At 43.1% G+C, this 71,719-nt stretch overlaps 4 protein-coding genes, 1 long non-coding RNA gene and 1 pseudogene across 8 annotated transcripts in view; 2 read left to right on the top strand and 4 right to left on the bottom strand.

Moving 5' to 3' along the window:
* Positions 1-3,106, bottom strand: part of LOC115162952 (BTB/POZ domain-containing protein 9) — an 11,092-nt gene extending 7,986 nt beyond the window's left edge. Inside the window, exons 1-4 of one of the 4 annotated variants that reach the window (XM_029714532.1) lie at positions 2,719-3,106; positions 1,521-1,739; positions 985-1,348; positions 490-757 (exon numbers count right to left, since the gene is read on the bottom strand). In XM_029714532.1, coding sequence (XP_029570392.1) covers positions 490-757; positions 985-1,348; positions 1,521-1,708 — 820 coding nt within the window. In that variant the 5' untranslated portion in view covers positions 1,709-1,739; positions 2,719-3,106. Of the gene's footprint in view, positions 1-489; positions 758-984; positions 1,349-1,520; positions 1,740-2,220; positions 2,380-2,546; positions 2,680-2,718 lie in introns of those variants that run through there. The other 3 variants (XM_029714757.1, XM_029714671.1, XM_029714605.1) reach the window with 3 other exon arrangements.
* A 3,069-nt stretch (positions 3,107-6,175) lies between these two features.
* On the bottom strand, positions 6,176-17,111 carry LOC115162634 (lactoylglutathione lyase). Its single transcript, XM_029714153.1, has 6 exons — positions 16,946-17,111; positions 15,150-15,232; positions 14,771-14,911; positions 7,089-7,156; positions 6,877-6,966; positions 6,176-6,704 (listed from the first exon to the last, which is right to left on the bottom strand). The coding sequence occupies exons 1-6, from the start codon at positions 17,012-17,014 to the stop codon at positions 6,613-6,615; spliced, it is 543 nt and encodes a 180-aa protein (XP_029570013.1). The 5' UTR covers positions 17,015-17,111; the 3' UTR covers positions 6,176-6,612.
* On the top strand, positions 11,296-12,644 carry LOC115162726 (uncharacterized). Its single transcript, XR_003869650.1, has 4 exons — positions 11,296-11,521; positions 12,001-12,020; positions 12,174-12,269; positions 12,355-12,644. It is a non-coding gene; the product is annotated as an uncharacterized LOC115162726 (long non-coding RNA).
* Positions 17,112-19,387: 2,276 nt separating the features above from the next.
* pcare2 (photoreceptor cilium actin regulator 2) lies at positions 19,388-26,847 on the bottom strand. The gene is made up of 2 exons (XM_029714044.1): positions 23,953-26,847; positions 19,388-20,102 (listed from the first exon to the last, which is right to left on the bottom strand). Exons 1-2 carry the CDS (start codon positions 26,538-26,540, stop codon positions 20,021-20,023), a joined length of 2,670 nt encoding a protein of 889 aa, XP_029569904.1. The 5' UTR covers positions 26,541-26,847; the 3' UTR covers positions 19,388-20,020.
* Positions 26,848-51,067: 24,220 nt separating this feature from the next.
* Positions 51,068-52,703, top strand: LOC115162514 (alpha-(1,3)-fucosyltransferase 9-like; annotated as a pseudogene).
* A 15,406-nt stretch (positions 52,704-68,109) lies between these two features.
* On the bottom strand, positions 68,110-70,126 carry LOC115162448 (alpha-(1,3)-fucosyltransferase 9). Its single transcript, XM_029713797.1, has 2 exons — positions 70,036-70,126; positions 68,110-69,466 (listed from the first exon to the last, which is right to left on the bottom strand). Exon 2 carries the CDS (start codon positions 69,457-69,459, stop codon positions 68,347-68,349), a length of 1,113 nt encoding a protein of 370 aa, XP_029569657.1. The 5' UTR covers positions 69,460-69,466; positions 70,036-70,126; the 3' UTR covers positions 68,110-68,346.
* Between the last annotated feature and the right edge of the window lie 1,593 nt (positions 70,127-71,719).

Below are 71,719 nucleotides of genomic sequence, written 5' to 3'. Positions count from 1 at the left end.
AAGCAAATAGGCACTGGGTTTGAAGGTAGGCCTTGAAATACATCCACAGGTACACCTCCAATTGACTCAAATGATGTCAATTAGCCTATCAGAAGCTTCTAAAGCCATGACATAATTTTCTGGAATTTTCCAAGCTGTTTAAAGGCATAGTCAACTTAGTGTATGTAAACTTCTGACCCACTGGAATTGTGATACAGTGAATTATAAGTGAAATAATCTGTATGTAAACAATTGTAGGAAAAATGACTTATGTCATGCACAAAGTAGATGTCCTAACCGACTTGCCAAAACTATAGTTTGTTAACAAGAAATTTGTGGAGTGGTTGAAAAACAAGTTTTAATGACTCCAACCTAAGTCTATGTAAACTTCCGACTTCAACTGTATGTATCTCTCTCTCTCTCTCACACACACACACACACACACACACACACAAATAAAACTATTAGTTGCTGACTACTAGAACAGGACCAGCAGAGACTGAGACCCACTGAGGATGCCGCGATAGTTGAGGTCCATGTCGCGGCTCTCTGAGCGAGTCTTGATGGCGTCCAGCAGGTCATCTGGGCTGAGAAGTCCCGAGGGACGCACCACGTTTAGCATCTCCATCAGACTCATGAGTGGCAGCCGCACGGCCGACATGACTTCCTGCGTGGCGCCACCTTCGCCGTTCTGCCGGCACCAGCGACACAGCGCCTGGAAGATCTCCTTCTCGCTCGCTGCAAATGAGTCCCTCCGTACCACAGTCAGCAGAGCAGTCTGCACAGAGAGGATAGAAGCAGATTCAGTTAAGACTACTTCTTTTGATTCAGTCATCTGGGTTTTGTTCTTTGGGGCACACAATGAAAATCGTTTTTAAACATTTTGCAACTGATTTTTTTTTATAGCATTTCTTATTGGACAAGTCCAGGTAGTCCCGTTCCTGTTTCGATCCATGATCTTCTATTAGTTTTTAAATGAACGTGAACCTGCCTACTCCTACTCACCTTGGACAATGTGAGGAAGCCGTCCGAGGCCAGGACCTCCGGGGCGTGCCGGTCCATGTAGGCGCAGCATGCTTCACTGAGCGCACCCAGAGAGTACAGGCTGGCCACATCAAACACCAAACACACGTTGTGGGTGTGCAGGATGGTGCGCAGGAACTCTGAGGTGGAGTCCTCTAGTGGCTGGAGGCCGTAGCGGTGGGCCAGACCCAGGAAGTCCAGCAGCACCTCCTCGCGGGCTGAGCTGAGGCTAGCCCGGCCCGTGTAAAGGTAGTGGAGGAGCATGGAGAACGCCTCAGCTCGGGTCTCCTCCAGTGTCACCTCCGCCTGCGGCTGAGACTCCTTCATCCCTCCATACAGCAGAGCTCTGGGGAAAAGACTTACCTAGTCTTCATTGAACACTATTACCTAAAATAACTTTAAGGTTCATATTTAATTGCCAACTGCCGACAGAGCCAGTCATCTGACATTTCATGGGAAGCCAAGGACCTCATGCATTGCAAAGAAGAACAAGACAAAAAGCATTCAAATATGTGTACCTGAAGTAGTGACATCGTGCTGCCAAAATGACCCTATGGGCCGGGAAGCGTTTCTCCTCCACAATGAAGGTGACATCACTGTACTCTTCACCTGGAACCAAGGCGCCCAGCTGCTCTGACAGCAGGTGGATGTGGTCAATCTCTGACACCGAGGCCAGTGGACGCAAAGGATGGCTGTTGTTACTCATTGTGATTTGACTGGAGGCGTCTCACTAACATCTGACACATGAGAAGAAAACATAGTTTGACAACCTTGCAAAACATTTTGCATCAGAAACAGTTTACTCCAAAATTTGGAAAACGCAAATAGTTTCTATTGGACAAATTCAAACCCTCCCATAGATAATGGTAGAGGCCTCGAGTGACCAAAAGACAGTTTTAGCATGGGTAGCACCAGTAGTCAACTGGTGGCCTGGGATTTTCTATGGGTTAAGGAAGGATCACATGATTCCATCTGGGTCATCAGCCAATTGAATCATACTTGTGAGCAAACGTTCCATAACTGCAGGTGGCTAACCTTGGTTTTATACCTGTGGACATAACGAGCTGTGTAACGTTATCTGCTGTGTAATGCAACAATGATATTGTCCATTTAATAGGTAGCTAGATAATTAAGCAATAAGGTATATGGCCTATATGCTACGGCTAAGGGCTGTTCTTACCCACGACGCATCTCGGAGTGCCTGTATACAGCCCTTACCGTTGGACATTGGCCATATTTCCACCACAAACCCCCGAGGGGCCTTATAGCTATTATAAACTGGTTACCAACGTAATTATACCAGTAAATAGTATGTTTGTCTGTTCATTGGTACCAATTGGGGCGGCAGGTAGCCTAGAGGTCAGAGCGTTGGACTAGTAACCGAAAGATTGCAAGATTGAATCCCCGAGCTGTCAAGGTACAAATCTGTCGTTCTGCCCCTGAACAAGGCAGTTAACCCACTGTTCCTAGGCCGTCAATGAAAATAAGAATTTGTTCTCAACTGACTCAGTTAAATAAAAATAAATGTATAAGGTCTGATATACCACGGCTATCAGCCAATACGCATTCAGGGCTCGAACCACACGGTTTATAACAATACATAAACCAATAATCTAGCGAATCAATCAAAAATGTGAGACGAGCCAGCGTGTCAGATAGTTGTATGACGCAGTCAGACACAAACGCTTGGGTTTCACTTTCACCCGTGTGACATACCAGCACAAGAAGCGTAGCTAGCTATCCCCTTTCGTTCTCCCTTCCACGAGAACTACTTCTTGAAGTTCTTGTCCCCTTTATTCAATCAAAATCGTGGGAATTAATGGCAAGTTTGCGTGAAAAATTTAATAATTTGCAATCGGACTGAAAAATTCCACCATCACAAACACAAATGGATTGGCTCACAACCCGGATGTTGTTTGGGTTGGAAAAACGGTAATGTTCAAAGAAACAGCGCCCCTTGTGTATAGGAGGAGGACAAGCTGTGTACATGCAGGTGGTGAATCTGACACTTGCAAAAATTATCAACAATATTCAAATGTATTATAATCCAACAATACAATAGTATAAAAACTGTACCACGAGTCCAAATTCTTGTAAATCTATACAAGAACAGCAGTGCGGCTTGGCAGGGTCATGTTTCGGAGTACGCATAGCTCTCGACCAGCGATGGGACAATACTGTAACTACCAATTGGGTATCACAAAATTAGGGAGAAAAACTGGTAAAAGTACAACAATAAAAATATATACACTACCGTTACAAAGTTTGAGGTCACTTGTTTTTGAAAGTAAAGCAAATTTTTTGTCCATTAAAATCACATCAAATTGATCCGAAATACAGTGTAGACATTGTTAATGTTGTAAATGACTATTGTCGCTGGAAATGGCAGATTTTTTATGGAATATCTACATAGACATACAGAGGCCCATTATCAGCAACCATCACTCCTGTGTTCCAATGGCACGTTGTTTTAGCTAATCCAAGTTTATCATTTTAAAAGGCTAATTGATCATTAGAAAACCCTTTTTGCAATTATGTTAGCGCAGCTGAAAACTGTTGTTCTGATTAAAGACGAAATAAAACTGGCCTTCTTTAGACTAGTTGAGTATCTGGAGCATCAGCATTTGTGGGTTCGATTACAGGCTCAAAATGGCCAGAAATAAATAACTTTCTTCTGAAACTTGTCAGTCTATTCTTGTTCTGAGAAATGAAGGCTATTCCATGTGAGAAATTGCCAAGAAACTGAAGATCTTGAACAACGCTGTATACTCCTCCCTTCATAGAACAGTGCAAACTGGCTCTAACCAGAATAGAAAGAGGAGCAGGAGGCCCCGGTGCACAACTGAGCAAGAGGTCAAGTACATTAGTGTCTAGTTTGAGAAACAGACGCCTCACAAGTCCTCAACTGGCAGCTTCATTAAATAGTACCCGCAAAACACCAATCTCAACGTCAACAGTGAAGAGGCGACTCCGGGATGTTGGCCTTCTAGGCAGAGTTCCTCTGTCCAGTGTCTGTGTTCTTTTGCCCATCTTAATCTTTTCTTTTTATTGGCCAGTCTGAGATATGGCTTTTTCTTTGCAACTCTGCCTAGAAGGCCAGCATCACGGAGTCACCAATTCACTGGTACACAGGAGTGATGGTTGCTGATAATGGAGACCTGTATGCCTATGTAGATATTCCATAAAAAATCTGCAGTTTCCAGCTACAATAGTCATTTACAACATTAACAATGTCTACACTGTATTTCTGATCAATTTGATGTTATTTTAATGGACACATTTTTTATTTTCTTTCAAAAACAAGGACATTTCTAAGTGACCCCAAACTTTGGAACGGAAGTGTGTGTGTGTGTGTGTATACAGTGGGGGGAAAAGTATTTGATCCCCTGCTGATTTTGTACGTTTGCCCACTTACAAAGAAATGATCAGTCTATAATTTTAATAGTAGGTTTATTTGAACAGTGAGAGACAGAATAACAACAAAAGAATCCAGAAAAACGCATGTCAAAAATGTTAGAAAACGATTTGCATTTTAATGAGGGAAATAAGTATTTGGCCCCTCTGCAAAACATGACTTAGTACTTGGTGGCAAAACCCTTGTTGGCAATCACAGAGGTCAGACGTTTCTTGTAGTTGGCCACCAGGTTTGCACACATCTCAGGAGGGATTTTGTCCCACTCCTCTTTGCAGATCTTCTCCAAGTCATTAAGGTTGAGGCTGACGTTTGGCAACTCGAACCTTCAGCACCCTCCACAGATTTAAGGATTAAGGTCTGGAGACTGGCTAGGCCACTCCAGAACCTTAATGTGCTTCTTCTTGAGCCACTCCTTTGTTGCCTTGGCCGCGTGTTTTGGGTCATTGTCATGCTGGAATACCCATCCACGACCCATTTTCAATGCCCTGGCTGAGGGAAGGAGGTTCTCACCCAAGATTTGACGGTACATGGCCCCGTCCATCGTCCCTTTGATGCGGTGAAGTTGTCCTGTCCCCTTAGCAGAAAAACACCCCCAAAGCATAATGTTTCCACCTCCATGTTTGACGGTGGAGATGGTGTTCTTGGGGTCATAGGCAGCATTCCTCCTCCTCCAAACACGGCGAGTTGAGTTGATGTCAAAGAGCTCCATTTTGGTCTCATCTGACCACAACACTTTCACCAGTTGTCCTCTGAGTCATTCAGATGTTCATTGGCAAACTTCAGACGGGCATGTTTATGTATTCTGGAGCCGGGGGGCCTTGCGGACGCTGCAGGATTTCAGTCCTTCACGGCATAGTGTGTTACCAATTGTTTTTTTGGTGACTATGGTCCCAGCTGCCTTGAGATCATTGGCAAGATCCTCCCGGGTAGTTCTGGGCTGATTCCTCACCGTTCTCATGATCATTGCAACTCCACGAGGTGAGATCTTGCATGGAGCCCCAGGCCGAGGGATATTGACAGTTCTTTTGTGTTTCTTCCATTTGCGAATAATCGCACCAAATGTTGTCACCTTCTCACCAAGCTGCTTGGTGATGGTCTTGTAGCCCATTCCAGCCTTGTGTAGGTCTACAATCTTGTCCCTGACATCCTTGGAGAGCTCTTTGGTCTTGGCCATGGTGGAGAGTTTGGAATCTGATTGATTGATTGCTTCTGTGGACAGGTGTCTTTTTTACAGGTAACCAGCTGCGGTTAGGAGCACTCACTTTAACAGTGTGCTCCTAATCTCAGCCCGTTCGTTACCTGTATAAAAGACACCTGGGAGCCAGAAATCTTTCTGATTGAGGGGGTCAAATACTTATTTCCCTCATTAAAATGCAAATCAATTTATAACATTTCTGACATGCATTTTTCTGGATATTTTTGTTGTTATTCTGTCTCTCACTGTTCAAATAAACCTACCATTAAAATTATAGACTGATCCTTTCTTTGTCAGTGGGAAAACGTACAAAATCAGCAGGGGATCAAATACTTTTTTCCCCCACTGTATTTGTATATATGGTTTTCTGCAAGCCTTATTTTCTACAGTCACTCATATTTTACTGTGGAAATGGTGCTGACGAGACAACCTTGGTTATCTGTTTGTTGTGTAAGTTCAAGGGGATTACTGCTCCAAATTCTAATGTTCAGCCAAATAAATAGGCTGAGTGGTCAGTTGGCTAAACCTTTACAATTTGAATAGAAAGACAGAGGAATTGAAAATACGAGGATGATCCACATTTGTTTATTGCAAATATGTTGACCAGGCTGGGATAATATCAATCTCAGTCAGACCACATTAGGAGCAGTTATTTACCCTGGTCATTTTCATTGTCAGTTTGTCCCATCCAAACATCTCAAATCAAATTCTATTGGTCACATACACATTTTTACCAGATGTTATTGCGGGTGTTGCGAAATGCTTGTGTTCCTAGCTCCAACAGTGTTGTCTCTTTATATTACGGCTATCCCATCCTTTGTCTTGAGTGTCCATAGTACCGCGGGAACATGCATGTGATCCCAATCGTAAGCAAACACTCCATCTTCACTTCTTAATTTCCTCACATAACCCCCTTTGTTACCTTATTCAGTTTCACTTATTTTTTATATCACATTCTTTTTCCGAACCCAGTCAGTTTGTGCTGGCCCAGTTTGCCTCCCTATGATGTTAAGGAGAACATGTTGTTTGGGCTCAAAATCTCAATCCAGTATCCATCAGGATCCTGTATGAAGGCCACTCCCTTCATTTTACCTGTGTGGAAAAAAAGAATGTTCCATTTACAAATTGAGAAAATACAATTGAAACAGCCTGATACAGATGACTAGTCAACTGTAATGTACTCTATACACACATTTTTTTTCTCACAGAGACCCTAAACAAACAAAATAATGTGAGAGAGGGAAAAGAAGAGGGAAAAATATACCATCATCCGGTTTCTTAACAAATGTTACTCCTTGTTCTTCAAATACTTTGCAGGCTGCATAAACATCAGGTACAGCAATGCCGATGTGCCCTGCATGATAGAGAAAGTGGAGTGGGACAATTTAAATAATGTGGAATTGTCTCATGGTTGAAAAACACAATTGCTGTACCACATTCAAATGTTGAATTAAAAAGATCATATAATTTTCTCACCAAAACCCCTCGGTTCAGAGTTTCCGTTGTGAAGAGATAATTTTTCATCTGACTCAGAGCCCCAGTTGCTTATAGAGAACAGAGAAAAGAGAAGTGAGAAGAGAGAAAAGTCAAGTGAGAAATACAGTATATCATCTTCACCATCATGGTATTGTGACAGGGAAGGAACCATAGTTTCGGTCACTGTTTCCGAGGAGAAAGTAATTAGTGAAGAACATTAAACAGGTATAGAGAGAAATATTGATGGCGTCTTTTCTAGACACCAACTCCGCCGTGGTTCGTTGGATAAAGTCTATGAGGAAAATTAATGGAATTTTTGTAAGGTTTTTGGATAAATGCCGAAAATAAGGTCTGTGGAGATCTTATACGTTTTGTTCTATGAGATAATCTTCATCAGCTAATGTCATTTTTTTGTGAATTTTGAAGAATTTATGCAATACAAAAAAACATGAATCACATGAAGCACCCCTTCTTAAACCTGCTCAGATGAGAGCTTTGTCAAAAATGTTCTATTATAAGATAGTTGAGTGACCGCTCTAACAATGGAAATACATGTCCAAAAAGATAGGTAGCAGGCTGGAGGAGGCGAGATGGGGTGGGACCATTCTAGCCAGGGCCATCATTCACCCCAGAAGGTAGCCTAGTGGTTAGAGCGTTGGGTCAGTAACCAAAAGTTTGCTCGATCGAATCCCTGAGCTGACAAGGTAAAAAAAATCTGTTGTTCTGCCCCTGAAGAAGCCAGTTAACCCACTGTTCCCCAGGAGGCCAGCATTGTAAATATAAATTTGTTCTTATCTGACTTGCCTGGTTAAATAAAAACATTACAAATATTTGTATGAACAACAGGTACAACTCCGATATAAAGTAGTATTGTTGCCGAAATGCTACGTGTCCACTTATATCAGTACATTCGAAACAACCAATCCATCACAAAACTTGTGTTTGATCAAATAGGCCTCAGGTAGCAAATTAGCAATTACAATTTTTGTTTACCAATTTGGTCGTCATACAAAAATTCCTCACTTTGAGGTCTTACTTTCATTGTCAAGCCGGCTCTTGAAGGTGAACATTGGGAGCCGGCTCGCATATCAGAAGAGTCTAATCTATTTATAAAAATATAAAAAAATTAAGATATGAAAAATCTAAATATTTAAATGAATAGAATTAACTAATTAAAAGAACAAAAAATATATATAAAATAGGCCTAAATGCTCAGGTGCACACACATTTGTTTTGACTGTCTGCTCAGACTAACAGCCTCACCTGTTGTTCCTGTCAATCAGACACGCAGTGTCAACCAATGAACCAACCTACACCTATCATGACACAAGGCGAGACCCAGATGCAGACACAGCAGGCAGATGGTTGGAGTCTTACAATATTTATTAATCCAATAGGGGAAGGCAAGAGAATGGTCGTGGACAGGCAAAAGGGTCAAAACCAGTTCAGAGTCCAAAAGGTACCGAAGGGCAAGCAGAATCAAGGTTAGGCCAGGCAGGATGATCAGGCATGCGGGAAAGAAGTCCAGAGTCAGGCAGGTGTCAAAACCGAGAGGACTATCAAAAAGAGAATAGCAAAAGGATTACGGGAAAACCACGCTGATTGACTTGGAAACATACAAGACGAACTGGCACAGAGAGACAGGAAACACAGGAATAAATACACTGGGGAAAACAAGCAACACCTGGAGGGGGTGGAGACAATAACGAAGACAGGTGAAACTGATCAGGGTGTGACAACACCGGCATATGTGAACTGTGCACCCAACTGTGAGCTTCGAGAAACTAGCGGGCCTGCTAGTGATAGTGGTGGAGCAAGTCTCCACTCAGTTAAGTAGGCCAACTCCACGACCCACAGCAACGCAGTCTTCTATGGACCAGTTTATGCCAAAGTCTATGTCTGTAGCAAAACAAGGCCAAATTGATATTGCATTGGCTAAAATGATTGCCACCGATTTCCAGACATTTTCGATCGTGGAGGACAGAGGTTTTAGAAATTATAGCAATAGTCTAAATCCAATGTACACAATTCCAAGCAGGAAAACCCTTTCAAAAGTACTTATTCCACATCTGTACGAGAGCCCACAGGCTTCAGTGCGGGAAAGAGTCCAAAAAGCTACTGCAGTTTGCCTTACCACTGACTGCTGGACATCAAGGGTAACCACTTCTTACATGTCGGTTACATGTCACTTCATTCAATATTTTTCGATGTCTAGCTGTCTTCTGGACTGCTTTGAGTTCAGCGACAGACACCTCAGAGAACTTGGCAGAGGAACTGTTGAGAGTGGCCAGAGAATGGCAAGTAGACGGAAAAGTGGTCTGTTGTGTTAGCGACAATGCAGCTAACATAACCAAAGCCATGAACATTTTAAAACGGACCCATCATCCATGTCTTGCCCACACAATCAACCTCATTGTAACAGATGCTCTGAAGGTGATGAAGCCCACTGAGGACAAAGTGAAAGCAGCTGTGGAATACTTCCACCTGAGCACAGTAGGTGCTAAAAAACTAAAGTCTACACAACGCCAGATGGGGATGCCTGAGCTGAGGCCTAAACAAGACTGCACTACAAGGTGGAATTCAACATTTTATATGTTGAAGCGGTTTCCTGAGTCAAAGGATGCCATCATCTCTACCCTGGCCATTGTCAATGCACCTGTTGATGCTCTGACCCAAGAGGAATGGGAGGTGGAGGAAGAGGTGTGCAGAGTCCTGGAACCCTTTGAGCAGGTCACTGTGGAGATCAGAGATCAGGTACAGTAAGCAGTTATTACTACATCATTATTTAATCCAGTATTATATATGTATATGGGGAGCCGGGTAGCCTAGTAGTTAGAGTGTTGGACTAGTAACCGAAAGGTTGCAAGTTCAAATCCACGAGCTGACAAGGTACAAATCTGTCATTCTGCCCCTGAACAGGCAGTTAACCCACTGTTCCTAGTCCGTCATTGAAAATAAGAATGTGTTCTTAATTAACTGACTTGCCTAGTTAAATAAAGGTTAAATAAAAAATATGAGTAGTAGATGAGAATGTAGTATCAGTAGACAAAACATGAACCTGAACTAATAAGTTACTGTTCTCTTTTTTCAGCTATGTGACAGCCTCAAAAATGATACTCCTGTGTAAGGGTCTGCAGCGAATTACAGCCAGCCGCCAGAGAGAAGCAAATGTAACCACAGGACATGTGACAGAGTTGATGGACACTTTATGTTCATCAATGGACAGAAAGTTCCACAGAATGGAATATAATTACGTGCTATCAGAAACGCTGCACTTGACCCCAGGTTTAAGAAGTTAGCCTTCAGTGATGCCAGAGGTATTGATGAGGCTCTTCAAAGAATAACCTCAGCAGCAGGGAGGGACAGCCCCAGCAGTCAGCTGGCTCAGGCACCAGGGCAACAGGAAGAAGAGGGATCAGATGGAGCAGAAGCACCAGCAGTAGAGCCACAAATGTCTGCTGTTTGGATGCTGTTTGACGAGAGAGCAACTGGAGATGCAGCACAATGGAATCCCTCAGCAGACGCCATAATGGAGGTCCGATCCTATTTGGAGGAGCCCCTGGTGGAAGAACAAGGCCTCTGTATACCCACGGCTTACTAAAGCCATGACAGGGAGACTCTGCATAGTGGTCACATCCGTTCCCTCTTCTCGAAGAACGGGACAAAAGATTACTGAGAGAAGAAACCGCATCAGCCCCTCGAAAGTGAGGCAGCTTGCATTTCTGAATGCAAATCTATCATAAAAGCAAAATATGGTCAGCATTGCTGTGTGCTGCTGGTTATAACATGGCAATAAAGAAGAGAGAAAAGAGGGACCAGTTTAACGTTTTAAGTGGGATACTGCAGTTTTGCACATTGTTATTTATTTTTCTTTGATATGGGGCAATATTCTATTATTATGTTATTCTGTTTGTATTCGTTTTGAATTGTTACATTTATATGCACTTTGTTTATATAAAAGTTATACTTTAAATGCAAATGTTTAATAGCATTCTTTTTCATAACAAACCAATGCATTTTTAAATACATTGTGGTTAAATTAGAGTATGATTTCATTTAATAATTTAATTAGAATTGTTTTAACACCAATCATAGTCAAACTATCGCAAACTGTTTGACTTGAAAAAATACAAAACAGATGTTTTTTTAAAGAGCAGTCTGGGAACCAAAAGAGACGGCTCTTTTTGGTGAGCTGAGCCGAAAGAGCCGGAATGCCCATCACTACTATCTGTCCAGTAGAAGTAATGTATTTGACAGTAACGTTAATCCTGTTTCAAACGAGCAAACTTCTATACTTTTTCATTTGTTATAGCTAATTTCCCCCCAACATCGGACACTCTCTAGCGGTTGGAGGACTAAATAAACTTGAGCTCAACATTTAAATGAACGACACCTTTCTAGCTAACTGACCACCCATTTTTATTGCAATTTATGTAAGTTAGGTTTTTAGAGTTTTCAAAAAAGTAATATGTATACACATTTTGTGGGACACGCTGTATATCGTAAAATTCGAATGCGCGACAGACAACACGTCATTTATTAATATCCAATTTTTTACCTCTGAAATATAGCTAACGGATTTGCTAATGTTGTTGCTAGCTTGGTTGCTAAATGTCGATAGAACTGCTAAGTAAGCAAAAAGGAAAGACATTTTAAGCTTTAGATAATACATATCACGAAAACAACTAAAAGTTGTCAAGCTTTACCGTATGAAAATTAGAGTCCTCTGACGGGGGCGTTTTGTACAATCTGCAAAAATTCATTTTGAACTTTGAACCATGAACTTTTTGACACCTATCACTGTAGGCTATGTTTCATCTTACAACAGCTAACGTTACACAGAGGCAGTATTTAGTGAAGTGTTATAATGTATGCATCAATATTAAACTAATTGGGACAATTTTCATTACAGATAACATCAAATAAAAAAAGGTGGGTACACTTTCAGTTATTGTGAAAACGTGAATCACCTTTCAATTGCCTTAACTTTGAAATGTAAATGTTTATACATGTTCAGATTGATTTAATTTTCTGTAATGTGTATAGTATGCCAAGTTATTTAGCTACATGTATTTACCACCACAGCATGAACAAAGTCAAGAGGAAACAGTGAGTGAGGTGGACATGTTCCATGCAGTGGAGGACTGCGGGGCAGGGATGGCTATCCGCCAGGCTGCCAAGGTTAGGCATCTTTTGTTTTTAGGAGATTACCACGTGCATGCAAATTTCATCTACTAGTAACAGTTTTATTCTCTTATCTACCAAGGTGCATGGCGTACCTCGGCAGACCCTGGCGGACAGGCTGAGAGGCCGGTTGACCCATGGTTGTCGCAGTGGACCACCCACATTGCTTGCACCAGAGGGTGAAAATTCTCTGGGGCAGTACTGTATCTACCAAAAAAAAAAAAAAACATTTTCATTCTGGTTGGATAATTTTCTATTCTATTCAAATTTTTGTGACAAGATAGGGATGGAGATCGAGATTTAATTGTTTGGCTTGTTTTCATATAAAATTATTTATTTGTACATGTCAAAAATATATATTTATTCAACACATCTTCCTTTACTATCCAAGTGCATCTCTGCAACACAAACTCCAACATTGTTTTAATTGTTTGTCAATGCACATGACTGAAATGAAAGTTTTATTTTATGCAAATTATTCATACTCATTTATATTTTAATATTAAACTGTTATCTACTTTCTCAAAACATAAGATTCATCTGTAAAACAAATGATGAGACATTATTTGGTTACAACACTGAATATGTTGGTGAATAAGCTTTTTTTTTAAGAGTCCACAGGAGGGTGCACCGGGCTACGCAATGAAAAGTTGACAGGTAAGTCCTTTTTTTTTTTACAGGAAGGCTAGCCAACTATCTAGTAAACACTTTGGATACGAGGTTGGTGTCTCATTTTTGAACAACATTTTAACGGATATATCTTGTAATTGAACCAAATAGTAAGGTGGCCAATAACGGGACCGTATGCCAATAATACGGAACTTATGTTTTTTGATAAGCCACTTATCAAAAAGCTGATAGCATGTTTGACATTTCAGTGGAAATACTACTAATTGATAACCCGTTGGCTGACATTTTTACAACACCAATAATCACAAAACATTGATGGCTTGATCACAAGATAACACTGTTGAAGGCAATATATGCCGATAATACGGGGTGCTAAGCTATCTGCCTTCGACTGTTCCCTATAAATGGGCCTAGAACCTGTGGTTTGATTAGAACAATTATTTATTTGATTTAATCATGTAATATTAGGCTACTGATTATTTCTCAGTATCAACTTGCGAGCTACTCGTTGACAGCACACAAACTACTTATAGCTTGCCATCGACCTGTTGGAGACCCCTGGGTTAGATGTTACAGGATCATCTCATCGACCTGTTGGAGACCCCTGGGTTAGATGTTACAGGATCATCTCATCGACCTGTTGGAGACCCCCTGGTTAGATGTTACAGGATCATTTCGGCGACCTGTTGGAGACCCCTGGGTTAGATGTTACAGGATCATCTCATTGACCTGTTGGAGACCCCTGGGTTAGATGTTATATGATCATCTCATCGACCTGTTGGAGACCCCTGGGTTAGATGTTACAGGATCATCTCATCGACCTGTTGGAGACCCCTGGTTAGATGTTACAGGATCATCTCATCGACCTGTTGGAGACCCCTGGGTTAGATGTTACAGGATCATCTCATCGACCTGTTGGAGACCCCTGGTTAGATGTTACAGGATCATCTCATCGACCTGTTGGAGACCCCTGGTTAGATGTTACAGGATCATCTCATCGACCTGTTGGAGACCCCTGGTTAGATGTTACAGGATCATTTAATCGACATGTTGGAGACCCCTGGTTGGATGTTACAGGATAATTTAGTCGACCTGTTGGAGACCCCCTGGTTGGATGTTACAGGATCATTTAATTGACCTGTTGGAGACCCCCTGGTTGGATGTTACAGGATCATTTAATCGACCTGTTGGAGACCCCCTGGTTGGATGTTACAGGATCATTTAATTGACCTGTTGGAGACCCCTGGTTAGATGTTACAGGATAATTTAATTGACCTGTTGGAGACCCCTGGTTAGATGTTACAGGATAATTTAATCGACCTGTTGGAGACCCCCTGGTTAGATGTTACAGGATAATTTAATCGACCTGTTGGAGACCCCCTGGTTGGATGTTACAGGATAATTTAATCGACCTGTTGGAGACCCCCTGGTTGGATGTTACAGGATAATTTAATCGACCTGTTGGAGACCCCTGGTTGGATGTTACAGGATAATTTAATCGACATGTTGGAGACCCCCTGGTTGGATGTTACAGGATCATTTAATTGACCTGTTGGAGACCCCTGGTTGGATGTTACAGGATAATTTAATCGACCTGTTGGAGACCCCCTGGTTAGATGTTACAGGATCATTTAATCGATCTGTTGGAGACCCCCTGGTTGGATGTTACAGGATAATTTAATCGACCTGTTGGAGACCCCCTGGTTGGATGTTACAGGATCAATTAATTGACCTGTTGGAGACCCCTGGTTAGATGTTACCGGATAATCTTATATTATATTCCATGTTTACAGGGCACTTCATAGCTCGACTAGCAGATCTGGAATCTATGTGCTTGTGTGTGCTGAGGTTTTAAGTGGGGTGCCTACTGTGTGAGTTCGATGGTGGCTCTTCGAGAGAAAGTCCATGCTGTCCTCTCCTTTACATTTGTAGGGATCTCCTTCTTTTCCTCATAACCCAGGAAGTAGAGTGTGAAGAGCATTGATGGGAAGTCTATCTTCTGCAGCAACCTGAGGCAAATAGGAATCACAATTGGGGTCTATTCATTATGCCGATTCTCTTGCAAAACGTTTAGCAACAGAAACCATTTACTACAAATGGAAAAGGTATTGCAATGAAAATGAAACTTTCTTTTAGACAAATTCAGTTAGGTCTTCCTCATTCCACAGAGTGAGACATCTAGAGGGGTAGGGTACTAGGCCTGAAACCCCTTCGTGTGTGTGTGTGAGAGAGCAGTATGGGACTCACGTCATGCCCATGATGCGGGTGTAGAAGTCTAAAGACTTGAGAGGGTCTTTTACCCTCAGCATGGTTTGCTGCATCATGTAGTCCTGGGGAGAGACAGGGGGAAACACACACAGACATAGAGAGAGAGAGAGGGGGGAGACAGGTGGGGAGAGAGGGAGAGGGACAGGGGGAGAGAGAGAGAGTGACGGGGAGAGACAGGGAGACAGAGAGAGACAGAGAGAGTGACGGGGAGAGACGGGGAAACAGAGACAGAGTGAGCGAGAGAGAGGGGGAGAGAGAGAAACGGGGGACAGGTGGAGAGAGAGGACAGGGGGAGACAGGTGGGGAGAGAGAGAGAGGGACAGGGAGAGAGAGAGTGTGTGTGTGATGGGGAGAGACAGAGGGGGGAAAGAGACGGGGGGGGAGAGAGAGGGACAGGGGGAGACAAGTGTGGAGAGAGGGAGAGGGACAGGGGGAGAGAGAGACAGAGAATGACGGGGAGAGATTGGGAGACAGAGAGAGACAGAGTGAGTAAGAGAGAAAGAGAAATGGTGGGACTGGTGGAAAGAGAGGGACAGGGGGAGACAGGTGGGGAGAGAGAGATAGGGACAGGGGGAGAGAGAGAGTGCGAGTGATGGGGAGAGACAGAGTGAGCGAGAGAGGGGGTAGAGAGAGAGAGGGGGGAGAGAGAGAGCACAACACAATTAGACCCAACCAAATCATGAGAAAACAAAAAGATAATTCCTTGACACATTGGAAAGAATTAACAAAAAAACTGAGCAAACTAGAATGCTATTTGGCCCTAAACAGAGAGTACACAGTGGCAGAATACCTGACCACTGTGACTGACCCACAATTAAGGAAATATTTGACTATGTACAGACTCAGTGAGCATAGCCTTGCTATTGAGAAAGGCCGCCATAGGCAGACCTGACTCTCAAGAGAAGACAGGCTATGTGCACACTGCCCACAAAATGAGGTGGAAACTGAGTTGCACTTTCTAACTTCCTGCCAAATGTATATTAGAGACACACATTTCCCTCAGATTACACAGACCTACAAAGGATTCGAAAACAAATCCAATTTTGATAAACTCCCATATCTATTGGGTGAAATGCCACAGTGTGCCATCACAGCAGCAAGATGTGTGACCTGTTGCCACAAAAAAGGGCAACCAGTGAAGAACAAACACCATTGTAAATACAACCTATATTTCCATTTTGTACTTGAACTATTTGCACATCATTACAACACTATATATACAGTACATAATATGACATTTGAAATGTGTTTATTCTTTTGGAACTTTTGTAAGTAATGTTTACTGTTCATTTTTTATTGTTTATTTCGCTTTTGTTTATTATCTATTTCACTTGCTTTGGCAATGCAAACATACGTTTCCCATGCCAATAAAGCTCTTAAATTGAAATTGAATTGAAATTGAATTGGAGAGAAAAAGAGGGCAATTGCAAAATATGTTTTGACCCTGGCCTCCTCAGCTATGTTCTCAGTTTACAACTCTAGAAGATAAGTTAGAACTCAAACTAGAGGCAACACATTACTCTGTATAAATAATGGCATTCTAAGGCGTGGAACTAGGACTACTAGTAAATACTTTCCTATGGTATTTGCTAAAGGAGCACAGGGCTTGGCTATGTAGCCTACAACTAACATAGCTGAGGGGGACTCTTGCTCAACAACATGTTTGCTGAGACAGACTGTCAAGCAAGTAAAATAGGCCTACTGTGAATAAGTGATACATTTCATGCTAGCTTACATATTCTATTTAATTTGCGCTCCATCCGTGTGACACTCACCTGGGTGATAGGATCCCCTTCTTTGCACGCTGCGGACGCAGCCTCATCTGTGAGTCCTTTGTCTGTCATTTTGTGTTGAAAGACCCAATTGACAGCAGGGGAATTCACAGGCTGTTTGAGTAGCTTGGGAAAGGCGCTCCTAAAGCCGACTGGCAAGTCGAGACAGTTCACAGCGAATCATGACACTCCCTAAAGTTGGCAGGTAGGAGGGGTTCACAAAAATGAAACGAAAGCACCAGTTGTGTAAAACGAATGCGTGTCAAGTAAGTGTGCATTGCAATGGAGGCTACAACTGGCAGAAAGTCTAATTGGTTTCATACTTTATACAGTGCATTTGGAAAGTATTCAGACCCCTTGACTTTTTCCACATTTTGTTACGTTACAGTCTTATTCTAAAATTGATTAAATAAAAAAAAATCCTAATCAATCCACAAACACCCTGTTTTCGCTTTATTATAGGGTATTTAGAAATTGTGCAAATATATAAAAATGTAAAACAGAAATACCTTATTTAAATAAGTATTCAGCCCCTTTGCTATGAGACTCGAAATAGAGCTCAGGTGCATCCTGTTTCCATAGATCATCCTTGAGATGTTTCTACAACTTGATTGGAGTCCACCTGTGGTAAATTCAACTGACTGGACATGATTTGGAAAGGCACACACCTGTCTATATAAGGTCCCACAGTTGACAGTGCATGTCAGAGCAAAAACCAAGCCATAAGGTCGACGGAATTGTCCATAGAGCTCTGAGACAGGATTGTGTCGAGGCACAGATCAGAGGAAGGGTACCAAAAAATGTCTGCAGCATTGAAGGTCCCCAAGGACACATTGGCTTCCATCATTTTTAAATGGAAGAAGTTTGGAACCACCAAGACTCTTCCTAGAGCCGGCCGCCTGGCCAAACTGAACAATCTGGGGAGAAGGGCCTTAGTCAGCCAATAACCTGATGGTCACTCTGACAGAGCTCCAGAGTTTCTCTGTGGAGATGGGGAACCTTCCAGAAGGACACCCATCTCTGCAGCACTCCACCAATCAGGCCTCTATTGTAGGGTGGCCAGACGGAAGCCACTCCTCAGTAAAAGGCACATGACAGCCTGCTTCGAGTTTGCCAAAAGGCACCTAAAGTACTCTCAAACCATGAGAAACAAGATTCTCTGGTCTGATGAAACCAAGATTGAACTCTTTGGCCTGAATGCCAAGTGTCACGTCTGGAGGAAAACTGGCACCATCCCTACGGTGAAGCATGGTGGTGGTAGCTGTGCGGATGTTTTTCAGTGACAAGGACTGGGAGACTAGTCAGGATCGAGGGAAATATGAACAGAGCAAAGTACAGAGATCCTTTATGAAAACCTGCTCCAGAGCGCTCAGGACCTCACACTGGGGCAAAGGTTCACCTTCCAACAGGACAACGACCCTAAGCACACAGCCAAGACAATGCATAAGTTGCTTCGGGACAAGTCTCTGAATGTCCTTGAGTGGCCCAGTCAGAGTCCAGACTTGAACCCGATCGAACATCTCTGGAGAGACCTGAAAATAGCTGTCCAGCGACGCTCCCCATCCAACCTGACAGAGCTTGAGAGGATCTGCAGAGAAGAATGCGGGAAACTCCCCAGATACAGGTGTGCCAAGCTTGTAGCATCACACCCAAGAAGACTCAAGGCTGTAATCGCTGCCAAAGATGCTTCAACAAAGTACTGAGTAAAGGGTCTGAATACTTATGTAAATGTGATATTTCCGTTTTTTTATTTAAATTTGCAAACATTCCTAAAAAACAGTTTTAACTTTGCCATTATGGGGTCTTGTATGTAGATTAATGAGGGGAAAAAAATATTTAATCCAATTTAGAATAAGGCTGTAACGTAACAAAATGTGAAAAAAGTCAAGGGGTCTGAATACTTCCTGATTGCACTGTATGTACTGTCAATGTGACTGTAATTTCCTGATGTCTGACCTTTTTACTTCTCTTTCTCTCACATCCCCTCTCTCTTGCATTCTTTCTGTAAATCATTACTGTAGACAGTCAGACAAATTCATGTTCTGGTGCAGACTAGCTTGACTTTGTATGAGAATACAATCTGCTACAATCTGCAATTTGCTACAGTATTTCACGTTTCTGGGTGCAGTTCTATAAAAAATGGACCAGTGGGACAACAGGTTTATTATCTCATAGCTGACTCAAACTGACGAGTTTATCCTTTATGCACAGCAAGGGTGTGGGAATCAGTAACTATGCAAATGTTTTTTGCAAATGAGCAGTTGACTATTTCCCTTGTATTACATGCTCGTTTGTCAGGTCCCCCCAAGAAAATGTATAGGCCTAACATAATAACACAGAATATAAACTATCATTATTTTAATGCTCACAGAGAACTGTATTGTGAGACGATTCGGGGAGCTATTTATAGCTGGGTGACTTAATGTGTTCAAGTTACACCTCTCTCCTCTGTTGGCAGTTTTTGAAATTATTTTTTTATTGGGAACAGGTAGAAAAAACGTAAATAAACAAAATACAAAGGTGAAACTACGAAATAATAATAAAACAACATTTGTAAACAAACACTGTAGTTACTGTATAACACAAATACCAACAGTTCAAACACAAAATGCTAATTCAAAAACAGTATGACATGGACAAGAAACAAATCATTTTACCTATTCACCAATATACTATAATGAGTCATAGTCAATACAGTATATTACATTGATTTTAATTTCCACAAATGTACTGACAGATCGCAACGTACACTCATTATTATTCTTCAATAAATCAACATATCCCAAAATAGATTTTTGTTTTCAGTAATTACTGTATTACAAAACATCATATCAGAGGACATAATAGATAGACCAAAACATGTACACTGTAGTTCAACCTTTTCTCCATTGCAGTCAAGCAATCTGAGGGAGAAGCATGGTAAATTACCTAACACACTTTCTTAGAATAAGCCCCTTCTCTTCTCATTAGAAGGGAAGTCTTAGCCTTAAGAGTTTTCCTAATCCATAATCCCTTTCTATGCTCAGTCCTCACCCTCTAATTCGCTCGGTAGATTCTGCCCTGGCAGACTGCCATGCACTACTGCTCAGGATCCAAATCTGTATCAACAGCACTTGGATCTGATTGGTTGTCCCCTTCCGTCACAAGACCATTGACCATCCTATAAGACAACAGGAAAAAGAGAGGCTTTAGTTGTGGATGTAGTCGTGGATTATGGGGTAGCGGATCAGGTAGCTGGGAGATGCAGTGGGGAAGGAGAGCTAATCTACCCAGGATTTGGCCAAACAGGTGGTTTGTCTCAGGGTAAATCTGGAGGCAGTACGTAGGGTAAGTGAGTGATGGTGATGGAAACACTGATAACAGGGTATTGGGTTCAAATAAAGAATTTAAAGTTGCTGTTGTGCTCAAGTTTATGCTAATGACCTAACAGACAACATGTTCTTGCAATTTGCAGTCCTCAGTCCCCCCATGTTTAATTACTCACACTCAAGAAGGGTAAATGTACCAATAAAGTACATTGTTGATGTTGATCGTCTGCTGTAACATTAGGCTAAACTTATAGCACCTCATCATATGCTGAGAAGTGTCACTTCAGTTCTTTACAGTAAGAAGTGTCCACATTCCTGTTATACTATCTCTCCCTCTGGCCTACTGTGTTTATATATATTTTTTTACATCTAAGTCAATTAGCAGACACTATTATCCAGAGCGACTTAAATGAACAATTAGGATTTAGTGCCTTGTTCAAGGGCACATCGACCGAATTTGATTTAAGAACATTTTTTTATCACCTGGTCAGGTCGGAGGTTCGAACCAGCGACCTTTTGGTTACTGGCTCAACGCTCTCAACTTCTAGGTTAACATCCAATCTCGATAATCTGCACTCTGCTTTGAAGATTGTGTTCCCCAATACTTGACCAATGACTAACTTGTTAAGCTCACGTTTGTTATGCAGACTTTGGAAATTACTGTGACATGACGATTATTAACCCACGTAGACAAAGTTGATATATCTGAAACAATCAGATGATCACACCCACTACCTGGAAAACTGATCCATCAAAATGCCACTGGACTTGTTTCGCTCTAGTTGCCATTGAAAACACCAGTTACCACACCTATGAAGAATCCTCAGGCGTCTGTAGGAATTGAAAGAAGCTTGAAAATTGCGCAGGCTGCCAAATGTGTAAGCTGTGTCACGTATTTGTTGTTCTACTTATTTTGTTTTGCCTCTAAATTAAATCTCAGGTCACATCTGTTCATCAAAATGGTTATAGCTACTAAAGTGTACATACAGTTGAAGTCGGAAGTTTACATACACTTAGGTTGGAGTCATTAAAACTCGGTTTTCAACCACTCCATAAATTTCTTGTTAACAAACTATAGTTTTGGTAGGTCAATTAGGACATGTACTTTGTGCATGACACAAGTAAATTCTTCCAACAATTGTTTACAGACAGATTATTTCATATATAATTCACTGTATCACAATTGCAGAGGGTCAGAAGTTTACATACACTAAGTTGACTGTGCCTTTAAACAGCTTGGAAAATTCCAGAAAATGATGTCATGGATTTAGAAGCTTCTAATTGACATCATTTGCGTCAATTGGAGGTGTACCTGTGGATGTATTTCAAGGCCTACCTTCAAACGCAGTGCCTCTTTGCTTGACATCATGGGAAAATCAAAAGAAAATCAGCCAAGACCTCAGAGAAATAATTGTAGACCTCCACAAGTCTGGTTCATCCTTGGGAGCAATTTCCAAACGCCTGAAAATACCACGTTCATCTGTACAAACAACAGTACGCAAGTATAAACACCATGGGACCACGCAGCCGTCATACCGCTCAGGTAGGAGAAGTGTACTGTCTCCTAGAGATGAACATACTTTGGTGTGAAAAGTGCAAGTCAATCCCTGAACAACAGCAAAGGACCTTGTGAAGATGCTGGAGGAAACAGGTACAAAAGTATCTATATCCACAGTAAAACGAGTCCAATATCGACATAACCTGAAAGGCCACTCGGCAAGGAAGAAGCCACTGCTCCAAAACCGCCATAAAAAAAGCCAGACTACGGTTTTTAACTGCACATGGGGACAAATGTCGTACTTTTTGGAGAAATGTTCTCTGGTCTGATGAAACAAAAATAGAACTGTTTGGCCATAATGACTATCGTTGTGTTTGGAGAAAAAAGGGAGAGGCTTGCAACCAAAGAACATCATCCCAACCGTGAAGCACGGGGGTGGCAGCATCATGTTGTGGGGGTGCTTTGCTGCTGGAGGGACTGGTGCACTTCACAAAATAGATGGCGTCATGAGGATGGAAAATTATGTGGATATATTGACGCAACATCCTAAGACATCATTCAGGAAGTTAAAGTTTGGTCGCAAATGGTTCTTCCAAATGGACAATGACCCCAAGCATACTTCCAAAGTTGTGGCAAAATGGCTTGAGGACAACAAAGTCAAGGTATTGAAGTGGCCATCACAAAGCCCTGACCTCAATCCTATAGAACATTTGTGGGCAGAACTGGAAAAGTGTGTGCAAGCAAGGAAGACTACAAACCTGACTCAGTTCCACCAGGAGGAATGGGCCAAAATTCACCCAAATTATTGTGGGAAGCTTGTGAAAGGCTGCCCGAAACGTTTGACCCAAGTTAAACAATTTAAAGACAATTCTACCAAATACTAATTGAGTTTATGTAAACTTCTGACCCACTGGGAATGTGATGAAAGAAATGAAAGCTGAAATAAATAATTCTCTCTACTATTATTCGGACATTTCACATTCTTAAAATAAAGTGGTGATCCTAACTGACCTAAGACAGGGATTTTTTTACTAGGATTAAATGTCAGGAATTGTGAAAAACTGAGTTTAAATGTATTTGGCTAAGGTGCATGTAATCTTCCGACTTCAATTGTATGTTTAATATTACGGAATGGCTCTTATATCAAGTAAACACTTCTAGCTAGGTTGTTGTGATTATTTTTAGTTGAGAAATGTAGAATAAATATTTGTTTGCGCTATGCTCTTTTGACAAGTTGTTTATTACTTTAACAGTTTGAGATTACTTTACTTAAAAAAAAAATACTTATATAAAATCCTAAATAAAGTGTGTAGGTGTCTTTTCATTTGAATATTGAGCATTTAAATTCCTGAATGGTAATTCTAAATTGTTGCTGAAATTAATCTACCAACTGTGGATTCATGTTCTGTTTTAGGATGATGTTTTAAACTGAAGGTGATAGCATAGAGATAGATAGAGGACTAATCTCTGTATCTGTGCCATTATAGTGTCTGTGACAGCATGGGCAGCGCCATTGAGGCTATCTCCATTTTGAAATAGTACATTTTCTTCTTCACAATAAGCTGATCTCTCCTGATGACCCAGTTGGGCCTGACTCCAACAGGGTCACCATGATGGATCAGCCAATGAAGTTGGAAGTCCCACCCAGTTGGCATTAAAATGGTGGAAGCCCTCAATGGCGCTGGCCATGCAAACACGGCCTTTTGGCCGCTAGATGCCTCTATCATTGTCTATGGGTGATAGCTTGGTCTGTTAGCTTCACAGACTACTGGTGGGCGTGGCTTAAGCCTTGCTACAGTACATACACCCACCCACTGAGTGACAGCTGATGGAATCAGATACCATCTACTTGGAGTCAAAAGTATTGACCTTCGGAAGAAGCCAAGCAAAACAAACAAGCTCATAGTTTCACAGTTGTTGTTATTGTATTTGTCTCCTAATTTAGAAAACGTCTTGTGTTTTTATCTCTCACCTTTTAAGAAATGTGCTATATAAATAAAGTTTGATTTGATCATAGATACTGTAGTTCATTGAGATATTATCAAGTTGAATTTCTACCGTTTGTTTTTCTATTCACTGCCATTTTTTGTTTGGCCACTTTCTAACATATGATCATAATTCTGCATTTACATTAATTTGGAAGCCTTTGGTCTAATATCCACTAAACTGGTCGCTAGACAAAGGGAGTAAAGGGAAACAATCACCTCTCACTGCTTTTGGACATATTTGGCTCACTTCCTCGTGTCCGGCCCCGTGGTGTGCCTGGGTTGGACAAATCCTGTTGTTGTGTTGTCAGGCTGGGTCTCTGGTCAGACTGGCTGCGCCGACTGACAGTCTGGGACCCGCGTGTGGACAGCCTTCCCCGGGAGGGCTCACCATAGGGCCTGGGGAACGTAGAGCTATAGTGGGGGGTCCAGCTCTGGGAGTTGGATTGGCTATTTTGACAGAACACAGATCGGGCATCGTTGAAGGACACTGAGGGTGACATGTCTTCACCATTGTCCTCCCTACTCCATCCCAAGACCCGGGGAGAGGATGGACGTGAGGGTGGATTAGGCTGTGCGAAAGCAGGGGGGTTTGGTAGTCTGTGGTGTGTAGAGGGACAAGAGGGTGGAAGGCGAACTCTGGAGACTGGTGGGACGGTCGGTGGCATGCTGGTGGGGTAATACTCCCCCTCATAGGGGTTGCTGCTTCCTTGCCGGAGACTCACCCCAGCTCTAAGGGGTCCTCGAACCCCCTGGTCAGGTCTGTTTGCAGCGGATTCAGCTGCGTTGCGCAGGTGGATGATCTTGCGGGCCTTATGGTAGAGAGAGGCGGCCTGCTCACTCTCTTGGTCACCTTCAGATGCTGGCTGCTGTCCACACCTCTTCAAGGGATCCTGTCTGATTGGTCCGACACTTCCACGGTTGGGCAGCACCGTCATGTTCTGCAATGAGGCCCTCAGGCGCTGAGAGGCGGTGCTCCTTTGGCGTGGCACAGGGTGGCCCCTACTGTCGGTGTCCTCCTCTTCCCCTTCATCATCATCCGGGTTTTCCTCATTGCTCTCATAGGAATTGTCCATCAGGACTTCAGGGGGAGGGGGGGGCAGGTTGTCATCATCCAGGCCCTCCCCGCCTTCCGCTGCCCAGATGTTCTTATTGTTGTTACCACTAACAATGTCCTCTCCACTTCCAATGTCGGGTAAGAGGGGAGTTCCACTGCTCCTAGACCCCCTAAGGTGTGCACTAGGGAGACTTTGGCCTGGTCTGCCGTCCACCCCACCACTGAATGTGTTTATGAGTCTTTTGACGGAGTTGCGGCCAGGAGGTTGTGGTGCTATTGCTGGTAGTGAATTTGGTGCTTGGTTTGCCTTTGTGGACCCTTTGAGTCCATATCTGGCAACCCTCTGCCCCCCTGAAGAGTATCTTCTCAGAGAGTTGTTTCCCGTCCGTCGGTCCAGGTCTTTCTGTTGCAGCTCCTGAACATGTAGAGAGTCTATGGACATTGACCGTGGTGGTCTCACTGGCCTGCCCAAGGGGGCAGCTGTCTGAGGCCGTTTGGGTGGCTGCCCTTTGCTGTGCTTGGTGTTCTGTATGGGGTCTGGCGGGGATGAGTTGGACCGCACCCTCCCTGACCTCTCTTCCTCTTCATCCTCCTCATCTTCATCATCATCATCCTCTTCCTCATTTTCTTCCCCCTCCTCACCTTCGTTAAGGCATACCTGGTCAGGTGAATGGCTTGGGGGTGTGGGGCGTGCACTGCCACCGGACCCAGAACACCCCCATTGACGACAGTGGCGCTCTGATCCCATCAGTGACTCGTTCTCTCCCCCGATGCCGCTGTCCTCGCTGTGCAGGGACAAGTCATCAAGGTTGCACTTGGCAGCTGCCTCCACGCGCGCCAGCACCTGGGTCAGACGATCCTCTACTGCCCGCTTGGACTGCAGCCTCTCTCCCAGTAGTCTAGATAACGAGGCGAAGAAGTCCGCCGCCTCTTCCAGAGCGGTGTCTCCCAGGCCTTGGATCGAGCTCCCCACCAGCTTCATCTTTTCAGTTGAATGCTGGAGCAGCAGCTGCAGCAGATCTGGGGGGGTTTCTGATGGGTCAGAATTGGGCTTGGAGGGGGTGGGAGCTGGGTCCCTTATCTCAGAGGGCCAGGCCATGTGGTTGCCATGCTCCTTCAGCATCAGCTCCCCTTCCTCAGCCATCTCCTCCAGGGCCTGGTTGACCTCCTCGAAGCGCATCACAATGGCTGTCATCATGGGCTGCAGGGAGAGCTGGGTCTGGGCGGCCTGGTTCAGCAGCCCCAGCAGGGTCTCACACTTGGAGATGTTGGGGTTCAGGTATTCGTAGGCGGCCTGGTGAGCTCTCACCATGTGCATGGGAAGGTCCACCTTCCCCTGGATGATTGAGGTGTTTATCTCCTTTTCTTTTCGGCAGCCCCGTTTGACGCCCTTATTCTTCCTTCTCTTCTTGACCTTTTTTGCCTGCTTTTCCGGTAACTTCTCACTGTGTGTGTCTCTCACCTGTGATGTCATTTTGACCTCTATTTGAGAGACGGCCCCTAGGTTTGACACAACGGCTGTGATGGGGGCCATGTCCGCCACTTTTCCCAGGGCAGCCATAGGATTATCCTCTTCAGCTGATAGTGGGAGTTCCTCCACCTCTTCATCAATATCCGTATTGTCAATATCTTGGTTTTCTCCCTCAACAGGCTTGATGTTACCCACCTCTGGTGGTACTGGCAGCAGAGCCTTGTGTACCCCATCTGGGATCCCTGGGAAGAGATGATCTTTGGATGGGGAACAACCCATTTTTTATGTCCAGACGTTGAAAAAGACTTTAGATTAAAAATGTCCGTTTGTGATGTGATTTCAATAAAGAGATACAAAACCAAATATTTAGCCTAGTAAGTGTGGGTAGACCTGCTCATCCATCGGTGCTTCTGTCTGATTACCTTTGAAAACTTGGGTGTTCAGCAGGGTGCATATCTTACGAAAACTCGGCAACAATTTATCCTCTAAATCAATCTTCTTTACTGGGTTCTTGAATAGATGGATCATACCGACTTTCCTACGGGGTTCGTAGATGAGGCTTCTGGAAGCTATGAGGTCCTACCCAAGTAACAGAGCCAGAGAGACTGAGTAGCTGAAAGGATCACATAGGATTGGAGGACTTTTCTTCTCTCTCCTTTAGCATGCACAGATGGTCAAATTAAGTGAATTATGCGCACACACACACACACACACACACACACACACACACACACACACACACACACACACACACACACACACACACACACACACACGCACACACACAGACACATAAGACTTTAAGCTCATCAAGGTAATCAGGGCCCACATCGTCAGGTGTCTTTTTTAGCCTTGTCTAAGGATTGTTTACAGGCAAGATGTAGGTAATATCAAATACAGGAAGCTACCTGTGTTCCCTAGTTCAGTAACTTTGCTTTTGTTTCCCAATTATCCATTTATTATCCATATACCATGCGTTCCTCCTGGAGTCCTGTAAAGTTTACCTTGTCATAGGTTTCTCTATGTAGACATCTATGTTATGTTACTTACATTTTGATTTACTGAATTGAAAAACTGATTGAATAGAACTGCTATAAAGTAATCTAAAAGTTCTAAGTTAATTTTGATAATACATCAAACCAACGGATCAAGCCAAGTGTCTATACTGAATTGCAATACGTTTTCAGAGTTTAAGATGACATGTATAAGTCTATGATCAGCAGACAGCAGGCATAACATACAGGTGTATAACAGTATGTTTATAAATATAGTATGTTAAAGTTTCTCAGACAGATGCATATCATTGAGAATACGCATTATTGAGATTACAATGACACACTACACAGACTGAAGTTAATGAACCACAACAGCTATCATTCTGCTTAGTTGAGCATACTGTATTTTATCAGTGCCTAATATACTGATAACAAAGCATAAAAAAACCTGCTTGGATCATATATGTTTCGACATACTGTATGTCATACATTGGACATATCAAGGCCTCTGTCATACATTGGGCATATCAAGACCTCTGTCATACATTGGGCATATCAAGGTGTATGACAGAGGCCTCTGTCACACTGGGCATATCAAGGCCTCTGTCACACTGGGCATATCAAGGCCTCTGTCATACATTGGGCATATCAAGACCTCTGTCATACATTGGGCATATCAAGACCTCTGTCATACATTGGGCATATCAAGACCTCTGTCATACATTGGGCATATCAAGACCTCTGTCATACATTGGGCATATCAAGACCTCTGTCATACATTGGGCATATCAAGACCTCTGTCATACATTGGGCATATCAAGACCTCTGTCATACATTGGGCATATCAAGGCCTCTGTCATACATTGGGCATATCAAGGCCTCTGTCATACATTGGGCATATCAAGACCTCTGTCATACATTGGGCATATCAAGACCTCTGTCATACATTGGGCATATCAAGACCTCTGTCATACATTGGGCATATCAAGGCCTCTGTCATACATTGGGCATATCAAGGCCTCTGTCATACATTGGGCATATCAAGACCTCTGTCATACATTGGGCATATCAAGGCCTCTGTCATACATTGGGCATATCAAGGCCTCTGTCATACATTGGGCATATCAAGGCCTCTGTCATACATTGGGCATATCAAGACCTCTGTCATACATTGGGCATATCAAGGCCTCTGTCATTCATTGGGCATATTAAGGCCTCTGTCATGCATTGGGCATATCAAGACCTCTGTCATATATTGGGCATATCAAGGCCTCTGTCATATATTGGGCATATCAAGACCTCTGTCATACATTGGGCATATCAAGGCCTCTGTCATACATTGGGCATATCAAGGCCTCTGTCATGCATTGGGCATATCAAGACCTCTGTCATACATGGGGCATACCAAGGTCTCTGTCTTACATTGGGCATATCATTGTGATTACAATGACACTCTACACAGACTGAAGTAAATGAACCATAACAGAGTTTCATTCTGCTTAGTTGGGCATACTGTATTTTCTCAGTGCCTAATATAATGATAACAAAGCATACAAAAAAACGTGCTTGGATCATATATGTTTTGACATACTCTATTTCATACACTGGGCATATCAAGGCCTTTGGGCATATGCCAGGGCATTCGATCAGGCCATACATTTGGGTATATACCAAGGCATTCGATCAGGCCATACATTTGTGCATATGACAGGGCATTTGATCAGGTGATACATTTGGACGTATGACAGTGCTAGGGTTGAAAAGGGTGGGTATATTACTGGAAGCTTTATAAGTTTACCAGTAAACTACCAGCATTTTGCTATCTTTCATGGATTTTATGTAATCTATCTCAAGACATCTAGTGGCCCTTTTGGGTACTTCCAGGTGTCTATGTCCAGGTGTCTATGTCCAGGTGTCTATGTCCAGGTGTCTATGTCCAGGTGTCTAATTCTGTCTGGCCCTCTGTGTGGCCTTATTATGTCAAATATATGAAATAATTCAATAAGATGACTTTAAAATAGAATGACAGCTGTAAAAATACATCTTAAATATAAACCATCAACTTAGTGAATACCATTGGTGTTTAGTATGAGGGTTTCAGCATGAAATATAATTTCCATTATTTTTCACACTTATTTATTATTATGTCAACATGTATTCATTGTCAATGTTTTGATGTTAAACTGGTGGCAGTTGTGGAAAAAGTCAATAGTTGTAAGAGTTACAGAGTTAATTGAAAATAATGTAATTGTTGATTAGATTCTTTTTTCATTAGTTATGCTATTTTCTCTTGAACCATATGGTCTATCTTCTAGAAACTCCTGGACAATATAGACACAGATATAACAAATTAATACTATACACTAAGTATACAAAACATTAAGAACACCTGCTCTTTCCATGACATACAGTGCATTCGGTAAGTAACCTTTTCCCCATTTTGTTACGATAAAACCTTATTCTAAAATGGATTAAATAACAAATGTTACTCATCAATCTACACACAATACCCCATAATGACAAAGCGAAAACAAGAAAAATAAAAAAGCAAAAACCAAACCATGAGGTAAAAGGAATTTCCCACAGCAGAATGACATGAAAAGGGGTGCGAGTAAGGGAAGCAGAGAAGTTCCCCATATGGCCCACCAGAGTACTTGCTCCTACCGGTGAGACTGGTCTTTTACCGGGCACGAGGACACAAAATGACCAAAAGTCCCCCAATACAGACAGCTCTTTGTGCTGATCCAGTGTTGCCATTCCGCTGGCGACAGCCCAGATCTGCCTAGTTGCATGGGCTATGGAAAAAGTGCCTCGGCCCTCCCAGGTGACTCTCGAGGAAGGTCGTGAAATCTCGGGTGCTCTCGGCCACGGGACCGTCGGGGACTTCTGGGATGACTCGGAGGCGAGGTGGAATCCCTGGACGTGCGAGTGAAATCGAATTTCCTCTCCATCCGTCGTTCCCGCAATCGCCCATCAATGTGGATGGTCAAAGCGATGAGGGAGTCAAAATCTGTGGGTAACTCCCAAGCCGCAAGCTCATCCTTAACCTCCTCCTAGACGCTGTGCAGGTACATGTCGAACAGTGCATCCGGGTTCCACGCACTCTCCGCTGCCAACGTACGGAAATCCACCGCATAGTCGGCCACAGTGTGGGCGTCCGGGCAGCTTCTCTCCCAGAGAACGAGGCATCAAAGACCTTCCTCACCTTTCCCCCGAACCCCTCCAGGCTCACGCATACGGCCGGCTGCTGTTCCCATACGGCGGTAGCCCAGGTGAGAGTCCTTCCAGACATCAGCGTGATGAGGTAGGCTATTTTGGAGCGATCCAATGGGAAGGAGGAGGGCTGAAGCTAGAAAATGAGGGCACACTGAGCTAAAAACGCCCGACAGGTGCTCAGTTCTCCATTAAAGCGTTTTGGAGGAGGTAACCGGGGCTCCCGAGAAGGTGGAGTGGCTGGTGGGGCGGCGCCGAGTTGCTGAGGGGCGGTGGGGTTACCACCGTGGCAGGCTGCCCCCCAGATGACGCATCATTTTTCCAGCAGCATGTCCAACGCCCGGTCATGGCGCTCAGCCAACGTCTGGACCCCCTCCATCAGCCCATGAAGCAATATCAGTGGAGGCTGCTTGGGTGGAGATGGCGTTGCGCAGCTGGTCTGGGTCTGCTGGGTCAGTCATGGCCAGTTCGTACTATCAAGTATGAAGGTAAGACCCAGATGCAGACCATGTCGAATTAACAATAGTTTAATAATCCAACAGGGGCAGGCAATAGACAGGTCAAGGCAGGCAGGGGTCAGTAAACCAGAGGTGGGGCAACAGTACTGGGCGGCAGGCTGAGGGTCAGGGTAAGGCAGAGGTTGGTAATCCAGAGGGGGGCGAAGGTACAGGTTGGCAGGCAGGCTCAGGGTCAGGGGCAGGCAGAGTGGTCAGGCAGGCGGCCTCAGTGTCAGGACAGGCAAGGGTCAAAACCAGTAGGGCGAGAAAAGAGAAACTGGAAAAAGCAAGAGTTGAGACACAAAACGTTGATTGGCTTGAACAAACAAGACGAACTGGCAACACAAACAGAGAACACAGGTCTAAATACACAGGGGATAATGGGGAAGATGGGCGACACTTGGTGGGGGGTGGAGACAAAGACAGGTGAAACAGATCAGGGTGAGACAATAAGGCTGTAATGTAACAAAATGTGGAAAAAGTCAAGGGGTCTGAATACTTTTACGAATGCACTGTAGACTGACCAGGTGAATCCAGGTGAAAGCTATGATCCCGTATTGATGTCACTTGTTAAATCCACTACAATCAGCATAGATGAAGGGGAGGAGACAGGTTAAAGAAGGATTTTTAAGCCTTGAGACAACTGAGACATGGATTGTGTATGTGTTCCATTAAGAGGGTGAATGGGCAAGACAAAAAATGCAAGTGCCTTTGAACGGGGTATGGTAGTAGGTGCCAGGCGCACCGGTTTGTGACACCGGCTGCAGCTGCTTTTTTCACACTCAACAGTTTCACTTTTATAACAAGAATGGTCCACCACCCAAAGGACATCCAGCCAACTTGACACAACTGTGGGAAGCATTGGAATCTACATGGGCCAGCATCCCTGTGGAACGCTTTCGAATACCTTGTAGAGTCCATGCCAAGACAAATTGAGATTGTTCTGAGGGCCAAAGAGGGGGGGGTTGGTATACACAGTGTATATCAATATTTTTTATATTTCGTTATTCAAGTATAAATTACCAAAGTGAACATAGATTGTCATAGATTTTCTGTTAATCAACAAAAATGACCAAAGAATCCGGTGACATTGGTAAATTACCGGTAGCTTTGCAACCCTAAGAGGCGAGGGTAATCAAACTAAGTGCCCAGTCTGAGCTCATAGACAACTGTCTCCAAGCAGTTAGTCTCCCACTGTAATCCCTGCCAACCCCGGTCAGTCAGGTGTACCACACAGACTTAGAGAAATGACCTGTCTGTACCTCTCTGTTAGGAGAGCAGATCAAGCTTAGCCTGTGCCAGGCCTGTTGTTGTAACTTGCGTTATATAGTTTCATTTATCTTTTCCATCACTTCCTTGTTATGGGAGTTTCCATGATTTATGTTGATTAGATTTGTTTTATTTCCTTAGCCTCTTAGCATGGCTCCATCAACCCGTAACAAGTAACTGCATCTGAAATAGCATTGTTCTTCTAAGTATAATGACTTGTATGTAGATAACTACCTATTTATTGTCTTTATGTTGTCTTCTGGGAACTACAGTATGTGCTCCCATCAGGACATGCAGTCAGTGTGCTGTTATAATTTGGAGTTTAGGTTAGCACGATTTGTATTTAGCACGTCTCTCCCTGTTTCGACAGCAGTGACTGGCGCTTGTGTAAGCTATGCTGTATGGCTATTCTCAGCTTTTTTTCATCCTGATCTGTGCTTTGGCCAACCATTCAGTGTGTAAAGCTTTGGTTGCACCACAAGCCTGGCCAACCAATACAATTAGCCTGATGTATTAATGGAGTCTAAGGACAGAGAGGCAGAGATGAATGTTTTTGATACAGGTGGAGGTGTCCATTATATAATAGCATACTTGTTTTTCTTTTGTATTTGAGGCTCAATCAGGTAGAAGTGTGACTTTGTTACTATGCGAATTACACCATAGAATGAAGCAAGTAGGTCTCCAAAATTAAGGAAAATAACCATGACTTTATTGAATAATTATTTTGATTTGACAGATACCCGGTTAGCTGTTTACAATACAGATGTTCATATAAGGGGGAATCCTGATGTGTTATTTTTTCATAAGAGTTAATGTACTGGCACAGGTCAGTCATCTTACGAAGACATTTCTTAACTCTTTTCAAAAGAGAAACAGAGAAAATTCAAAGAAGCAATACAAACATTATCCATGGCCCCCCTAAACAAAAGGCAACCCCACCCTCTACTTACAATCAAAATGAATATACAGTATAATGCTGATTATAAAAAGGTTTATTGGTAGCTATCACTATTGTATTTGAATGCTCACTTTATGAAGCCTTTATAAGATGTTATCCTTTTAAAGTAGGTGCAACAGAAAGAACACCTCTGACCTCTCACCTCTGGCTGAGTGGGCCCAATGGCCCTCACCAAGGGCTGTCTAGAGTTGAGGTGGAGCTATGAGGGGGGAATGGCCCTCTGATCTTAGTGCTGAGTGACTCCAAAGTCCCTGGAGGTATTACCCAACTCATGTCCTGCAGACTTAGTGGAAAACATACGCAACCTCCTGAAAATCCTCTAATCTTCCCTCCCTCCGACCCGGTGCATGGTAGATCTACCTCATAGCCCCTGGGGAGGAAGTGTCAGAAGATGATGCCGTAGCTGGAGACTAGAATAGCAGAGGCCTTTCTGGGTGGTGGCGCTCTGTTCACTCCTGAAGATGTATAGTAGTTGGGGATGAAACCCACCCACCCACAAGCTACATTAGCATGCTAAATATAATATAGCCCAGGGCTTTCCAACCCTGTTCCTGGAGAGCTACCCTCCTGGAGGTGTACTCTCTCCAGCCCTGTACCTGGAAAGCTAGCCTCCTGGAAGTGTACTCTCCAGCCCTGTTTCTGGAGAGCTACCCTCCTGGAGTTGTACTCTCCAACCCTGTTCCTGGAGAGCTACCCTCCTGGAGGTGTACTCTCCAGCCGTGTTGGAGGCACACATCACACTGGAGCTGGATTTGCATGCTCTGTGGGGATGTTGTGTGGCCTACCTTGGGAGATTCAAAGATTGGCCAGAGGGTGCAAATGACCCCCTGGACAGCAGTGAGGAGTATGATGATTAGTGGAGGCTTGTAAAGCTTAAGCAGGCGCTCCTCTTTTGCTGGATCAAAGGCTAGAAAGGCCAGAAATATATGTGCGAAGGCCTTGATTAGAGAGCAGGAGACACAGTGTGAAGCCCAGGCCCTGCAGGGTCTGGTGAGCCCGACAAAGTTGGAGGCTTGGTTTGCCTACACTCTTAGAAAAAAAGGTGCTATCTAGAACCTAAAAGGGTTCTTTGGCTGTCCCCATAGAATAACCCTTTGAAGAGCCCTTTTTGGTTCCAGGTAGAACCCTTTTGGTTCTAGGTAGAACCCTTTTGGGTTCCATATACAGTCGTGGCCAAAGGTTTTGAGAATGGCACAAATATTAATTTTCTCAAAGTCTGCTGCCTCAGTGTCTCTAGATATTTTTGTCAGATGTTACTATGGAATACTGAAGTATAATTACAATCCTCTAATCTTTGACACATAAGTGTCAAAGGCTTTTATTGACAATTACATGAAGTTGATGCAAAGAGTCAATATTTGCAGTGTTGACCCTTCTTTTTCAAGACCTCTGCAATCCGCCCTGGCATGCTGTCAATTAACTTCTGGGCCACATCCTGACTGATGGCAGCCCATTCATGCATAATCAATGCTTGGAGTTTGTCAGAATTTGTGGGTTTTTGTTTGTCCACCTCTTGAGGATTGACAATAAGTTCTCAATGGGATTAAGGTCTGGGGAGTTTCCTGGCCATGGACCCAAAATATCAATGTTTTGTTCCCCGAGCCACTTAGTTATCACTTTTGCCTTATGGCAAGGTGCTCCATCATGCTGGAAAAGGCATTGTTCGTCACCAAACTGTTCCTGGGTGGTTGGGAGAAGTTGCTCTTGGAGGATGTGTTGGTACAATTCTTTATTCATGACTGTGCTCTTAGGCAAAATTGTGAGTGAGCCCACTCCCTTGGCTGAGAAGCAACCCCACACATGAATGGTCTCAGGATGCTTTACTGTTGGCATGACACAGGACTGATGGTAGCGCTCACCTTGTCTTCTCCGGACAAGCTTTTTTTCCAGATGCCCCAAACAATCGGATTCAAGGGGATTCATCAGAGGAAATGACTTTACCCCAGTCCTCAGCAGTCCAATCCCTGTACCTTTTGCAGAATATCAGTCTGTCCCTGATGTTTTTCCTGGAGAGAAGTGGCTTCTTTGCTGCCCTTCTTGACACCAGGCCATCCTCCAAAAGTCTTCACCTCACTGTGCGTGCAGATGCACTCACATCTGCCTGCTGTCATTCGTGAGCAAGCTCTGTACTAGTGGTGCCCCGATCCCTCAGCTGAATCAACTTTAGGAGACGGTCCTGGCACTTGCTGGACTTTCTTGGGCACCCGGAAGCCTTCTTCACAGCAATTGAACCGCTCTCCTTGAAGTTCTTGATGATCTGATAAATGGTTGATTTAGGTGCAATCTTACTGGCAGCAATATCCTTGCCTGTGAAGCCCTTTTTGTGCAAAGCAATGATGACGGCACATGTTTCCTTGCAGGTAACCATGGTTGACAGGGGAAGAACAATGATTGCAAGCACCACCCTCCTTTTGAAGCTTCCAGTCTGTTATTTGAACTCAATCAGCATGACAGAGTGATCTACAGCCTTGTCCTCGTCAACACTCACACCTGTGTTAACGAGAGAATCACTGACATGATGTCAGCTGGTCCTTTTGTGGCAGGGCTGAAATGCAGTGGAAATGTTTTTTGGGGATTCAGTTCATTTACATGGCAAAGAGGGACTTTGCAATTAATTGCAATTCATCTGATCACTCTTCATAACATTCTGGAGTATATGCAAATTGCCATCATACAAACTGAGGCAGCAGACTTTGTGAAAATTAATATTTGTGTCATTCTCAAAACATTTGGCCACGACTGTAGAACCCTTTCCACAGAGGGTTCTACATAAAACCCCAAAAAGTTCTACCTGGAACCAACAGGGTTCTCCGATGGGGACAGCTGATGGACCCTTTTGGAAACCTTTTTTCTAAGAGTGTATGAAACCAATCACACTCGCAAAGCTTGCTGCTAGCCCAGCCGTCATGACACAGGGCAGGACCGAGTTTGGGAAACCCTGCCTTAAGGGACCAAGTGCCATTTGGACACACGCGCAGTCATGCTGATCTATGAGAGGCAGGGAAACAAAGTCAGAGATTGAATTTGGCACTGTTGGGATACATTTAAATATTCAGGTATGAAGTGCCTGGATGAGACATGAGATAGACAACAACGTGAAGGCAATAATTCAACAGGTGTAATACCTTGGAAAAATAGTGTACAGAGGACAAATAATTTGACTAAAGAAGAAACGTCTTGACTCCAGACTTACCTCTGCTGACAGTAAAAGTCTCCTCTACAAAGGGGATACAGTTGTAGCAGCAGAACACATGGAAGACTTTCTTAATAAAACCAGCGACGCAAGATTCTGAGCTTCTAAACTGGGGAATGTGGGAGTGGGGGATAGATAGAAAATCCTTCAAAGCTTTGCAGCAATAACAACCATGGCAAGATGTGCATAGAGCCATGGCTTCGGGAAGATGTTTAGGGGTGTGGGTGCTGAGAATTGTGTTGTCTCTGTGCGGCTGACAACTATTTTTGTCCACTCATACACGAGTAATAAAGGCTCAGTGCACTCATTTATTTTTTATTTAAAAAAAAAATAATAATAATCTGATTAATCAGGGGGGTGCTGCAGCACCCTCAGCACCCCTTCTTACCACGGCTATGCATAGAGCACATTCTTTTTGTTTTAAGTGGTAATATGGCAATTGTTTTATTTTGCTCTTACCATGTTGTTGCGTAGAAAGCCAATGATTTATTTTATGCGTCAACCCAAATTATTTTTAGCTGATGTGTGAAATCTCCCCCTTATTTTTTTCTCCATATTTTCCCCACATTATCAGATCATAACCATCCACAAAGTCAGCACATTTGTTGTCAAGTTCAAAATGTACGTTTTTTTATATTTCCAAAAGCTACAAGGAATAAGAAAATATAATTGGTTTTAGGTGAAAAAGCTTGCTTAAAATTATGTTTGATCTTGACAACACTCAATTATCAGAAAGTAAATGACATGACTTTTTAAAACTTTTTTTTATCATGGGGAAAAGTTCTGTCCTGGTGTCATTGCACTTGAGCAGCTCCCTCAGGGCGTGAACTATGACATACACAGACACTCACTCTGTGTAAGCTTCAGTTGTGTCCACTGCATGGACCAGGAAGTCATCATCAGCCTGCTGAGGGTCAGGCAGACTGATTTTCTGCGGCACCAACCAACTGCTAACCAACCAACTGCTACTTAATGTACTGAATGGAGTTGTTACTGTAGGATGACTGTAGGATGAGAAATCACATGCACTGCAGCCTCAGTTAGCCTAGCTGGCTAACATTAGCTAGCTTAACTAGCTTCTCCCGGTTTGATGCAGTCTAAGGCAGGTACTACTTAATCATATTTGATGATGGGACCAAAAATGGGCCCTTGAAGACCTCTACTACAGTGTATCGCCAAACTTCCATAACATACATCTCTCTCTCTCTCTCTCTCTCTCTCTCTCTACTGTGTGCTCAATCCACCTCTGTTCTCTCTCCATCTGCCCTATTCTGTCACTTTCTCTGTGTCTTGTCTGTGTCTTGTATGTTACTGTCTGTGTCTTGTCTGTTACTGTCTGTGTCTTGTCTGTTGCCATCTCAGGTTCTTGTTTGTTACTGTCTCCTATGTCTAACCTCTTCTGTTATGGCTTGTTCTGTTCTTCTGGTGTCTCTCTCCATCATATCCTATTCTTCTGTTCCGGTCTCTGTTTATTGTCTGGTGTGTCCCTTTGTGATAAAATGGTCAAGGGGATACTGTGGTAGCTTAACTTGTATTGGTCCTGTGTCTGGGTCACCTAAATCACTCAATCAGTGCATGGGCCATATTGAAAAAAAAACACCAAGAATTTGCACGCCATAAATAGTGTCACGCCCTGACCTGAGAGAGCCTTTTTTATGTCTCTATTTAGGTTGGTCAGGGTGTGATTTGGGTGGGCATTCTATGTCCCTTTTTCTATGCTTTGTATTTCTTTGTTTTGGCCTGGTATGGCTCTCAATCAGGGACAGCTGTACATCGTTGTCGCTGATTGGGAGTCATACTTAGGCAGCCTGTTTTCCTTTGGGGTTTGTGGGTAGTTAATTTCTGTTTAGTGTGTTAGGATACCTGACAGGACTGTTGGGCTGTCGTTTGTTTTTTCTTTGTGAAGTGCCTTTTTCATCCAAAATAAAAGATGAACAAATTCCACGCTGCACCTTGATCCTCTACTCCTTCAGACGGCCGTTACACATAGCCTATTATGTTTGTTTAAAACAAAATAATTGCATACAACTGTGACCCAAACTGGCCATTGTTTTATTAGAAAAAATATAGCGCTTTATATTGTCCATTTATATAGCATTTTAATAAAAGAGATGGAGACCTGCACACTGTCAAAAAAGAGGAATATATCTACAGTATATGTTAGGAAAATTTAATTGGTTAAGATCATTGTCTCTTTGCTGAACCAGTCAATCATTAACCTCTACGGGCTAGGGGGCAGCATTGAGAATTTTGGAAAAAATATGTGCCCATTTTTAACTGCCTCCTACACCAACTCAGAAGCTAGAATATGCATATTATTGTTCAGGTTTGGATAGAAAACACCCTAAAGTTTCTAAAACTGTTTGAATGGTGTCTGTGAGTATAACAGAACTCCTATGGCAGGCAAAAACCTGAGAAAGTTTCATGCAGGAAGTACCCTGTCTGACAAGGTGTTGTTGTTCTTGCTTCTGTTTATTGAAGAGTCAGGATCTTAGCTGTAACGTGACAATTCCTAGGGCTCCAATAGGCTCTCAGAACCCGGGAAAAACCTAAACGATGAAAAGGCAGCCTCAGGTTGAAACACAGAATCCCCTTTTCCAAGTGTCGCATCAGAGGACAATAGAATTAAGCGCATGCGCGATTCGACCCCGTGGAGTATTTACCTTCGGCTGTTTAGCTAATTGCAGATTCCCGGTCGGAATATTATCGCTTTTCGACGAGATAAATTGCATAAAAATTGATTTTAAACAGCGGTTGACATGCTTTGAAGTACGGTAATTGAATATTTAGAATTTTTTTGTCACGTTCTGCGCCATGCGCACGACCGTGATTTAGCATTCTGATAGTGTCTAGAACGCACGAACAAAACGCCGCTGTTTGGATATAACGATGGATTATTTGGGACCAAACCTACATTTGTTATTGAAGTAGAAGTCCTGGGAGTGCATTCTGACGAAGAACAGGAAAGGTAAGACCCTTTTTCTTATAGGGAATGTGATTTTGGTGAAGGCTAAACTTGCCGGGTGTCTAAATAGCTAGCCCGTGATGGCTGGGCTATGTACTTAGAATATTGCAAAATGTGCTTCATCCGAAAAGCTATTTTAAAATCGGACATATCGAGTGCATAGAGGAGTAATGTATCTATAATTCTTAAAATAATTGTTATGCTTTTTGTGAACGTTTATCGTGAGTAATTTAGCAAATTGTTAGTAAATTCCCCGGAAGTTTGCGGGGGGTATGCTTTTTCTGAACGTCACATGCTAATGTAAAAAGCTGGTTTTTGATATAAATATGAACTTGATTGAACAGACATGCATGTATTGTATAACATAATGTCCTAGGTGTGTCATCTGATGAAGATCATAAAAGGTTAGTGCTGCATTTAGCTGTGGTTTGGGTTTTTGTGACATTATATGCTAGCTTGAAAAATGGGTGTCTGATTATTTCTGGCTGGGCACTCTCCTGACATAATCTAATTTTTTGCTTTCGTTGTAAAGCCTTTTTGAAATCGGACAGTGTGGTTAGATTAACGAGAGTCTTGTCTTTAAATAGCTGTAAAATAGTCATATGTTTGAGAAATTGAAGTAATAGTATTTCAAACGTTTTAAAAATCGCGCCACTGGATTCAACTGGCTGTTACGTAGGTGGGACGAATTCGTCCCGCCGGTCCCATAGAGGTTAAACAGAACCAAGAAGCGGGACTAACGAACAGATGTAAACCACATGTTGAATAGAGTGATATGATAAAGCCCACAGAGCAAAGGCAACAAAAGGAGGAACTGCGGAAGAAACAAAGGGTTGGGAAAGAGGAAGAATGGCGTCAGACATCATAAAGAAGAATCTGGACCAGTAGGAGTGACATCTCTGGAGAAAGTGGACCCTTGCCTTTTGGATCATCCATTTGTGGTTTCAGGGTGGGTGAGAAAGGAGTTGGGTGTAGTTGAATCAGTAAAGGTAACCAGTACTGGACTTGTGATATTTGTTTGTGTTTCTTCTGACCAACTTGGGTCAAGATCTGTTTCTTGCTTTGCTCTTAGGAACAGGGCACCACTGAAAGGAGTGATTTCTGGGATATTGTTAAATGTGGAGGTGGAGCAATTGAAGTTGAAAATTCCTGGTGATTGGTGCTTGGTGCGACGCAGACCCGGTGGTGAGCGTGGTGAAACAGAGGAGTCATTGTCCTTTTGAGTTTTGAGAGTCTATCTGACAAAGTCATGTTAGGATATATCAGTTTTTTCTTTGTGAAGTGCCCTTTTCATCCAAAATAAAAGATGAACAAATTCTACGCTGCACTTTGGTCCTCTACTCCTTCAGACGGCCGTTACAGAACTACCCACCTACAACGGACCAAGCAGCGTGGTAAGGAGGAGCAGAGGGTTCAGGACACCTGGACTTGGGAAGAGATACTGGACAGAAAGGGACCCTGGAGACAGGCTGGAGAATACCGCCGCCCGCTGGAGGAGATAGAGGCAGCGAAGGCAGAACGGCGTTTCTGGGAGGATCGGCTGGCACGGCAAGAGGAGGAGAGGTAGCCCCAAGATTATTTTTTGGGGGGGGGCACACGGGACGGTCGGCGGTGCCGAGGATGGAACCAGAGCCAGTCGGTGTGAAGTTGGAGGTGTGCGAAGGGAGCGAAGCAGAGACAGTGAAGGAGTTGATGGGGAGATTGGAGGAAGGGATATGAGACAGCTGCTGTGTTGGTGCATGAGGCACGACATTCGCCCTACGGAGCGTGTCCTTGAATTGATGTCACCTGAGTCAGCTCTCCGTACTCGTCCTGAGGTGCGTGCTAGCCGTCTGGTGAAGACTGTGCCAGCCCCACGCGCCAGGCTTCCTGTGCGCCTCCCCAGCCCTGCACGTCCTGTGCCTGCGCCCAGAGCCAGGCCTCCTGCATGTCTCCCCAGCCTGGTGGGTCCTGTGCCTGCTCCCAGAGCCAGGCCTCCTGCATGTCTCCCCAGCCTGGTGGGTCCTGTGCCTGCTCCAAGAGCCAGGCCTCCTGCATGTCTCCCCAGCCTGGTGAGTCCTGTGCCTGCGCCCAGAGCCAGGCCTGCTGCAAGTCCCGCCAGTCCGGCGCAGCCAGAGTCGCCCGCCTGTCCTCCGGCGCAGCCAGAGTCGCCCGCCTGTCCTCCGGCGCAGCCAGAGTCGCCCTCCAGTCCAGGGCCCGCGGCGAGGGACCCCGCTCTAGAGGCGCCACCAAAGTGGGCTGAGCCAGTGGTGGAGCGGGGTCTTACGTCCCGCTCCAGAGCCGCCACCGTGAAGAAATGCCCACCCAGACCCTTCCCTATAGGTTCAGGTTTTGCGGTCGGAGTCCGCACCTTTGGGGGGGGGGTACTGTCACACCCTGACCTGAGACGCAGACCCGGTGGTGAGCGTGGTGAAACAGAGGAGTCATTGTCCTTTTGAGTATTGAGAGTCTATCTGACAAAGTCATGTTAGAATATATCAGTTATCCTGCCAGAGCTTTTGTGCAGAATCCACTGTTCCACTGTTTCAGGTGCAACATTTATTGTTTATTTATTTATTGATTTATTGTTGCAGCAGGGTGAAAGAGGGAGATTCTAAGATATGAGATGTGTGCAGGAGGGCATGGGACAGATGATTGTGTAGTTTCAGTGGATAAAGTTGTGTCTGTCAATTGTAGGGGTGCTCATGTTGCTGGGGATCAGAAGTGTCCGGTGCGAGAGAGGCAGATTAAAGTGTCCAGAGTCAGAGTAGTGCAGAGGGTGTTGTATGCTGAGGCAGTGAAGAAAGTGGAGGAGGATGGGTCAAGGTTGAGGAATGCTGAGAGGATCCCTGTGAGCAGTAGATCTGTGCCAGTACAGAAGGATAGGGTAATGAGTGAGTTATGCTTCAGTAAGGTTGGCTTCTTAGCATTCATAGCAATGGTTATCAACTGTACCGCAGAAATGGAAAGTAAATCACAGAAAATATATGTTGTGGTGGAAGCCACAGGGAAGTATTTGGGTATATGAGATTTGACTCCAGAAGAGTTACAGGGTGTGTTGAGTGGTGGTGTCCCATCCTCCCAGGCCGTTGGCATGGTGCAGGAGCAGATAGAGTCAAAGTAATGGAATGGGGTAGTGGGTTTTTAATAAGTGTAGGTGGCAACTGCAGAGAAGTACCTGGGTGTATGTGATTTTACTGCAGAAGAGTTCATGGGGTTGTGACTTTTATTTATATAAAATAGTGGTATATAGGTGTAGGGTTAGTTGGTTGTGATTTTTTAAATGTATTTTAGGAACAGGAATAAGGAAGATAATTTATTAATGTAGGTAGGATGTGACTGGCCTCACATTTTAGAGCAGTAGGTGGTGGTGTATGCACCTTTAAGTTGGACGCGATCCGCCAACCAAAAGGATCAGGCTTGGTGTTGATCTTTTATTCTCTGACAAAGACAGGAAAAACTTCCATGAACAAACATTGTGCTGCCCTAACACGGAACCCAAACCGGCTGTGCGCGTGCGCCATCGTGCGCCATCGTGCGCCATCGTGCGCCATCGTGCGCCATCGTGCATAAGTTTATTTTGTCCCCCCACACCAAATGAGATCACAACACGCAGGTTAAAATATCAAAACAAACTTTGAACCAATGACATTAATTTGGGGACAGGTCGAAAAGCATTAAACATTAATGGCAATTTAGCTAGCTAGCTTGCACTTGCTAGCTAATTTGTCCTATTTAGATATCTTGCTGTTGCTAGCTAATTTGTCCTGGGATATAAACATTGAGTTGTTATTTTACCTGAAATGCACAAGGTCCTCTACTCCGACAATTAATCCACACATAAAACGGTCAAACGGATCGTTTCTAGTCATCTCTCCTCCTTCCAGGCTTTTTGTTCTCTGGACTTTATATTGCGATTGGCAACTTTCATAAATTAGGTGCATTACCGCCACTGACCTCGTTTGTCTTTCAGTCACCCACGTGGGCATAACCAATGAGGAGATGGCACGTCTCCCGCTTCTATAAACCAATGAGGAGATGGGAGAGGCGGGACTTGCAGCGCGATCCGTGTCACAAATAGAACTGACTTCAATTTTAGCCCTTGGTAACGCAGACGCTCGTTGGCGCATGTGAGTAGTGTGGGTGCAATAATTTAATAATATAGATTTCTAAATTTATTATTCTAAATTTATTATAACAATAATCTCATGAATTAAATAACAATGTAATGCAAATGCAATTGACATTATGAAGGAGAAATGTACAGTATAGCCTATAGATCCAAAAGAAGAAGACAATAAATACAGTTAGAAATAATGTGACTTTCCTGAAATCAGTGGAGTCATATAGATCCCTCTCTGGAAAAGGTTCTACATGGAACTCAAAAGGGTTCTACCTTGAACCAAAAAGGGTTGTTCAAAGGGTTCTCCTACGGGGACAGCCGAAGAACCCTTTTAGGTTCTTGATAGCACCTTTGTTTCTAAGAGTGTAGGAACCCAAAAGAGTTCTACCTTCAACCAAAAAGGGTTCTCCTATGGGGACAGCTGAGGAACCCTTTTGGACCCCTTTTTTCTAAGACTGTACTTGAGAACGGATGAGAGACTTTCTGTGTAATACTATTTTCATTCTTTGGCGCTACAAATGGAGTGAGAGAGACCACAAACGTTTTGCTGCGGCAAGGAATATTGGCTTGCCAATGGCGCTGGGACCATAGAGCTACAGAGAGGCGAGTTAGCAGCAGCACAGGATCGGGACCAGCAATGTCAAGGATCGTGACATTGAATAGTGCAGGAAGTTGCAGCTGGAGGAAAGCGGACATTGAACTACAGCAAAGGGAAGTAAAAACTGTCACTGTTGGACTTAGAGTCAACGTCATTAATAGAACGGGATAGTGGCAGTGTGAACGGACAGAGATGGTGTGAAGTTGGCAACAAATAACAATTAGCCACAGTAGCAGACAGTGTAGCTAAAGTAAATACAGCTATTCTGGAAACTCATTATTATTTTTTATATATATATATTTTTTTGTCATTTAGCAGACGCTCTTATCCAGAGCGACTTACAGTAGTGAATGCATACATTTCATTTCATGCATTTTTGTTTTTTGAGCTGGAGCATATCGCTAACTCTGACTATAGATGTGGATTAATAACTCATTGAAGCTGAAGATCATTAGTTTGGTAACGGATATGAAAGAAGTGGACTTGAGATTGTTTCACAGTGACTCTAAAAGAAAGAACATGATTCTCTCATGGAAGAAAGGAGTTCTATGATGGGAGATGAAAGGACATTGACAATGAAGATAGTTTAGGCTTGAGTCGCTGGTTTATTTTGTTGAACGGGACTGTGTTGAAACAAAATCAACTTCATTTTATTGACTATTTTATTTGTGAAATACTTTCAAGTTATCTGATAATCAGAGGTTGATTATCTACAATGTCATGGGTTGGGTGACTGTTTGGATATTCCACCAACTAGTGTTGAACTATTTTGCTATTAGTTATTGAGGGTTACTGAGTGTGAGAAATACCTTGCTACGCCTTGTTGAGTACTGTAGAGTATGTGGTTTTGAAACTACTGTTTCTTTTTGAGCCTTTAATGCTGATGGTTGGAGAAATCAGTCCACTGCTCTTTATTATTTCCATTGAGGGTTATCAGTCTGAATCGACAGTATATCAGTGTTTGATTGTATACATTGACTATTGAGGCACCATACTGTTGCTTTTGTTTTGGTGTGTTGACTATCAAGACTCTGGATTCTATACCACAACTCCTAGTGGATGAACATTGTTTATGTGAAACATTCTATAATACTAAAGGAAGAATAGAAGAGACTGATACACTTTATGTGAATGGGTTGAATTAAACAAAACAATTCTAAACATTTATCTGGACTCACCATGTGGATTGGTTAATAGAGACCATACCATTGCACGCTTACATATATAGCATTTTAACATATTAAAACAAAATAAGAAACACTTAAAATGTATTGTAGTTGATGCCAGCCTAGGCTACTGTAATAGGCCGACACGTTTCTCCTTTGCATGGTGTTTTGTTGCAGGTTTTTTTTTTGTCGTTATTTATTGTTAAACTTTAAAAACCGAGCTAGGACTGTGGCATGTGTCTGTACTCCACCGCTCTCTGTAAACGGGACACATGAAAGCAATTAATTCACTGTCCACCAGGTTGTATTTTCATAAATGTAGAGGACTCAACTGTTGACTCATTTATACTGTCTTGTGTGTCCTATTGTCCTTTAATAGTAATTTATAACCTCGCGCAAATCTGTTATATTATAACTTTTTGATGACTAAGATGACATTTTCTGTAGGCTACAGCAATGATCCGTTGGAACCCAAACTTGGCATGGACATTTAGCCTACAACATGTTGTGAGAGTTCAGTGACCAGCCGGAGGAAGACAACACAACAGCACCCTCCTCAGGTTATAGGTACTCAGTGTAAAGCCAATTCGTTCACAGCTGGGCCAACTAATTGCTTTGTGTCTTCCTCTATATAGATGTGCCAGGAGAGGAGCTGGGGGAGGATTGGGAGTAGAGATGGGAACCTGTGAGGATGTTGGTTTTTCCTACCTCAGAGAAAGCTTCTGTGACCTTGTCTCTCTGTTAACCTAGGCAGGCTTTAGGTAGAGAGAAGTGGTCCTTCTGTAACTCTTATGTGTAGACGATAGTTTAACACAGTTGTAGCCGTTTGTTGTTTTTCCTTCCAAGTTGGCCACAGCCTTTTGGCCAACCGCATAGTTTATTTGTTTTGTTACACTGGTGTTTCAATGTTGGACTTCCCTGTACTGGAGTTATTTTGTTGGGCAAAAGAAGACCTGTTTAGGAGACTATACAAAAGAAAGGGAACCACAACCACTGCCTCTGGTCTCTTCATTTTATGCCCCCTGACTGTGTTGGGGTGCTTCGGGCTAGCTGATCCGTTCACAATGTTTTAACATTTGGTTTGGGAGAGGATTCGGTCAGTGCAACTACAGATTATATGATACAGCGCACTGGCTTGTGTGTGGGTCTAGGAGGGGTGTGTGTGGCAATGCGCTGTCATTTGGCTTGAAGCACGTTGGCAGTTCTTGTTGTGACTTTTAGTGCAGCTCTTCACGGCAGTATGGAAGCGTGTCAAAATGAATTGACAACCCAAATCATTGTACGGGCCAACTAGAAATGTGTCAAGGGTCGGATTCTGCCTGCAGGCCTGGTGTTGACACGTGACCTAAATCATCCTCTTTCCTTCCAGTTGCCTCTGGTTGCTGCTGTTCTTGGCTCATCTGCAAGGTGCAACATCTAATGAGTTTTAAAGGGTTAATGCACTTCCTGATTTAGCCTTGTTTTAGATTTGTTTCATTAAGAAATGAAAGTGGCCATGACTGAATTGAAATGTGAGTTTGTTTTGGGGTGTGGTTTGTGTGTTTGCAGGTAAGAAGAGTTAGCAAAATTGTTTCAACATTTAGCTTCAGCTGGCTGGTGTGCAACCTGACCTTGGATTGGCTATCTCTGGGGCTAGTTAGGGACCAGCAAATTATACAACGTAAATTAGACAATTTCCGTCGGGGAGCAGATCAACCGACACCTTCGTGTTCATGAGTTTCTTCCGTTATTGTTGACATTAGTTTGTAGCTCCAACAGTTTTGTGAGAAGACCTCTTTGAAGTCAGGATGTCTGCGACAGAGTTCAGACGACTGCTAGAAAACGTGTGGATGTCAGAGCCTAACAACCGACGCTGTCGTGTTCGTGAGTCATACCATAACCACACATTAGACCTCTGATTCCTTTCATTTAGTCAGTTCTACCACCTCATTCCCCATTTTTAAACGGGGTTAATTATCAAGTTCTAGTAAAGTTCTGCTTCCTTCCACAGTGGGGCACTGTCAGATGTGCTTCAGTCAGAAAAACGTTCACTCATCTGTTCTGTCTCAGCTAGCAGCTATCGATGTGGCTCGCCAGCCAAGCTACCTACAGAAACGAAACCTGTCAAATACACTCGCGGGAAATAAACACTTCCTAATATCATGACTTATATTAATATCCTTAGCTTGCCCATTCACTAAATATACTGTTAAATAACTGACACCCAGTAGCTTAAGAATGCTGAGTGCTTATGCTAGCTTATTAGCATTAGCCAGCCCTTATGCTGAGGGAGACTGGCTAGTTAGTTACCACCACCCCTGCACAAACCTGTGGCCAACTCTGCTGCTGCTACTTTGACTTTCTGTCTGTTCTGCCCTCTCCACCTCATTCACTGCTGCCTGCTCATGCTCAAAGTGCTTGCTTTTTTTGCCTCTTGGAAAACATTCCAAAAATCCATATTTGCTCTGTGCTATGCTGCGCACTGTGGCTGAGTGACCAGCGGTTTGCTGAGTGATTACATTGACATCGAACCGGTGCTGTAGGGTTGGGGTCAAGAGATGTGGTCCACTGCTTTGTGAAATCTCGACCAATCACAGCAGGCACTTCTTGCAGTTTCTGCTATATTGCATTGTATATTTCTGTCATAAATATTCAGTTAAACATTTGTTTTAAATGTGTGGTTATGGTATCTCATATCAGCGTGAAATTAATTTATAAAATACATAAAAAAATAACAATGTTTTTATTTCTTTATTTTACCATCAAAAGATTTTGGGTTGGAGCAAAAACATCCGGGGCTGAAGCTCCAGAAGCCCAGACCTAATGACGCCACTGATCAGTCAGTTTACCATCCATTGATACTGTAGAACGCTGGATTTCCTAGTTTACTCTATTGATAAGCAGACATTTTGTCAGGAGATCCTAGATTTTGGAAATGTATGCAGCTACCTTTCCGTCAGGCTCGTGGTTGTCAGACTCTGCCTTGTTGTTTATTGGCTAGTTTGAAGGAGAAACTAGGAAGCATGTATTTAGTTGTCGCTTGTCAACATTCTACTGCTTAAGTTTACTCAAATCAAAAGTTGGAGTTGTAGGTACTCTCGAAATATAAAATGAGGCTCTAAACTTGTTTAGCAAATAGTATTTCTGCAACGGCAGTTGGAGCTGGATTTTCAAGCTGCCAGTCTGATCAACAGCATCACGTGACAATGGATTTGACAGATCTAACACAGTTCAACCTCCAACATCGATAAAACAACCGGTATGTGGGTGTTGACCATAGTTAATCTAATAGAATCGAGCCCCAGCCCTTTATCAGATTACGTTTTTTCCTCTTTGCATGGATGTTCTATGCTTGGATTCTGTTGTCATTCACTCAGAATGTCAGTTGCCATAACTACTCATTACCTTGGGCCACTAGGGGCTGTGTGTTTCAAATTTGACATTAATAAAGAAATATATATTTCAATCAATTATTTTAATTACTTTTGATTCTAGGTCAATTACTCTTCACATATATTAACTAAAATATGTGGCTCTGAGTAAATTGTCATACGTGATGTATTTAATTCTAATCAGGTAATAAACTCAGCAAAAAAAGAAATATCCCTTTTTCAGGACCCTGTCTTTCAAAGGTAATTTGTAAAAATATAACTTCACAGATCTTCATTGTAAAGGGTTTAAACACTGTTTCCCATGCTTGTTCAATGAACCATAAACAATTAATGAACATGCACCTGTGGAACGGTTGTTAAGACACTAACAGATTACAGACGGTAGGCAATTAAGGCCTTTCTACTGACTCTGAAAAATACCAAAAGAAAGATGCCCAAGGTCCCTGCTCATCTGCGTGAACATGCCTTAGGTATGCTGCAAGGAGGCATGAGGACTGCAGATGTGGCCAGGGCAATAAATTGTAATGTCCGTGCTGTGAAACTTCTAAGACAGCGCTACAGGGAGACAGGACGGACAGTGGCAGACCTCGCAGTGGCAGACCACGTGTAACAACACCTGCACAGGATCGGTACATCTGAACATCACACCTGCGGGACTGGTACAGGATGGCAACAACAACTGCCCGTTTTACACCAGGAACGCACAGTCCCTCCATCAGTGCTCAGGCTGTCTGCAATAGGCTGAGAGAGGCTGGACTGAGGGCTTGTAGGCCTGTTGTAAGGCAGGTCCTCACCAGATATCACTGATAACTATGGGCACAAATCCACCGTCGCTAGACAGGACTGGCAAAAAGTGCTCTTCACTGACGAGTCGAGGTTTTGTCTCACCAGGGGTGACGGTCGGATTCGCGTTTATCGTCGAAGGAATGAGCATTACACCGAGGCCTCTACTCTGGAGCGGGATCGATTTGGAGGTGGAGGGTCCGTCATGGTCTGGGGCGATGTGTCACAGCATCATCGGATTGAGCTTGTCATTGGGCGGCAGCGTAGCCTAGTGGTTAGAGCGTTGGATTAGTAACCGAAAGGTTGCAAATTCAAATCCCCGAGCTGACAAGGTACAAATCTGTCAATAAATCATGTGTGTACCACACACACATCTGAACAGTCCAAAATAAATACATCTCCCTCAAATCTGTCAAAATAAAAATTGCGGGAAATCTCAACGCTGTGCGTTACAGGGAAGACATCCTCCTCCCTCATGTGGTACCCTTCCTGCATGCTCATCCTGACATGACCCTTCAGCATGACAATGCCACCAGCCATACTGCTTGTTCTGTCAGTGTTCTGTCATGGCCAGCAAAGAGCCTGGATCTCAAACGTCTGGGACCTGTTGGATCGGATGCCATCCCCCCCTGCAGAAATGTAACATCTCACAGTCCATGAGGAGATGCACTGCAGTACTTAATGCAGCTGGTGGCCACACCAGATACTGTTGATTTTGATTTGACTCCCCCCTTTGTTCAGGGACACATGTCTGTGGAACTTGTTCAGTTTGTCTCAGTTGTTGAATCTTATGTTCATACAAATATTTACACATGTTAAGTTTGCTGAAAATAAACACAGTTGACAGTGAGAGGACGTTTCTTTTTTTGCTGAGTCATGTAGTCCAAAAGAAACCTCAACAGATGTCTGATCATTTAAGATATTAATTGCATAAACAAATTAACAAAATTCACTGAAATGTATTTATAAAGACCTTTTTACATCAGCAGATGTCATAAAGTGCTATACAGAAACCTGGTCTTAAACCGCAAGAAATGCAGATGTAGAAGCACGGAGTATAGTAATGAGAATATAGTACAGTAAGAAACCAACCTCCATTAGAACAACACTTATATCTAATGATTATGCCACCATAATCATTCTTTTAACTTATCTTAAATTCACCAATGTGAAAAATAATAACACTTTTGGACACTATACTTAAGAAATGTTATTTCTGGCAGAGGCAAGATTTGAACTGGGTACATTCAGGTTCAATCTTCCGGTACAAATACAGGAAGGAAATTACATTTTCATAGTTTTTCAGCTTATCGTAATAAATAATGAACAATAAACACATCATTAAGAAGAACCCTCAACCTTTACCTTTTTATCATTTTCTCTCAAATGTTTCCTCCTTTTCTCTCCATTATTTCTCCCTTCTCCCCTTAACATACTATTGTTCCCCAGCTTCGAGTTGGCAAGGCTACATGGTAACAACTAATTGTTATTACCCAGGTCCCCCTTGCAAAACAGGTTTTAAACCTCAAGGGTATTTTCCTGGTTGTGTGAAGGTTAAATTTTAAAAAAAGTATTATGAGGAGGATTAGGTTCCATGAAATGTAGTGTTCAACCTCGAGTTGTCAGACAGGTTGTTTTGCATTTTCCCTGAAAAGGCATGATGACACAGTTGTGCCACACCTCGTCACTAGTATGATTGAAACCTAGTGCATGGATGGCAACCCTAACAAGAGGCCTCTTAATGGTAAGGAATGGTTTATTTATTTTCTTTCTCAAACCTGATTTCACTGTTAAGAGTTTAAAACATCTTGATTTAAAGACGTTCTATAAACATAACATGCTCTGTTCAAAGGTTTAGCGTTGTTTAGGAGAATGCAGCCATACACCTTTATGCAGTGTAACCTGTCCTCAGGATAATGTTCACTAACTTGAGTACACTTTACATGCTAGCACTGCTAATAATAGCATTTACGATTTCCTATTCTTAGTGACTGTCATTATTCTGTGTTTGTGCAGTAAAAACTGATAGGAACCTTCAGAAAAACTGCATGACTCACCATACACTGATTGAGGGAATTTGAGTCAGATGGAAGAGAGGCATTTTAACTTCATAGATTTAGCCGGTGGTAACTTGTGGAATAGACACCAGCTGAAATGCGGTTTGAACCAATCAGCATTAAGGATTAGAACCACCTGTTGTATAATCTTTTAACCCACCAGATAGAAACTCATACCGATGTCATAGTCGATTTTCACATTGTTCCTTTTTTATATACTTATAACGTCTAAAATGTAGGTGTGTTTCTTTCTTACAGGACAAACATGTCATCAACAACTTCCAAACGAACACATCATCTAACTCTGATAGCTGCTCTTGGGGTTTTGTGTTCAGTGGTGTTATTTTTGGTTTACTTTCAACCAACATCTACTGTATGTCCATCTCGATTAGATGATTTGCCATTTTTGGCAAAGGGAGATGTTTCGTCATCTACCGAAAAGCCTGTGGAAAAGCCGCTTCTGTTGCTCTGGTTCTGGCCACTGGGTGTGAGATGGAATTTTGAAATCTGCAAAACCCATTTCAACATCGATAGCTGTGTTCTGACAGATGACAGATCCCTTTATGACAAAGCAGAGGGAGTGGTTGTTTTTCACAGAGACATCAGCTGGGACCTGAAGAACCTGCCTCAGTCTCCTCGTCCTCATTTTCAGAAATGGATCTGGTTTCATGTGGAATCACCAACAAATACAGCCAGAATACCAGGTCTGGAAAACCTCTTTAACCTCACTTTGAGCTATAGACGAGATGCTGACATCACAGTGCGAAATGAATTGACAACTGTGAAGACTGAAAAGGACAGTGAGTTTGTGCTGCCCAAGAAGGATAAATTGGTTTGTTGGATTGTGAGCAACAACAATCCTTCAACTGGGACAGGAACCAGAGCAAAGTACTATCAAGAGTTGGTCAAACACATCAAGATACATGTTTATGGTTCTGCTTTTACAGGGAGTCGTTTGAAGTATGAGGAGTATTACTCAACCCTTGCTAGCTGTAAGTTCTACCTTGCATTTGAGAATTCAATCCACAGAGACTATATCACAGAAAAGGTGAACGGACCACTTGTAGCAGGAACCATACCAGTAGTCATGGGCCCACCCAGAGAGAACTATGAACAGTTTATCCCAGCTGATTCTTTCATTCATGTAAATGACTTTACTAATGCAAAGGCACTGGCTGACTTCCTCCTCCAATTGGACAAGAATGATGAGATGTATGTAAGTTACTTCACCTGGAGGAGGTACCTTAATGCCAAGCCCCACCTCCTGACAATGCAGGAAGAGTTTATTCAACCAGTTTGTTTAGCCTGTGAATATGTGGCAAGAGACAAAGTATTTTACAATGTTGTCCACAACCTTTATGAATGGTACTTTGGATGAGGGTTTAGCCATCATTTTGTAAGCACAGAATATATCCTTTTACCTTAGCTACCTAAACAGAATACAATTTTAAGTGTCTTTGGATTTGGGGATATTTTGTTTCAAAATATTTGTATCAATTTAAAGGATGGGTGTTCAAGGTTTTAGGGTTGATTTTCTTAAAAAAAAAAAAAAATGTAAACATTTTTTATTAACATGCATGAAACCAAGGCTATTATGGTTACAGATGTCATCAAAAGAGAGCACCTAGGGAATAGGAGTGGAGCTAGGCACTGCAGGGCCTGGATTCACCTCTACATCGCCAGAGGAACAGAGTAGGGGTAGGATAAGGATACGGCTAAAAGATATGAGAATTGGTCGTCTAGAACGTCCGGAACAGAGAGTAAAAGGAGCAGGTTTCTGGGGGCGATAAAATAGCTTCAAGGTATAATATACAGACAAAGGTATGGTAGGATGTGAATACAGTGGAGGTAAACCTAGGCATTGAGTGATGATGAGAGAGATATTGTCTCTAGAAACATCATTGAAACCAGGTGATGTCATCGCATGTGTGGGTGGTGGAACTGAACGGTTGGATAAGGTATAATGAGCAGGGCTAGAGGCTCTACAGTGAAATATGCCAAACAGCAATGGACAAGGCATATTGACATTACGGAGAGGCATGCTTAGCCGAGTGATCATAAGGGTCCAGTGAGTAGTGAGGTTGGTTAGGGTCACGGCGATTCAGACAGCTAGCCGGGCCATGGGTAGCAAGTTGGCAAAAGATGGTCTGTTTTTAGCCACCTTGTGCGTTTCCGTCGGTAGATTAGTGGGGTTCCGTATGGTAGAGGGGACCAATTCAATTGGCAAAATAATTTATAGTAATAGTGGCCCAAGAAAATTGTCCGATTAGACCTATTCAGATAGCAGCCGATAAGACAGCTAACGATTAGCGGGCCGCAGATGGGCGTTCAGGTTACGTGGCGACGGAGGGGCCAGTTGGATAACTCCCTCGGGCAGATAACGTCAGTAGTCCAGTCGTGAAGGCTCGGTGGGGCTCCGCATCGGCAGTAAAACGGGGCCAGATAGGTGATTGTAGCCCAGGAGTGGCTGATGGAACTCTTCAGCTGGCTAGCTCCGGAATAATTGATGTTTGCTCCGGGACCGACGTTAGCCAATAGTCACTCGGATAGCAGCTAGCTAGATGCAAGATCCAGGTGTAAATGTCCAGAGCTTGCGGTAGAAATCCGGGGATATGGAGAGAAAATAGGTCCGGTATGCTCTGGTTTGAGTCGCGTTGTACAAAAACTGGCGATAGCTTTTCGAGCTAAAGGATAGCTGATGACCGCCAACCATGGTTAGCTGAATACGTTAGCCAGTGAACTGGTGTCTTTTATACAGGTAACGAGCTGAGATTAGGAGCACACTCTTAAAGGGAGTGCTCCTAACCGCAGCTTGTTACCTGTAAAAAAGACACCTGTCCACAGAAGCAATCAATCAATCAGATTCCAAACTCTCCACCATGGCCAAGACCAAAGAGCTCTCCAAGGATGTCAGGGACAAGATTGTAGACCTACACAAGGCTGGAATGGGCTACAAGAACATCACCAAGCAGCTTGGTGAGAAGGTGACAACATTTGGTGCGATTATTCGCAAATGGAAGAAACACAAAAGAACTGTCAATATCCCTCGGACTGGGGCTCCATGCAAGATCTCACCTCGTGGAGTTGCAATGATCATGAGAACGGTGAGGAATCCGCCCAGAACTACCCGGGAGGATCTTGCCAATGATCTCAAGGCAGCTGGGACCATAGTCACCAAGAAAACAATTGGTAACACACTATGCCGTGAAGGACTGAAATCCTGCAGCGCCCGCAAGGTCCCCCGGCTCCAGAATACATAAACATGCCCGTCTGAAGTTTGCCAATGAACATCTGAATGACTCAGAGGACAACTGGTGAAAGTGTTGTGGTCAGATGAGACCAAAATGGAGCTCTTTGACATCAACTCAACTCGCCGTGTCTGGAGGAGGAGGAATGCTGCCTATGACCCCAAGAACACCATCTCCACCGTCAAACATGGAGGTGGAAACATTATGCTTTGGGGGTGTTTTTCTACTAAGGGGACAGGACAACTTCACCGCATCAAAGGGACGATGGACAGGGCCATGTACCGTCAAATCTTGGGTGAGAACCTCCTTCCCTCAGCCAGGGCATTGAAAATGGGTCGTGGATGGGTATTCCAGCATGACAATGACCCAAAACACGTGGCCAAGGCAACAAAGGAGTGGCTCAAGAAGAAGCACATTAAGGTCCTGGAGTGGCCTAGCCAGTCTCCAGACCTTAATCCCATAGAAAATCTGTGGAGGGTGCTGAAGGTTCGAGTTGCCAAACGTCAGCCTCGATACCTTAATGACTTGGAGAAGATCTGCAAAGAGGAGTGGGACAAAATCCCTCCTGAGATGTGTGCAAACCTGGTGGCCAACTACAAGAAACGTCTGACCTCTGTGATTGCCAACAAGGGTTTTGCCACCAAGTAATAAGTCATGTTTTGCAGAGGGGCCATATACTTATTTCCCTCATTAAAATGCAAATCATTTTCTAACATTTTTGACATGCGTTTTTCTGGATTCTTTTGTTGTTATTCTGTCTCTCACTGTTCAAATAAACCTACTATTAAAATTATAGACTGATCATTTCTTTGTAAGTGGGCAAACGTACAAAATCAGCAGGGGATCAAATACTTTTCCCCCCACTGTATACACAGGACACAACAAGACGAGGACAAAGGATGTCTGATTGCTATGCCATCTTGGATGGATGGAATGTAAGGGCTTTTTGACCAAGAAGTAGAGTGATGGAGTGCTGCATCAGATGACCTGGTCTTCACAATCACCCAACATCAACCCAATTGAGATGGTTTAGGATGTGTTGGACCACAGAGTGAAAGAAAAGCAGCCCACAAGTGCTCAACATATGTGGAAATTCCTTCAAGACTGTTGGAAAAGCATTCCAGGTGAAGCTGGTTGAGAGAATGCCAAGAGTGTGCAAAGCTGTCATGAAGGCAAAGGGTGGCTACGTTGAAGTGTTTAACACTTTTTTGGTTACTATATGATTACATATGTCTTATTTCATAGTTTTGATGTCTTCACTATTATTCTACAATGTGGAAAATAGCACAAATAAAGTAAAAATGAGTAGGTGTGTCCAAGCTTTTGACATACACAATCCATGTCTCAATTGTTTCAATGCTTAAAAATGTATCCTTGTCTCCTCCCCTTCATCTGAGGTGGATTCAACAAGTGACATCAATAACGGATCATAGCGTTCAGCTGGTCAGACTATGTCATGGAAAGAAGGTTTTCCTAATGTTTTGTACACTCAGTGTATATGGGCAGTGCTTAATTTGAGCTGGATCCCGCTGGAACAGTATCCGGCACCTCTCCATGTCTGTGAGTGTGCACCCATTTAATTTACATTTCCTAGCCCAAGCTCACATCACAACTTTGCCAGTGTTGTAAAGGACCCAAACTAACGATATCACTATTTCTGTTTTTTTGTACTATTGTCAATTGTTAGTGTTGTTTTGTCTTTTATTGTATGCGTTTGTTGTTTGTCTGCCACGAGGTGGCATGTTTTTTGTTGTTGTCTTGCACAAAAAAATTAAAAACTACAATTAAATATATGAAAGAGCGTTCAGTAAAGGACCACTGGCAGAGATCCTTTTCCTGGATCGACTGCTCAATCAGAAGTTGTTTTTCCAGTCAGACCAGTACACACACACACACACACACACACACACACACACACACATCTTTTGGCTTTATTTCTTTAAACTGCCCTTAACCCCACATTGGTAGCTTTGTGTACACATACACGCAGACTGACTTTATTGTCCGAAGCAAAGGTGTAAAGTAACTAATTAAAACTACAATTGTTACTGTAATTAAGTAGGTTATCTGAGCACTCGTATTTTTCGGATTATTCAATTTTACTTCTACCTTGAGTACAATTTCAATAAAGTAGCAGTGCTTTTACTTAGTAGTATATTTCAGTACTCTTGACACCCCTGGTGACAATGAAAGAGGGAGTTTGTGACTGAGGGAGTGAGTGAGTGAGGGAGAGTGTGAATGGATGAGTGAATGAATGTCAGTCGGTCCTATGAACAGGTAACAAGTAAGGGATGATTGAATCAGGGATCTAAAGAGAATTAGACTATTTCTGGAATCTGAAGTATATTAAAATCTGGCATTTTTTGTGTTTATGCACTTTTTTGTATTACTTTTGTATTAAACAATACATTTGTTTCGTAATGTTTTAAAATGTTGAATAGATATTTTCACAAATCCTTAGATTATGTTTAACATAGAGATTTAACATACAGCCTTTTTGCAACTCAGAAAACAAATTAACATAGTGTACATTATTTCCTCTCTTTTTCAATTTGATGCAGGGAAAAGATCATGTGAAACAACATTCAGATAACCTTAGCGGGGTTGATGTTATCAAGGTCAATGTTTTTATTTTAAAAGTATTTTACCCTGAGTACTTAAAAAAAATAATAAAGTCAGCAAAAAAGGAAATGTCCCTTTTTAGGGGACTTCACAGATCTTCATTGTAAAGGGTTTAAACACTGTTTCCCATGCTTTTTCAATGAACCATAAACAATTAATGAACATGCACCTGTGGAACGGTCGTTAAGAGGATCCGTCATGGTGGAGGGTCCGTCATGGTCTGGGGCGGTGTGTCACAGCATCATCGGACTGAGCTTGTCATTGCAGGCAATCTCAACGCTGTGCGTTACAGGGAAGACATCATCCTCCCTCATGTGGTACCCTTCCTGCAGGCTCATCCTGACATGATCCTCCAGAATGACAATGCCACCAGCCATACTGCTCGTTTTGTGCGTGATTTCCTGCAAGACAGGAATGTCAATGTTCTGCCATGGCCAGCGAAGAGCCCGGATCTCAATCCCATTGAGCACGTCTGGGACCTGTTGAGTCGTAGGGTGAGGGCTTGGGCCACTTGCAGGTGCCTTGGTGGAAGAGTGGGGTAACATCTCACATAAATGCAATGGTTCATTGGATCAGTCTAAAACTTTGCACATACACTGATGCCATCTAGTGCCCAAAATCTAAATTGCACCTGGGCTGGAATAATATACACTGCTCAAAAAAATAAAGGGAACACTTAAACAACACAATGTAACTCCAAGTCAATCACACTTCTGTGAAATCAAACTGTCCACTTAGGAAGCAACACATTGACAATACATTTCACATGCTGTTGTGCAAATGTAAGAGACAACAGGTGGAAATTATAGGCAATTAGCAAGACACCCCCAATAAAGGAGTGGTTCTGCAGGTGGGGACCACCACTTCTCAGTTCCTATGCTTCCTGGCTGATTTTTTTGGTCACTTTTGAATGCTGGCGGTGCTTTCACTCTAGTGGTAGCATGAGACGGAGTCTACAACCCACACAAGTGGCTCAGGTAGTGCAGCTCATCCAGGATGGCACATCAATGCGAGCTGTGGCAAGAAGGTTTGCTGTGTCTGTCAGCGTAGTATCCAGAGCATGGAGGCGCTACTAGGAGACAGGCCAGTACATCAGGAGACGTGGAGGAGGCCGAAGGAGGGCAACAACCCAGCAGCAGGACCGCTACCACCGCCTTTGTGCAAGGAGGAGCAGGAGAAGCACTGCCAGAGCCCTGCAAAATGACCTCCAGCAGGCCACAAATGTGCATGTGTCTGCTCAAACGGTCAGAAACAGACTCCATGAGGGTGGTATGAGGGCCCGACGTCCGCAGGTGGGGGTTGTGCTTACAGCCCAACACCGTGCAGGACATTTGGCATTTGCCAGAGAACACCAGAATTGGCAAATTCGCCACTGGCGCCCTGTGCTCTTCACAGATGAAAGCAGGTTCACACTGAGCACGTGACAGACGTGACAGAGTCTGGAGATGCCGTGGAGAACGTTCTGCTGTCTGCAACATCCTCCAGCATGACCGGTTTGGCGGTGGGTCAGTCATGGTGTGGGGTGGCATTTCTTTGGGAGGCCACACAGCCCTCCATGTGCTGACTGCCATTAGGTACCGAGATGAGATCCTCAGACCCCTTGTGAGACCATATGCTAGACCTCATGTGGCTGGAGTGTGTCAGCAGTTCCTGCAAGAGGAAGGCATTGATGCTATGGACTGGCCCGCCCATTCCCCAGACCTGAATCCAATTGAGCACATCTGGGACATCATGGCGAGACATGATGTCCCAGATGTGCTCAATTGGATTCAGGTCTGGGGAATGGGCGGGCCAGTCCATAGCATCGCTCCATCCACCAACGCCACGATGCACCACAGACTGTCCAGGAGTTGGCGGATGCTTTAGTCCAGGTCTGGAAGGAGATCCCTCAGGAGACCATCCGCCACCTCATCAGGAGCATGCCCAGGCGTTGTAGGGAGGTCATACAGGCACGTGGAGGCCACACACACTACTGAGCCTCATTTTGACTTTTTTAAGGACATTACATCAAAGTTGGATCAGCCTGAAGTGTGGTTTTCCACTTTAATTTTGAGTGTGACTCCAAATCCAGACCTCCATGGGTTGATAAATTGGATTTCCATTGATTATTTTTGTGTGATTTTGTTGTCAGCACATTCAACTATGTAAAGAAAAAAGTATTTAATAAGATTATTTCTTTCATTCAGATCTAGGATGTGTTGTTTAAGTGTTCCCTTTATTTTTTTGAGCAGTATATTATGGCCTTTCTCTTGCATTTCAAAGATGATGGTACCAAAAAATACAAAAGAACGTTTTTTTTCTTTGTATTATATTTGACCAGATCTATTGTGTTATATTCTACTACATTACTTTCACATTTCCATAAACTTCAAAGTGTTACGTTTTATATGGTACCAAGAATATGCATATCCTTGCATCAGGGCCTGAGCTACAGGCAGTTAGATTTGGCTATGTCATTTTAGGCAAAACATTTTAAAAGTGCAACTTAAGAGGTGCAGCTGGTGGCCACACCAGATACGGACTGTTATTTTTTTATTTTGACCCCTCCACCCTTTATTCAGTGACACATTATTAAATTTCTGTTTGTCACATGCCTGTGGAACTTGTTCAGTTTATGTCTCAGTTGTTGAATTTTGTTATGTTCATACGAATATTTACACGTTAAGTTTGCTGAAGATAAACGCAGTTGGCAGTGAGAGGACGTTTCTTTTTTTCCTGAGTTTATATATTATTTTATTTATTATTTGTTTGCATTATTGTTTGTGTACTAGTTTGACATTTTCACTGCATTGTTAGGAGTTTCGCTACACCCGCTGTAACATATGCTAAAGTGTGTATGCGACCAATAAAGTTTGATTTGATTTCAAATTAGCTACTTTTTATTTTAACTTGAGTAGTTTCTTTTACACATAATTGGTCTTCTACTTGAGTAAAATTTCATTAACCTCACTAGGGTAGGGGGCAGCATTCGGAATTTTGGATGAAAAGCATGCCCAAAGTAAACTGCCTGCTACTCAGGTCCAGAAGCTAGGATATGCATAGATGTGGATAGATTTCGATAGAAAACACTCTAACGTTTCCAAAACTGTTAATGAAAATAATGTCTGTGAGTATAACAGAACTGATATGGCAGGCGAAAACCTGAGGACAATCCATCTAGGAAGTGCTATTATTAGAGAAGCTACGTCTGGTAAGACGAGGGGTGGGGGTGTGTGTCTTTTTGTCAATAACAGCTGGTGCACGATGTGTAATATTAAAGAAGTCTCGAGGTATTGCTCACCCGAGGTAGAGTACCTTATGATAAGTTGTAGACCAAACTATCTACCGAGAGTTCTCATCTATATTATTCATATCCATCTAATTTATACCACAGACCGATGCTGGCACTAAGACCACACTCAACCAACTCTATAAGGCCATAAGCAAACAAGAAAATGTTCACCCAGAAGTGGCGCTCTTAGCGGCCGGGGACTATAATGCAGGCAAACTTAAATCAGTTTTACCACATTTTTACAGCATGTCACGTGCAACCAGGGGAAAACAAAGTGGTCAGATGACGCGGATGCTACGCTACAGGACTGTTTTGCTAGCACAGACTGGAATATGTTCCAGGATTCATCCCATGGCATTGAGGAGTATACCGTCTCAGTCATCGGCTTCATCAATAAGTGCATCGACGACATCGTCCCCACAGTGACCGTACGTACATATCCCAACCAGAAGCCATGGATTAAAAGGAACATCCACATCGAGCTGAAGGCTAGAGCTACCGCTTTCAAGGAGCTGGACACAAATCTGGATGCTTTTAAGAAATCCCGCTATGCCCTCAGATAAACCATCAAACAAGCAAAGAGTAAATACAGGATTGAATCCTACTACACCAGCTCTGACGCTTGTCAGATGTGGCAGGGCTTGAAAATGATTTCGGACTACAAAGGGAAACCCAGACGCTAGCTGCCCAGTGACGCAAGCCTACCAGACGAGTAAATGCTTTTTATGCTCGCTTCGAGGTAAGCAACACTGAAGCATGCACAAGAGTACCAGCTGTTCAGGATGACTGTGTGATAATGCTCTCGGTAGCCAATGTGAGGAAGACAGGTCAACATTCACAAAGCCGTGAGGCCAGATGGACATCACTGGGGCCAAGCTTCCTGCAATCCAGGACCTATATAATAGGCGGTGTCAGAGGAAAGTCGATACAATTGTCAGATACTCCAGTCCCCCAAGCCATAGATTGTTTTCTCTGCTACCACACGGCAAGCGGTACCAGAATGCCAAGTCTAGGACCAAAAGGCTCCTTAACAGTTTCTACCCCCAAGCCATAAGACTGCTGAACAATTAATCAAATGGCCACTGGACTATTAGATTGACCCACCCCCCTCTATTTGTTTTGTACACTGCTGCTACTCGCTGTTTATGATCTATGCATAGTCACTTTACCCCTACCGACATGTACAAATTACCTCAACTAACCTGTATCTGCGCACACTGACTCTGTACCGGTATCCCCTGTTATTGTTACGTTATTGTGTTACTTAAAAAAAATATATGTTTTACTTTAGTTTATTTGGTAAATATTTTCTTAACTCTTCTTGAACTGTACTGTTGGTTAAGGGCTTGTAAGTAAGCATTTCACGTTAAGGTCAACACTTGTTGTATTCGTCGCAAGTGACAAAGTTTTATTTTATTTTTTGATTTGACATCAACAGAGAGGTATATTTTCTGGGTGATTTAAATATTGATTGACTTTCATCAAGCTGCTCACTCAAGAACAAGCTTAGAACTGTAACCAGTGCCTGCAACCTGGTTCTGTCACGTATACTCCCTCTTTGGCCTCTAGGTCATCAGGCTGCTGATTATCCCACACACCTGTCACCATTGTCTCGTGTATCTGCGCCTCATGACCCTCACCTGGACTCCATCACCTCCTTGATTATCTTCCCTATATCTGTCACTCCCCTTGGTTCTTGTTCAGGTGTTATTGACTCTGTTTTCATGTCAGTGCGTTGTTTATGTTTCGTGTTCATTGTTTCTTTTATTTATTAAAACACTCCCTCCCTGAACTTGCTTCCCAACTCTCAGCGCACTCGTTACAGGTTCAGGTTATCAGTCAACCTACCAGGGTAATTACAAACAGTACAGGACTGAAATCATCAACATGTATTGATCACATCCTTACTAATGTTGCAGAAATTTACTTGAAAGTAGTATACAGATCCAATGGATGTAGTGATCACAATATAGTAGACATATCTAGGAAAATTTAAGTTCCAAAAGATGGGCCTAACATAGTGTATAAGAGGTCATACTAGAAGTTTTGTATTAATTCCTATGTTGTTGATGTAAAGAATTTTTGTTGGTCCGTGGTGTGTAATGAGGAGCAAACAGACACTGCACTTGACACATTTTATGAAATTGATCATTCCAGTTACTAATAAGCATGCACCCATTAAGAAAATGATTGTAAAAACTGATGAGGAATTGGAAAAATGCATGGTTGAGAGGGATGAGGCAAAAGGAATGGCAAGTAAGTCTGGCTGCACAACCGATTGGCAAACGTATTGCAAATTGAGAAATTATGTGACTGAACTGAATAAAAAGAAAAGAAACCACTATGAAACAAAGGTAAATTAAAAAAAGAATGACAGTAAAAATCTTTGGAGCATCTTAAATGAAATCTTGGGAAAAAAGGCAAACTCATTCATTGAATCAGATGACTCATTCATCACAAAATCAACTGATATTGCCAACTACTTAAAAAAACAAAAATTGGCAAGTTCAGCAAATTTAGGCATGACATGCCAGCAACAAATGCTGACACGACACATCCAAGTATATCTGACCAAATTATGAAAAGACAAGCATTGTAATTTTGAATTCTGTAAAGTGCGTGTGGAACAGGTGAAAACATTATTGTTATCTATCAACAATGACAAGCCACCGGGGTCTCATAACTTGGATGGAAAATTACTGAGGATGACAGCAGACTATATTACCACTCCTCAATTTAAGCCAACTAGAATGTGTGTTCCCCCAGGCTTGGAGGGAAGCAAAAGTAATTCCACTACCTAATAATAGTAAAGCCCCCTTTACTGGCTCAAATAGCCGACCAATCAGCCTTTTACCAACCCTTAGTAAACTTTTGGAAAAAATGGTGTTTGACCAGATACAATAGACAAACTTTCAGCATGGACATTCAACAAGCACAGCACTTACACAAATTACTGATGATTGGCTAAGAGAAATTGATGATAAAAAGACTGTCGGGCTGTTTTGTTAGATTTCAGTGTGGCTTTTGACAATATCGATCATAGTCTGCTGCTGGAAAAACGTATGTGTTTTGGCTTTACACCCCCTGCTATATTGTGGATAAAGACCTACCTGTCTAACAGAACACAGAGGGTGTTATTTAACCTGTTGGGGCTAGGGGGCAGTATTTGCACGGCAGCATAAAAAACGTACCCGATTTAAACAGGTTACTACTCTTGCCCAGAAATGAGAATATGCATATAATTAGTATATTTGGATAGAAAACACTCTAAAGTTTCTAAAACTGTTTGAATGGTGTCGGTGAGTATAACAGAACTCATATGGCAGGCAAAAACCTGAGAAAATTCCAAGCAGGAAGTGGCCTGTCTGACCCGGCCAAACTGAGCAATCGGGTTGAAGGGCCTTGGACGGGGAGGTGACCAAGAACCCTGGAGAGAAGTGGCTTCTTTGCTGCCCTTCTTGACACCAGGCCATCCTCCAAAAGTCTTCACCTCACTGTGCGTGCAGATGCACTCACACCTACCTGCTGTCATTCCTGAGCAAGCTCTGTACTGGTGGTGCCCCGATCCCTCAGCTGAATCAACTTTAGGAGACGGTCCTGGCGCTTGCTGGACTTTCTTGGGCACCCTGAAGCCTTCTTCACAACAATTGAACTGCTCTCCTTGAAGCTCTTGATGATCTGATAAATGGTTGATTTAGGTGCAATCTTACTGGCAGCAATATCCTTGCCTGTGAAGCCCTTTTTGTGCAAAGCAATGATGACGGCACATGTTTCCTTGCAGGTAACCATGGTTGACAGGGGAAGAACAATGATTGTAAGCACCACCCTCCTTTTGAAGCTTCCAGTCTGTTATTCGAACTCAATCAGCATGACAGAGTGATCTCCAGCCTGGTCCTTGTCAACACTCACATCTGTGTTAACGAGAGAATCACTGACATGATGTCAGCTGGTCCTTTTGTGGCAGGGCTGAAATGCAGTGGAAATGTTTTTGGGGGATTCAGTTCATTTACATGGCAAAGAGGGACTTTGCAATTAATTGCAATTCATCTGATCGCTCTTCATAACATTCTGGAGTATATGCAAACTGCCATCATACAAACTGAGGCAGCAGACTTTGTGAAAATTAATATTTGTGTCATTCTCAAAACCTTTGGCCACGACTGTAGAACCCTTTCCACAGAGGGTTCTACATAAAACCCCAAAAAGTTCTACCTGGAACCAACAGGGTTCTCCGATGGGGACAGCCGATGGACCCTTTTGGAAACCTTTTTTCTAAGAGTGTATGAAACCAATCACACTCGCAAAGCTTGCTGCTAGCCCAGCCGTCATGACACAGGGCAGGACCGAGTTTGGGAAACCCTGCCTTAAGGGACCAAGTGCCATTTGGACACACGCGCAGTCATGCTGATCTATGAGAGGCAGGGAAACAAAGTCAGAGATTGAATTTGGCACTGTTGGGATACATTTAAATATTCAGGTATGAAGTGCCTGGATGAGACATGCGATAGACAACAACGTGAAGGCAATAATTCAACAGGTGTAATACCTTGGAAAAATAGTGTACAGGACAAATAAATTGACTAAAGAAGAAACGTCTTGATTCCAGACTTACCTCTGCTGACAGTAAAAGTCTCCTCTACAAAGGGGATACAGTTGTAGCAGCAGAACACATGGAAGACTTTCTTAATAAAACCAGCGACTCAAGATTCTGAGCTTCTAAACTGGGGAATGTGGGAGTGGGGGATAGATAGAAAATCCTTCAAAGCTTTGCAGCAATAACAACCATGGCAAGATGTGCATAGAGCCATGGCTTCGGGAAGATGTTTAGGGGTGTGGGTGCTGAGAATTGTGTTGTCTCTGTGCGGCTGACAACTATTTTTGTCCACTCATACACGAGTAATAAAGGCTCAGTGCACTCATTTATTTTTTATTTAAAAAAAAAATAATAATAATCTGATTAATCAGGGGGGTGCTGCAGCACCCTCAGCACCCCTTCTTACCACGGCTATGCATAGAGCACATTCTTGTTGTTTTAATTGGTAATATGGCAATTGTTTTATTTTGCTCTTACCATGTTGTTGCGTAGAAAGCCAATGATTTATTTTATGCGTCAACCCAAATAATTTTTAGCTGATGTGTGAAATCTCCCCCTTATTTTTTTCTCCATATTTTCCCCACATTATCAGATCATAACCATCCACAAAGTCAGCACATTTGTTCAAAACGAATGTTTTTTTATATTTCCAAAAGATACAAGGAATTAGAAAATATAATTGGTTTTAGGTGAAAAAGCTTGCTTAAAATTATGTATGATCTTGACAACACTCAATTATCAGAAAGTAAATTACATGACTTTTTAAAACTTTTTTTTATCATGGGGAAAAGTTCTGTCCTGGTGTCATTGCACTTGAGCAGCTCCCTCAGGGCGTGAACTATGACATACACAGACACTCACTCTGTGTAAGCTTCAGTTGTGTCCACTGCATGGACCAGGAAGTCATCATCAGCCTGCTGAGGGTCAGGCAGACTGATTTTCTGCGGCACCAACCAACTGCTAACCAACCAACTGCTACTTAATGTACTGAATGGAGTTGTTACTGTAGGATGACTGTAGGATGAGAAATCACATGCACTGCAGCCTCAGTTAGCCTAGCTAGCTAACATTAGCTAGCTTAACTAGCTTCTCCCGGTTTGATGCAGTCTAAGGCAGGTACTACTTAATCATATTTGATGATGGGACCAAATATGGGCCCGTGAAGACCTCTACTACAGTGTATCGCCAAACTTCCATAACATACATCTCTCTCTCTCTCTCTCTCTCTCTCTCTCTACTGTGTGCTCAATCCACCTCTGTTCTCTCTCCATCTGCCCTATTCTGTCACTTTCTCTGTGTCTTGTCTGTGTCTTGTATGTTACTGTCTGTGTCTTGTCTGTTACTGTCTGTGTCTTGTCTGTTGCCATCTCAGGTTCTTGTTTGTTACTGTCTCCTATGTCTAACCTCTTCTGTTATGGCTTGTTCTGTTCTTCTGGTGTCTCTCTCCATCATATCCTATTCTTCTGTTCCGGTCTCTGTTTATTGTCTGGTGTGTCCCTTTGTGATAAAATGGTCAAGGGGATACTGTGGTACCTTAACTTGTATTGGTCCTGTGTCTGGGTCACCTAAATCACTCAATCAGTGCATGCGCCATATTGAAAAAAAACACTACCTGAGCTGCACTACCTGAGCCACTTGTGTGGGTTGTAGACTCCGTCTCATGCTACCACTAGAGTGAAATCACCGCCAGCATTCAAAAGTGACCAAAACATCAGCCAGGAAGCATAGGAACTGAGAAGTGGTCTGTGGTCCCCACCTGCAGAACCACTCCTTTATTGGGGGTGTCTTGCTAATTGCCTATAATTTCCACCTGTTGTCTATTCCATTTGCACAAAAGCATGTGAAATTTATTGCCAATCAGTGTTGCTTCCTAAGTGGACAGTTTGATTTCACAGCAGTGTGATTGACTTGGAGTTACATGGTGTTGTTTAAGTGTTCCCTTTATTTTTTTGAGCAGTGTATTTCAATCAATTATTTGAATTACTTTTGATTCTAGGTCAATTACTCTTCACATTCATGAACTAAAATATGTGGCTCTAAGTAAATTGTCATACGTGATGTATTTAATTCTAATCAGGTAATAAACTCAGCAAAAAAGAAATATCCCTTTTTCAGGACCCTGTCTTTCAAAGGTAATTTGTAAAAATATAACTTCATAGATCTTCATTGTAAAGGGTTTAAACACTGTTTCCCATGCTTGTTCAATGAACCATAAACAATTAATGAACATGCACCTGTGGAACGGTTGTTAAGACACTAACAGATTACAGACGGTAGGCAATTAAGGCCTTTCTACTGACTCTGAAAAATACCAAAAGAAAGATGCCCAAGGTCCCTGCTCATCTGCGTGAACATGCCTTAGGCAAGGAGGCATGAGGACTGCAGATGTGGCCAGGGCAATAAATTGCAATGTCCGTGCTGTGAAACGTCTAAGACAGCGCTACAGGGAGACAAGACGGAGAGCTGATCGTCCTCGTAGTGGCAGACCACGTGTAACAACACCTGCATAGCATCGGTACATCTGAACATCACACCTGCGGGACTGGTACAGGATGGCAACAACAACTGCCCGTTTTACACCAGGAACGCACAGTCCCTCCATCAGTGCTCAGGCTGTCTGCAATAGGCTGAGAGAGGTTGGACTGAGGGCTTGTAGGTGTTTCTATGTCAAACCGTTTTGTTATAGTTCGGTCTTCTGTGATGTATATAAAATGTAATATTGACATGCAAAGTAAAAATGTAGTACATTTCAACTCTATATCTGACATGGTACATGTGTCTTTTTGTAAGCCCCTAACCATGTGTGTGAGGTGTATACTTTGGTTTCAAAGGAGATTTGTTTAAGACTACCAAGAATAACTCTGACCAGCTGATTTAGCCCACTGCAGTAAAAGGTTTTAAGTGTAATGGGTTCCTTAAAAGTTTAGTAATGACAGCACATTGGGGTTTACAGTGTATGCTGCTTCCAAAGTGTTTAATTAAAAAACGTTTACATTAAAAAAAAAAAAATAATACAAATTTAAAAAGAAATCGACCCTAAAACCTAGAATACCCATCCTTTAAATTGATACAAATATTTTGAAACAAAATATCCCCAAATCCGAAGACACTTAAAATTGTATTCTGTTTACGTAGCTAAGGTGAAAGGATATTTTCTGTGCTTACAAAATGATGGCTAAACCCTCATCCAAAGTACCATTCATAAAGGTTGTGGACAACATTGTAATATCCTTTGTCTCTTGCCACATATTCACAGGCTAAACAAACTGGTTGAATAAACTCTTCCTGCATTGTCAGGAGGTGGGGCTTGGCATTAAGGTACCTCCTCCAGGTGAAGTAACTTACATACATCTCATCATTCTTGTCCAATTGGAGGAGGAAGTCAGCCAGTGCCTTTGCATTAGTAAAGTCATTTACATGAATGAAAGAACCAGCTGGGATAAACTGTTCATAGTTATCTCTTGGTGGGCCCATGACTACTGGTATGGTTCCTGCTACAAGTGGTCCGTTCACCTTTTCTGTGATATAGTCTCTGTGGATGGAATTCTCAAATGCAAGGTAGAACTTACAGCTAGCAAGGGTTGAGTAATACTCCTCATACTTCAAACGACTCCCTGTAAAAGCAGAACCATAAACATGTATCTTGATGTGTTTGACCAACTCTTGATAGTACTTTGCTCTGGTTCCTGTCCCAGTTGAAGGATTGTTGTTGCTCACAATCCAACAAACCAATTTATCCTTCTTGGGCAGCACAAACTCACTGTCCTTTTCAGTCTTCACAGTTGTCAATTCATTTCGCACTGTGATGTCAGCATCTCGTCTATAGCTCAAAGTGAGGTTAAATAGGTTTTCCAGACCTGGTATTCTGGCTGTATTTGTTGGTGATTCCACATGAAACCAGATCCATTTCTGAAAATGTGGACGAGGAGACTGAGGCAGGTTCTTCAGGTCCCAGCTGATGCCTTTGTGAAAAACAACCACTCCCTCTGCTTTGTCATAAAGGGATCTGTCATCTGTCAGAACACAGCTATCGATGTTGAAATGGGTTTTGCAGATTTCAAAATTCCATCTCACACCCAGTGGCCAGAACCAGAGCAACAGAAGCGGCTTTTCAACAGGCTTTTCGGTAGATGACGAAACATCTCCCTTTGCCAAAAATGGCAAATCATCTAATCGAGATGGACATACAGTAGATGTTGGTTGAAAGTAAACCAAAAATAATACCACTGAACACAAAACCCCAAGAGCAGCTATCAGAGTTAGATGATGTGTTCGTTTGGAAGTTGTTGATGACATGTTTGTCCTGTAAGAAAGAAACACACCTACATTTTAGACGTTATAATTATATAAAAAAGGAACAATGTGAAAATCGACTATGACATCGGTATGAGTTTCTATCTGGTGGGTTAAAAGATTATACAACAGGTGGTTCTAATCCTTAATGCTGATTGGTTCAAACCGCATTTCAGCTGGTGTATTTTCCACAAGTTACCACCGGCTAAATCTATGCAGTTAAAATGCCTCTCTTCCATCTGACTCAAATTCACTCATAATCAGTGTATGGTGAGTCATGCAGTTTTTCTGAAGGTTCCTATCAGTTTTTACTGCACAAACACAGAATAATGACAGTCACTAAGAATAGGAAATCGTAAATGCTATTATTAGCAGTGCTAGCATGTAAAGTGTACTCAAGTTAGTGAACATTATCCTGAGGACAGGTTACACTGCATAAAGGTGTATGGCTGCATTCTCCTAAACAACGCAAAACTTTTCAACAGAGCGTGTTACGTTTATAGAACGTCTTTAAATCAAGACGTTTTAAACTCTTAACAGTGAAATCAGGTTTGAGAAAGAAAATAAACCATTCCTTACCATTAAGAGGCCTCTTGTTAGTGTTAGGGTTGCCATCCATGCACTAGGTTTCAACCAGACTAGTGACGAGGCGTGGCACAACTACGTCATCATGCCTTTTCATGGGAAATGCAAAAGAACCTGTCTGACAACTAGAGGTTGATCCTTTCAGAGCAGTAGGATCTTCTTTCCACTCCTCTCCTCTTTTAACCTCACCCTCTCACTGTCCCCTCCTACTCACAAGGCAGGCAATACGCTTGACCTCATCTTTACTAGATGCTGTTCTTCTACTAATCTCACTGCAACTCCCCTCCAAGTCTCCGACCACTACCTTGTATCCTTTTCCCTCTCGCTCTCCTCCAACACTACTCACTCTGCCCCTACTTAGATGGTATTGCGCTGTCGCAACCTTCACTTTCTCTCTCCCGCTACTCTCTCCTCTTCCATCCTATCATCTCTTCCCTCTGCTCAATCCTTCTCCAACCAATCTCCTGATTCTGCCTCCTCAACACACCTCTCCTCCCTTTCTGCATCCTTTGACTCTCTATGTCCCCTATCCTCCCGGCCGGCTCGGTCCTCCCCTCCTGCTCCGTGGCTTGACGACTCATTGCGAGCTCACAGAACAGGGCTCCGGGCAGCCGAGCGGAAATGGAGGAAAACTAGCTTCCCTGCGGACCTGGCATCTTTTCACTCCCTCCTCTCTACATTTTCTTCCTCTGTTTCTGCTGCTAAAGCCACTTTCTACTACTCTAAATTCCAAGCATCTGCCTCTAACCCTAGGAAGCTCTTTGCCACCTTCTCCTCCCTCCTGAATCCTCCTCCCCCTCCCCCCCTCCTCCCTCTCTGCAGATGACTTCGTCAACCATTTTGAAAAGAAGGTTGACGACATCCGATCCTCGTTTGTTAAGTCAAACGACACCGCTGGTCCTGCTCACATTGCCCTACCCACCTCGCTCATCAACTCATCCTTGACCGCTGGCTATGTCCCTTCTGTCTTCAAGAGAGCGAGATGTCAACATCTCGATCACTCCGATGTCAACAACTACAGACCAGTATCCCTTCTTTCTTTTCTCTCCAAAACTCTTGAGCGTGCCGTCCTTGGCCAGCTCTCTTGCTATCTCTCTCAGAATGACCTTCTTGATCCAAATCAGTCAGGTTTCAAGACTGGTCATTCAACTGAGACTGCTCTTCTCTGTGTCACGGAGGCTCTCCGCACTGCTAAAGCTAACTCTCTCTCCTCTGCTCTCATCCTTATAGACCTATCTGCTGCCTTTGATACTGTGAACCATCAGATCCTCCTCTCCACCCTCTCAGAGTTGGGCATCTCCGGCACGGCTCACTCTTGGATTGCGTCCTACCTGACAGCTCGCTCCTACCAGGTGGCGTGGCTAGAATCTATCTCCGCACCACGTGCTCTCACCACTGGTGTCCCCCAGGGCTCAGTTCTAGGCCCTCTCCTATTCTCGCTATACACCAAGTCACTTGGCTCTGTCATATCCTCACATGGTCTCTCCTATCATTGCTACGCAGACGACACACAATTAATCTTCTCCTTTCCCCCTTCTGATAACCAGGCGGCGAATCGCATCTCTGCATGTCTGGCAGACATATCAGTGTGGATGACGGATCACCACCTCAAGCTGAACCTCGGCAAGACGGAGCTGCTCTTCCTCCCGAGGAAGGGCTGCCCGTTCCATGATCTCGC

This window comes from Salmo trutta, chromosome 1 (genome assembly GCF_901001165.1).
Source record: "Salmo trutta chromosome 1, fSalTru1.1, whole genome shotgun sequence".
Lineage (NCBI taxonomy): Eukaryota > Metazoa > Chordata > Actinopteri > Salmoniformes > Salmonidae > Salmo > Salmo trutta.
The sequence above is the reverse complement of the archived record's forward strand: the minus strand, read 5'-3'. Positions and strand labels throughout refer to the sequence as shown.

Bases quoted from the DNA above. Each gene is read 5' to 3' on its own strand.
- LOC115162634 (XM_029714153.1), bottom strand. From the start codon at position 17,014: ATGACAGACAAAGGACTCACAGATGAGGCTGCGTCCGCAGCGTGCAAA. The intron at 15,233-16,945 runs GTGAGTGTCACA...GTCTCTCCCCAG, and splicing joins AAGGGGATCCTATCACCCAG to GACTACATGATGCAGCAAAC. The intron at 6,967-7,088 runs GTGAGAAAATTA...TCTATCATGCAG, and splicing joins CTCTGAACCGAGGGGTTTTG to GGCACATCGGCATTGCTGTA.
- pcare2 (XM_029714044.1), bottom strand. From the start codon at position 26,540: ATGGGTTGTTCCCCATCCAAAGATCATCTCTTCCCAGGGATCCCAGAT. The intron at 20,103-23,952 runs GTGATTGTTTCC...GTTGTCTTATAG, and splicing joins ATGTCCAAAAGCAGTGAGAG to GATGGTCAATGGTCTTGTGA.
- LOC115162448 (XM_029713797.1), bottom strand. From the start codon at position 69,459: ATGTCATCAACAACTTCCAAACGAACACATCATCTAACTCTGATAGCT.